We start from the raw sequence: 70,133 nt of genomic DNA, 5'->3' as shown, positions 1-70,133 counted from the left end.
TAGTTGTAAGGTGAGGTTAGACAAGTTTGTCTTCACTTGTAAGTTGTGGGAAACCTGATAGAAATATATAAACTTATCAGAAGCATCGGTAGGATGGATAGCTGCAGTCTTTTTTTCCCCCAGGATGAAAATGTCAAATTTTAGGGGCAATAAGTTTAAGGGGGGAAGCTTTGGTTAAAGGAGATTTGCAAACAAAGTTTTTTTACACAAAGTGTGGTAGGCAGTGGACCATGTTGTCAGGACAGATGGTAAAAGCAGACAGGATAGCAACATTTACGAGGCATTTAGATAGACATGTGAACAAGCAAGGAAGAGAGGGATAATGACCATATGCAGGCAATTGTGATTACTTTAGAAAGGCATCATGGTTGGCACACACACGGTCAGCTGAAGGGCCTGTTTATGTGCTGTATGCACTGCCCTATGTTCTTGATCTAAAACAAAATAAAGAACCGTGGAAAGAGAAACAGAAATTGCTGGGAGAAACTCAACATGTCTGGTAGGATCAATAGAAGAGAGAAACAAACTTAACATTTCAACTCTGATGACCCTCTTTCAGATATCAGCGAGGAAAGGTGATATACATGCTGAAGATATGGAGTGGAGGGGTGAGCAAATAGGTGAAAATGGAATCCAGAAGGGGAGAAAGACAACCAAACAGACATTGCCGGAAAAAAACTCGGCAGGTCAGCAGCATTTGTGGAGAGAAATTGGAGTTAATGATTGGGCTCCAATGAACTTTCTTCTGTAGAGAATCTGCTCCACCTGGAAGGTCCCTCTGTAGCTTTGGATAGTGAGGAGAGAGGAGCTAAAATGGCAATTTTGCACATTCTGCGATTGGGGTGTGGGAAGATGTTGGGAGTGGACCAGGGTGTTCTGGAGAGAATGGCCTCTCTGAAATGCTGCCCAAGGCTTAATGTGATATCGTTCCAAATCAAAATGGTGTTTGGCTTAGAATGGAACCTGCAGTGCCACTCTCCTACTTTATCCCAGTCGCCTCTGCAAATCTTTTCTCCTACTTTAATTCTTATATGTTCAGCAGTTCATGTCTGGGTAATCAACATAGACTCTGGCATTTTTAAAAAATGTAGTTAATGTCCTTCAGCATCCAATATGATTTCACCTTTATGGGAGTCATCATGGAGGAAAATATTAAAATCATTCCAGAACATAAAAAACAGGATTAGGAATAAGCCAGTCAGGTCCTCAACCATGTCAGCTCATTCAATAAGATAGTGGCTGATCTGCTCTGCCTTAATTCCTCTTACATGCCAACTCCTCATAGCTCTCAATCCCGATATTTCAAGAATCCAATTCCTCTTTAATTACTTCCAGTTTTATGGTCTCCACAATTCTGAGGTAGAGAAGAGATTCCTTCACATCACCCTGGAGCAGAGGATGTTGAGGGATGACCTTATAGACGTTTGTATAATTACGAGGGGGATGATAAGATGAACAGGCCTTTTCCCTAGGGTTGGGGAGTTCAAACTCGAGGGCATATTTTTACGGTGAGGTGAAAGATTTAAAAGGGATCCGAATGGCAACGTCTTCACACAGAGGGTGGAATCTACGTGGAATGAACTGTCAGAAGTGGAAAATGTTACAGCATTTTAAAGACTTTTGGACAAGTACATGAATAGGAAAGGTTGAGAGGGATATGGGCCAAACATGGCTGGCTGGGACTAGTATTTGTTTGGGAAACTTGGTCTGCGTGAACGAGTTGGACTGTAGGGTCTGTTTTCATGAGTGTCCCATCATACTGTAACTATGTCCCCTAGTTTGAGATTCCATAACTAATGGAAACCATCTTTTCAACACTTTCCCTGTCAAGTCCCCTCAGAGTTTTATATGTTTCAACAAGATCTCTCCTTATTCTTCTAAACTCTGATGAATAAAGACCTAATCTGTTTTGCCTTTCTTGATAAGTCATAGAGTCATAGAGATGTACAGCATGGAAACAGACCCTTTGGTCCAACCTGTCCATGCCGACCAGATATCCCAACCCAATCTAGTCCCACCTGCCAGCACCCGGACATCTCCCTCCAAACCCTTCCAATTCATATACCTATCCAAATGTCTCTTAAATGTTACAATTGTACCAGCCTCCACCACATCCTCTGGCAGCTCATTCCATACACGTACCACCCTCTGCGTGAAAAAGTTGCCCCTTAGGTCTCTTTTATATCTTTCCCCTCTCACCCTAAACCTATGCCCTCTAGTTCTTGACTCCCCGATCATAGGGAAATGACTTTGCGTATTTATCCTATCCATGCCCGTCAAAATTTTGTAAACCTCTATAAGGTTACCCCTCAGCCTCCAACGCTCCAGGGAAAACAGCCCCAGCCTGTTCAGTCTCTCCCTGTAGCTCAGATCCTCCAACCCTGGCAACATCCTTGTAAATCTTTTCTGAACCCTTTCAAGTTTCACAACATCTTTCCGATAGGAAGGAGACCAGAATTGCACACAATATTCCAACAGTGGCCTAACCAATGTCCTGTACAGCCGCAACATGACCTCCCAACTCCTGGACTCCATACTCTCAGCCTGTTTTGAACTGTATGCGGGCCTCTGTGCCTGTACATCCTTTCTTAAGTATGAAAACAATAAACAGGTTCTCCAGGTGTATCCTCAGCAATGCCCAATACAGTTTTAACAAGATTTACCTATTTTTAAACTCCAAATTTAATATAGTAATGACCCAAATTCCATTTGGCTTCTTCATTACTTGCTGCATCTGCATGCTAACAGCTTGTGTTTCATGCACAAGAACATTTTGATCCCATATGCTCTGCACTTCTTTGGATTCTTTCTCCATTTAAATAGTAGTCTGCTTTTCGATTGTTCCTACTAAAATGCACGACTTCACACTTTCCCAGACGCAATCTTAAGGAACGGCTCACTGAGTATCGCAGCGGGCCCATAGGGCCCAACCAGACCTCCCGGTCACTGCCCATTTTAATACCCCTTACCACTCCTTTCCAACATGACCATCCTTGGCCTCCTCTATTGCCACAACAAACCACACCGCAGAGTGGAAGACCAACACATCATCTTCTGCCTGAGCAGCCTACAGCCCAGAAGACTTAACATTGAGTTCTCCAATTTCAAATAATGTCCCTTCCTTTCCCCCAACTCTCTTCCCAACTCCTCCCCATCCCTTCCACTCTTCCAAGCAAACCAACTGGATTAGTTCCTCCCATTGACCAAATTGATCGTACCCTTTACCTGTCTTTACCTATCCCCACTTCACCACCCTGCCCCTGCCACACCCTTTATCTACAGCTCCCATCACACCCAGCCCCAGTCCTGAAAAAGGGTTACACCCAAAATGGCAACTTTTCCACCTCCTGATGCTGTCTGGCTTGCTGTGTTCTTCCAGCCTACTGCCTATCTATTTTGGATTCCAGCATCTGCAGTTTTTTTGACTCTAACTGCCATTCAATCATGGCCGATAGGTTTCTCAAACCCATTCTCCCCCCTTTCTGCCCATAACCCTTGATAATCAAGAACCTATCTATCTCAGTCTTAAATATACTCAAAGACCTGGCCTCCACAGCCTTCTGTGACAATGAGTTCCATAGATTCACTAATCTCTCACTAAAGAAGTTTCTCCTTATCTGTATTCTAAAACGTCTTCCCTTTACTCTAAGACTGTGCTGTCCCGTCCTAGTCTCTCCAGTCAATGGAAGCATCTTCTCAAAACCTACTCTGTCCAGGCCATTCAGTATTCTGTACGTATCAATTAAATCCTCCCATCCTTCTGAACTCAGAGTCTGCAAATGTTCCTTATATGTTAAGCTTTTCATTGCTGGGACCATTCTTGTGAATCTCCTCTGAATACACTCCAGGGTCAGTGCATCCTTCCTGAGATATAGGGCCCAAAACTACACACAGTACTCCAAATGTGGTCTGACCAGAGCCTTACACCGCTTCAGAAGTACATCCCTGCTTTTATATTCAAGTCCTCTCAAATAAATGCCATCATTGCGTTTGCCTCCTTAACTACTGACTCAACCTGCAACACCCATGGCATACAACACTCCTCAGTCAGCTGCACTTGCTGCATCCTGAGTTCTACACTTAGTGCCATGCATTACCACATGCACACTCTCGACCTCTCTCTCCATCAGTGCTGCTATGTCAGAGCTGCCCTCTTCCCAGTTCCACTTCATCCTCCGGTGTTCTGAAGAAGGGTCATTGAACTTGAAATGTAAACTCTGTTTTCTCTCCACAGATGCTGCTGACCTCATAGAGTCATAGAAATGTACAGCACGGAAACAGATCCTTCGGTCCAACAGATATCTCAACCCAATCTAGTTCCACCTGCCACAACAAGGCCCATGTCCCTCCAAACCCTTTCTATTCATATACCCATTCAGATGCCTTTTAAATGTTGCAATTGTACCAGCCTCCACCACTTCATCTGGAGCTCATTCCATACATGTATCACCCCCTGCGTGAAAAAGCTGCCTCTTAGGTCTCTCCTCTCTTTCCTCTCTCACTCTTAATCTATGCCCTCTAGTTCTGGACTCCACAATCCCAGGGAAAAGACTTTGCCTGTTTTTTTAAGATTAGATTAAATTACATGGGGAAACAGGCCCTTTGGCCCAACAAGTCCACACCGACCCTCCGAAGTGCAACTCACCCAGACCCATTCCCCTACATTTACCCCTTCACCTAACACCACGGGCAATTTAGCATGGCCAATTCACCTAACCTGCACATTTTTTTTGGCATGTGGGAGGAAACCGGAGCACCCAGAGGAAACCCACGCAGACACGGGGAGAATGCCCGCGTCTATTTACCCTATCCATGCCCCTCATGATTTTATAAACCTCTATAAGGTCACCCCTCAGCCACCGAAACTCCAGGGAAAACAGCCCTAGCCTGTTCAGCCTCTCCGTATAGCTAAATCCTCCAATCCTGGCAACATCCTTGTAAATCTTTTCTGAACCCTTTCAAGTTTCACAATATCTTTCCAACAGCAAGGAGACCAGAGTTGCACATAATATGCCAACAGTGGCCTAATCAATCTTCTGTACAGCCGCAACATGACCTTCCATTTCCTATACTCAATATTCCAACCAATAAAGGAAAGCATACCTTGTGGCATGGGTTGTGGCATGTTCTCGTTCCGTTGTCTTTCCCTTAGGCATCTGTTGACGAAATTGTGCGGGTATCCATTTTTGGCGAATACATTGTATAGGTGTTCTTCTTCCTCTTTTTTTCTTCTTTTTGCAGTTCTGGTGTACACCTATACAATGTATTCGCCAAAAACAGATACCCCCGCAATTTCATCAACAGATGCCTAAGGGAAAGACAACGGAATGAGGTACCACAACCCAAAGGACTAGCCACACTACCACACATCAAGAGCATTTCCGAACTGACAGCCAGACTACTGCGACCACTAGGACTCATAACAGCACACCAACCAACAGCCACTCTCAGACAACAACTCACCAGAACGAAGGACCCAATACCCAGCATGAGCAAAACCAATGTAGTGTACAAAATCCCATGCAAGGACTGCACAAAACACTACATAGGACAAACAGAAAGACAGCTAACGATCCACATCCATGAACACCAACTAGCCACAAAACGACAGGACCAGCTATCCTTAGTAGCCACACATCCAGATGACAAGCAACATGAGTTCGACTGGGACAACACTATTATTATAGGACAAGCCAAACAGAGAATAGCCAGGGAATTCCTAGAGGCATGGCACTCATCCACAGATTCAATCAATAAGCACATCGACCTGGACCCAGTATACTAACCACTGCAGCGGACAGCTGGAACTGACAACCGAAAGCGGCAGATTCAAACCACTACAAATGCCCGAGGAAAGATCACAGAAGCGCTTCACAGGAGGCTGCCAAGCACTGAGGATGTCACCTAGACAGGGGACAAAACATCTGCAACACAAATTCCCAGCTCGGAGAACAGAACCACAACAATGATTTAGTGGTTTCGATTAGAAATTTGCTAGCTGAAAGATGATAAAGGGTAGTGGTTGATGGGAAATGTTCAACCTGGACCTCAGTTACCATTGGTGTGCTGCAAGGATCTGTTTTTGGGGCCACTTCTGTTTGTCATTTTTATAAATGATCTGGATGTGGGCGTAGAAGGATGGTTAATAAATTTGCAGATGACACTAAAGTAGGCAGAGTTGTGGATAGTGCTGACAGATGTTATGGGTTACAGAGAGACACAGATAAGATGCAGAGCTGGGCTGAGAGGTGGCAAATGGAATTTAATACAGGAGCGTGAGGTTGTTCACTTCGGAAGAAGTAACAGGAATGCAGATTACTGGCTAATGGTAAAATTCTTGGTAGTGTAGATGAACAGAGAGATCTTAGAGTCCAGTTGCATAAATCCCTGAAAGTTGCCATCCAGGTTGAGAGTGTTGTTAAGAGGACATAGGTGTGCTGGCGTTTATTGTTAGGGGGATTGAGTTTCAGAGCCACAAAGTCATGCTTCAGCTGTACAAGACACTGGTAAGGCCGCACCTGGATTATTGCATACCGTTCTGGTCACAGCATTACAGGAAGGATGTGGAAGCTTTGGAAAGGTTCAGAGGAGATTTACCAGGATGTTGCCTGGTATGGAGGGAAGATCTTACGAGGAAAGGCTGAGGGAACTGGAGAGAAGAAGATTGATTAGTGTCTTAATCGAGATGTATAAGATAATCTGAGGGTGAGATCGGGTGGATAGTGAGAGCCTTTCTCCTCAGATGTTGAAGGCTAACATGAGGGGATGTAGCTTTAAATTGAGGGGTGATAGATTTTGGACAGATATCAGGTGTAGTTTCTTTACTCAGAGTAGTAGGAGTGTGGAACGGCCTGCCTGCAACAGAAGACTCACTGACATTAAGGGTATTTAAATGGGCATTGGACATACATATGGATACTAATGGAACAATGTAGGTTAGATGGGCATCAGATTAATTTCACAGGTCGGTGCAACATTGAGGATTAAAGGGCCTGTACTGCACTATAACGTTCTATGTTCTATGACTCCTGGTTGTTGTAGTCCCCGAACTGGGGACTCCTGGTTGTGGTAGACCTGGAGATGGATGCTCCAGGTTGTGATAGGCTCGGAGATGGATGCTCCAGGTTGTAGTAGGCCCGGAGATGGATACTCCTGGTTCTGGTAGGCCCAGAGATGGATACTCTTGGTTGTGGTAAGCCCTGAGCTGGATACTCCTGGTTCTGGTAGGCCCAGAGATGGATACTCCAGGTTGTGGTAGGCCCAGAGATGGATACTCCAGGTTGTAGTAGGCCCAGAGATGGATACTCTTGGTTGTGGTAGGCCCAGAGATGGATACCTCTGGTTGTGGTAGGCCCAGAGATGGATACTCCAGGTTGTAGTAGGCCCAGAGATGGATACTCCTGGTTGTGGTAGACGCGGAGATGGATACTCCTGGTTGTGGTAAGCCCCGAGCTGGATACTCCAGGTTGTGGTAGACCCAGAGATGGATACTCCTGGTTGTGGTAAGCCCTGAGCTGGATACCCCAGAGACTCCAGGTTGTGGTAGGCCCAGAGATGGATACTCCTGGCTGTGGTAGACCCGGAGATGGATATTCCTGATTGTGGCAGGCCCATTGGAATTCTGGCATTGGTGGGTGGTGGTAAACTATTGGAGGACAGGTGGCAGCTCATGTGTTGATGAGCCAGCTCAGGGCACAGGACTCATGGCAGAGGTCGGAGGTACGAAGATAGACTTTCTTACAGCTATATCTCTTTATTCTTTCTGTTCTCCAGCAATTCAAAATGCCATTGGACTGTGGCAACAGTTGAATCTTTTCACAATATATTACTGTGTTATTCACTATAAAGTACAAGTGACAACAAATCATTCAATTCAAGTACTGAAAGTGTAACTAATGTAGATCCAGAGTAGTTTTGATCAGTGTAGACTCATGTGGTGAAAGGGTTAAAATTGTGTCCCAATACATGTGTGAATCTAAACGAAAATGGAAGGTGTCGCTTAGTCCCGTGTGAATCTTATTACACACCTTCCCGTGTGAATCTTCTTATCTGTATGTGACCAGAATGGAATGTGTTTTTCAGCCTTGCTCTGCTGTTCACATGAATGTTTAGATCTCGAAAAGAGTATATCAGCTGGAAAAGTCTCCAGTTCGGTAGAGTCTGCTCCGGGGTTGCGTTTAACCGCCGAGCGTGGGTTGTTGGCAACCGCTCTACGAGAACTGACGGCTCCCAGTTCCGGTAACACGTAGAGTGAGTATAAACCAGACCCGTTGTAAGTACGAGACCTGGTTGTGGCGACGCTGCGGGGAATAAAACACTTATATTCTAGCAGACTCGCCTCTTGGCTGTTTGTTCTGTGTCAGACTACTTTCCTGCGAGCCTGGTCCTTGACCTTGAGAATTTTTTAAAACAACTCAGTAGGCTGAAGTGTCTCTTCTGTACTGTATGATTCTATGAAAGAACAGTTGTGTATTTATACAGTGCCTTATATATCATCAGGATTAAAGGCCACAATTGAAGGTTTGTTTTTGTTATAATGTAGCTTTATAGAACTTTAGTTAGGCTATAGTTGGAATATTGTGTACAGTTCTGGTCACCACACTACCAATGGATGTGGATGCTTTGGAGAGGGTACAGAAAAGTTTTGCCAGGAACTTGCCTGATATGGGGGATTTTAGCTATAAAGAAAGGTTAGATAGACTGTTGTTTTCACTGGAATGCAGGAGCTTGAGGGCAACTGGATAGAAATTTATAAGATTGTGATTGGCATGGATAGAGTGAAAGTATGAAGCTTTTCCCATACTTCATATAGGAGTGGAGGGGTCAATTACTAGGCAACACAGGTTCAAGGTGCAATGGGGGAAGTTTAACAGAAATTTGCGAGGTAAGTCTTTCACACAAAGGGTGGTGAGTGCCTGGAACGCATTGCCAGGGGAGGTGGTGGAAGCAGATGCAATAGCACCATTCAATAAGCGCCTGGACAAATACATGAATAGGAAGGGAATTGAGGGATACAGATCCTGTAAGTGAAGATTGTTTTAGGGTGGAAGGGCAAAATGTGCCTGTGCAGGCTTGGAGGAATGAAGGGCCTGTCGCTGTGCTGTATTGTTGTTTGTTCGAACATACTCAATATTGTAATAGAGGAGAATACATCAGCCAAAACACTAAAACAAATCCCACAGACACAAGAGATTAGCATGTTCTGAAAAGGAGGGCAATACCTGAGGCCAGGACACCATTCATAATGCCCATTAGCTTGGAAACCATGAGGTGATGTTTGGAGACTTACAGTTTTTCATAAAACTAAAGCCAAGGAAAGGGAAGGTTGTCAAGTTTACCCCAGGAACGGCTTGAGAAAGTGTTTGGGAAATACAAAAAAGGGAATTCAGGGAGACTGAATTCTGGGTAACTGGCAGAACATCTTCAATAATCATTCAGTCGTAGCTAAAGAATGACTCACAAACAACTTGGTTTTCACTTGCTGAGAAATAAAAACTTTATTGATGTATTTGAAAGAATATTGCAAAATGTTACACTTACAGGATTTTTAGTTCACCTCATTGTGAACCCTAAAGTCCAGAATTTTCAAATTATTTTAAATTCATGTATGAATATAGAGTTCCTGTATTCTCCTTAAAGCCAAGGTCACTGTGTGTTTTTCATTGCTTAAGAACATCTGCACATACAGTTACTAGGGGAATCCACTGAACTGCGTATATCTGCAGGCTTCCGACTGAAGATCGTAGCATCACGTATAGTAACATCTGTCAATAGGAAAGTACAGGATTAGAGGGAGAACAGATCGAAAAATATTTGCAAAGCGGTGACTTTCACTCTCTATTTAACCATCGTTTTAATGTTTCAGTGCATATCTGAATCTTCAGATAACCAAGGGGACATCTCATGTGAAGCGAAAAGGAATACAGAGAGATCCAAAGTAGCAGAATAAATATTGAAAGGCTGAACATACAGGACTTTAAATGCAAACACACAAAATTAAATGTATTTAAAAGTATAATGCACTGCTGTAATATCATACTGTGAGTTTATGTAATCTCACTTTTGATTTTTTAACAATAGATGTGATTACATGATTTCAGTAGGGTTTGCGGGGATATGTTGATCTAAGCACTTAGCCAAATGCAAAACATTTGTTGAAACAAAACATTTTAACTTGGTGCATGATGAATTGAATTCCCAAACAACTGTATGTTCCCATCATAATAGCTAGAGGCCATTGATAGAAAATAGGAACAGGAGTAGGCCATTTGGCCCTTTATAAGCATGCTCCATCATTCAATATGATCACAGCTGATCATCTAACCTAACAGCCTGTCCCACTTCCTTCCCATACTTTTTGATCCCTTTCACCTTAAGAATTGTGTCTAACTCCTTCTTGAAAGCATTCAATGTTTTGGCTTCAGCTACTTTCTGAGGACAAGATTTCCATTGGGGATTTGGTAGAGGCTTCTTCAACCAAACAGCGGAAGACTATGGAACCCACTATGGCCGGCAGTGGTTGAAGTGAATACAATAGATGTATTTAATGGTGAAGTAGGTAAGGATTGGAGGAAGAAGGGAATACAGGGTTACGATGAGGAAAGAATGGGAGAAAAGTGGAATGGGAGCATGGAACAGTTGGCTGACTGACGTATTTCTGTGCTGTATAATCCTATGTAAATTCTGTTATTTTGTGGCTCTTGTTGTTTAAAGCAATACATTAATACAACACACTTACTGGCTTGAACACAGTGGAAATTGATAATCTGAGATCGTGTTTCAAGTGGTGTACACCCTTCCAGGCATCGTTGGACTGGTTCGACGGAGTAACATCTGGATTCCACCCCTTCAAATTCCGTGACTCTTCCTAATTGCACAAATTCTGATCTAACTGTGCACTCTGAAATTTGAGAAGGTACAGTTTATTGCCAAAGAAAAATACAGGTAAGACAATAATTTAGGGAGAGAACAAAATTTAAAATGAGTTGAGATTCTTTTACCATCTCTGCAGGATTGTCCTGGATATGTCCATGACTCGAAAAGGCGCTCGGCAGTTGAAGCTTCTACATGATTTGGCATTATCATTTTTTTCTCACCATCATTACTTCCACAAATACCACATGTCTGCTTTAACATCTGTGCAAGTACAATCTAGACCCAATGGCAAAAAAGACATTAGTACACCAACTCCAGTTCAATAATGCCAAATGTAATGGTTTAATTTGTTAAAAAGCAAAAGATACCTGCACTCTAATTCCATCAAAGTATAATTGTTTAATATTGATTGAAGGTGCCTCCAAAATAATTCCAGTATCATTCTGCTGAATAGATACAAGGCCTGGAAGAAGACAAAGATCCGTTTTTCAAAACAGACATTTTTAATCAACCAGTTCAGACATTACTACACACCTCTGGAGCAGGTGGGACTTTGAACACAGGTCTCTTGGTTCAAAGGCAGGGCGTTACCACTACACTACAATAGTCCCAGCCAAACATTTTTATTTATTTTTAAGTTATTTTATTTTTTTAATTGAAAATGTTCTGTCTTAGCCTGGACATTAACCTGTACCTATACAGTTGTACATAGATGTAAAATGTGAATTCCTTCAGATGTATAAATTATAAGCTGAGAGTTTATTGAATAATTTATTGAAGGGGGTCATCAATTACAACAGCTTCCATACAAAATCCCTAATGGGTAAGGCAAGGGCTGCTCATGCAGACAGTCTACCATTGTGGAGACTGCCTTCTCCAGACATTTTCATTTAACTTCTTCAGATTTATTATAAAACATCTCTGGAGCAGGTTGGACTTGAACCTGGCTAAGAGGTAAGGACACTATCACTGTACCAGAAGTGTCCACACCAGGCATTTTGAATCCTCTGACAATGTACATCAAAAAACTGCTGTCAATAAGGTATAGTGAACAACTTTTGAGCGACAAGATGATTGTAAGAGGAAGGTATGTGGACTAAATTAGATGCTGAGGGAATTTTGGAAGTAACACAAAGATTAAATTGTGATGGAATTTCGGATTATATGTTGCTTTCCTAGTGCCAGAACTAAGGACATTTTAAAAGCGTATTGTTAAAGGGGAGAGTGAGAAACTGAATATGGGTACAATTACAACATTTAAAAGACCATTTAGATAAGTACATAAGAATTATTTGGAGAGATACGGGCAAAGTGCAGGCAGGTGGGACTAGTTTAGTTTGGGATTATGGTCAACATGGACTGGTTGGACTGAGAGTCTGTTTCCTGTTGTATGACTCTATATCAACACTATGCACTATGCTTGTTTTAAAACGTCAACAGCCAAAGATGGAAGGAATAATTTCTCAGGGTTCTAGAAACTCGAGGGCAGCATTTACTAATAGAATGTTTGTTCCCCATCGTATGAAATAGTGCAAGGGACCATGATGACTAATACAGTCAAATATCCAGAACAGCTGGTCAAAGAACTCTTGCATAGTGTCCAAGTGGGAATATACAAGTGTGAATATTCCAGCAAACTCGTGACTTTAATAAATAGGAAAAGGAGTGGGTTGTTCAGCCCCTTGAGCCTGTTCCATCAGTCATGGCTGATCCAATATTCCTCATGTCCACCTTCCTGCCCTTTCCCTGTAACCTCTGATTTCCTGACTGATTGAGAATCCGTCTATTTTAGCGTTAAATATACACAAGGGCTCTGCCACACGTGGCAAGGATTTCCAAATACTCATAATTCACTGAGTGTAGAAATTCCTCCTCATCTCTGTCTTAAGTTGACACCCCTTATTCTGAGACTGTGCCCTCTGGTCCTAGATCTTCCATGTGGGGAAACACCCTCTCAGCACTTATCCTGTCAGGCCCTTAAGAATTCTATGTGTTTCAACGAGATCACCTCACGTTCTTTTAAATTACAATTAGAGTCCCTACCTGTTCAATCATTGCTCCTAAGACAATCCCTCCAGGAATCATCCCAGTGAACCTTATCTGAACTGCCTCCAGTGAGATAATATCTTGTGCCTTGTAGATGATGGACAGACTCAGAGATGAGTTAACTCATGCTGAGTTCACAGCCTCTGAGCTACTGTTGCAGCCACTGTATTTATATGACTAGTCCAGTACAATTTTCGTCCTGATTTTTAGAAATGCAAAGATACTTCTAAAATGGGAATGTATTACCAGCAGTCTGTTAGGCATGGAAATTTTACTCACCAGCCAGTTCTTGAATTTTCTGATTAGGTTCTTGTACATTGTCATTGATAACCAACTTTATTCCATTTTCCACAGGGATTGCTTCAATGGTCCTGTTCAAAATCAAACAGACAAATCCGAATGAAACAGCTGTAAATGCTTATGGTATTAGAACAATTTTATATATGGAGTGAGAGAAAGGCATTCAAATAACCATGTTCACTTTTTTTTCTGTATAGGTATCCTACATTTCCCCTACTGGGCATTCCACCCTATTTGTTTTATCCCTTATGGAATATCCTGCATTCACTTCTTTCATGCTAAGTGAAGGAATGGGATGTCAATTATTCACCATCATGAAATCTCTCTCTTTCTCCTCTGCCAGAAAACTGAAAGTCATAGGGAGGAAATAAGGAAAGAAACGAACACATGCATCTTGTATTCTCACCATTCTTAAAGGTCCAAAAATGTTTTATATGTAATGACTTTCTTTGAAATTCTGTCATTATTGCAATGGAATGTCATAGTTGTTCTGCTACCAAGGTATATCCAATCCATGAGTAACTTGATATCTTAATTAATGCTTCAGCTCTTTCATCTTTAATGACTCTTCAGTATCCTCATGAATTGAGCACTATCCCTGATATTTTTGTGTGTTACTAATTCAATGCCTGCACCGATCTGGTAGTTTGTATTCATTTAAAATTGTGGTATCATTGTTTAGTACCATAGAAATAATATTCATATTAAATTGGGAGGAAGACAACAGCATTATGGTAATGTTACAGGGCTCATAATCTAGAAACCAAATGTTAATATCCTGGGGTTGCAGGTTCAAGCCCCGTTATGACAGTTGGTGGAACATGTGTTCAGTTAATACATCAAGAATAGAATACTAGCTTCAGTTATGGTGGTTGTGACAGTTATCACCAGTTGTTGTAAACATTCTGGTTCATTAATCCTCCAGAAAGTAAATCTGCAATTCTGAAAGGGGTCATTGGACCCAAAAGCTGAAAGCTTCCTCTCCACAGATGCTGCCAGACATGCTGAGTTTTTTTCAACAATTTATGGTATATTTATGATTCCCAGCATCTTCTGTTCTTTTGATTTTTTTACTCTGCTGTTCTTGCCGGATCTCACCAACAGGCCCACAACATCATGGTTGACTTTTAGCTGCCCTCTGAAATGGCCTAGTGAACCATTCAGTTCAAGACAAATAGATTTGGGTATTAAATACTGGCCAATGACACCCATATCCTGTGAAGTAATGTATTTTTAAAAATTATCACTTGCTTTGGAATATTCCCCCATCATACCCTTTGATGAAACAGTCTCTTCACCTATAAATATCTATTAAACATTAAAGATCACCAAAGATGAAATCTGATATAACTTACGTGTTTTTCCTAGCCAGCACCAATTTTATTTCCTTCTGTTGCTTATCAATTTTAGCTCGTCTCACCAATAATATGAAGCTTGGAGTTTCTGAACAGTCCTGGGTCAGGATGTGGTAACATCTGTTAGATAATGGATTCTTCAATTCTAACCCATCAAATGATGTAACAGTATTGTTTTCTGCGATACATGCATCTGCAGAACAATTGAAAAATATTTGCAAAGAATGATTTCACAACCAACATAAAAGCCTTGCTAAATTCTCAAAGAGTTGTAGTTAGTATCACTGCTAGAAATAGATTTCATTCATTGAATTCTAAACAGGCTTATTTTTACTTGGAAGTTTTGGAGATCACACAAATAAATGCTGACACTCATCTCATTCTTTTAGCCCTTATAATAGTAAGTAAAGTTGCCATAGTCTCATCAGGCTGCTCTCTCATTAGAGAGCGTTGACTGGCGGTGGTTGAACCTGAGTGTCACCACGCCTCAGGTGAGTGGAGAGGTTGAGAAGGACAGTCCTTCATGGTAACCTCTAGCTGTCATGATAATGGATTGATTAATCTTTGTGAAATTAACAGGTTAAAGTTAAAATGGGAGGCACAGCAACAACATTAACGTAAGATATTCATTGAACTATTAATACTATTATGTTAACAGTATTTCATCTTTTGGATTTGTAATGCAGATTAATGCCAATACTGTGGATTCAATTCATGTACTGGCTAAGGTTATCATGAAGAACACTTCTCAACCTCTCCCCTCACCTGAGGCATGTTGAGCCTCAGCTTAAACCACCACCAGTCATCTCTCTCTCTCTCTCTCTCTCCCCCCCTTTCTCTCTAATGAGAGACTAGCCCTACGGTCTGGTAAACTATGATGACTTTACCATTGCCTTTATTTCATCTTTAGAAATTCACCCGAGATTATTTGACTGGTTCCAAAACTTTAAGAACTTCTGTGCCTTCTATAGGCTGGAGGGAAATGTTTCCAACCTCACTGGTTTTTCCAGTCCCCACAGAACATCTGTAATTGGTTTTAATACTTAAATAACCCGCATGGGCTTCCAATTAAATTCATGACAAGTTTTCACAACAGACCACCACAGCTAATTCTGAAGTTAAGAATTGAAATGATAATTACGTTCATCTATTTTCAGAAGCAGGTCCTGAATTTCAGTCACACCGCTGAAGCCTCTTTGTTGAACGCGTACACTTATTGCGTGCATGGGCAACGATGTAGGAATCTGCAAACCCTGATAGTAGGCTGTCATCTAAAAGAGAAATGAAAAGGTTTATAGTCCTACTGGCACAGAAGAGCTAAGTATGAAATGGAGAGATCACTGAGGCACCATGAAGCAATATTCAATAAATACCCGGGGCAGTCTGATGATTGTATCAATCGATTGTGGAGAAGTTAGGGCCACCAATGTTGTAATCTGACGAGAAGGATTGCGTTGGTAGGTTTGAGAGAATCCTAATGCATAGGCCAGTCCTGGGAGATAGTCACCAACCCTGATCCAAAAAGAAATGGTGGATATTAATATTGTGCAATGGGTCCACAATGTAGATCAAAATAGATGAAGTGTAATTTAAATTATATGAAGTTATTGCCTGTGGTAGCAAAAGTATGAAGCAAATTATTAACTGAATGGAAAAGTGGGAGGTGCAGCAAGACCCAGGTGTCCTTGTACATCAGTTGCTATAGGTAAGCATTGCAAGTGTAGCAGGCGGCAAAGAAGACAAATGGCACATTGACCTTCATATTGAGAGGATTCAAGTACAGGAGCACAGATGTCTTGCTGTACTGTACAGGGTATTGGTAAGACCACACCTGGAATATTGTGTGCAGTGTTTTGGTCTGATTACCAGAGAAGGGATATTCCGGCGATGGAGGGCAACAAAGGTTTACCAGACTGATTCCTAGGATGGCAGGACTGACATATGGAGAATTACTGGATTGGTTAGAACAATACTCATTAGAGTTTAGAAGAATGAGGATTTCTGTCATAGAAACTTGTCAAATTCTAATAGATTAGAAAGAATAGTGCGTTGCAGTACAGAAAAGATCTTTCATTCCTAGTCCACACTGAGTCAAAAATGAAAGTGCACTATTCCAAATGCAGGAAGGACATTCCCAATGAAGTCTGAGTCCAGAACCAGATGGAACACTACAGTGCAGCACAGGCCCTTTGGCCCTCGATGTTGCGCCGACCTGTGAAACATGTGGGGTAGGCCATTTAGGACTGAGATGAAAAATGTCTTTCACCCAAGAGTGTGTGCCTATGGCATTCTGTGCCACAGAAAATGGTCGAGGCTAAACATTAAAGACAAAGAAGAAAGATATAAATAGTTCTTAAGAGTTAAAGGAATCAAAAGACATGAGGAAAAAGTTGGAACAGGGATTATATTGAATGGTAGAGCAGGCTCAAATGGCTTACTCCTGCTACTATATTCTAAATTTCTAATTATATTATAATACTTACATCCTTGCACTATACTTCAGATTGTCAGGAATCCTTCCCCATTGCATTTTGACCTTAACTGCTGGATGACTTGCAAGACGACCATTGGATACTCTAACAGAAACTCTGTATCTCTCACAGTTTTCACCCCACCTTGCTGATGTCTACAAAATGGAAACAAGTCGCAATGAGTCAAGGAGACATTTATCTGTGGGCGCTTCAGAAATGTCTAGCAGAAGACAGGTGAGTGAAAGGACACCCAGCCATTACCAGCACTTTATGGGAGCTGGGCATCGCTGCATCGGCGCAGATTCTCCAGTTACTGGATTCGTTCAGTTCCACCAGACGCAAGTGCACCCGAGGCAGGCGTGACGACATTTTCCCGTATCCCGTGAGCTGGTAACCTTGTTGTCGGCTATCAGACCTTCTGGCTCGAAGCAGGATTACTAGGGAAGGAGCACCCAGCTTGCTAATCAAATAGCGCTGAAATTACAAATAAAAATACAGGTTACATTTAAAAACAAAACAAAAAAAAAAATCCTCTGCCATCTCCAAGCACTGAAAACCACTCAGTAACAATGAGACAAACCTGTGCAGATTCTTCGAGGACAGATGCACTGTGACTTCTACTACTTGACCTCCTTCTTGAGCTATGTCTTCGCTTGGACACACGGCTTTCGCTCCTGCTAGGTGCTGAAATGAAGGAGCGTTGTGATGTCCGACTTCTGACTGTGTACTGAATAAAACCAGTTCACAAATTGATAATCTGAAGATACAGATCAGAAACCAGAGTCCAAACTGTCTCTCTGACTACTGGCTGAAAAGTATAGGTATTTGCTTTTTTTACCTGTAAAACTCATCTTTGTCACAGTATGAATAGCATTAACATCAAATGTGCGTCATCATTTTCTTACAAAAAAATAAATCAGCTCCAGACAATGTGTCTCAGACATGTTGCATAAATGTTCAAATATTACAGAATAAAAAACACACTTGATAACTGTTAGAGAAGAATATTATCTTACCTCACTAGTTTTAACTGGCATGAATGCAAGGTCCAGGATATGTCTGCTCCGTGACTGTGAAAATATATTTAAGTACAGTTACTGCCACTTTACTGAATTCATCGGGTGCTATTGCATTGCCAGCACTCCCTGTTTGTCTCATAGATATCAATGATAGCCTGAAGCCTTCTTTAGAATCAGGGACCACACTTTTCTAACATCACCTATGTGGATAGACAGAGAGTCCTAAAAGGGGCAGAAATATCAGTCCAGGGTGTCCCCCTCCACCATCTCCCCTCATATTTCCATACACTTATCCTAGAATCACAGAATCCCTCAAGTGTGGAAGCAGTCCATTGAGCCCATATCACCCCTCCAAAGAACATGCCATCCAGACCCTTCCCATATCTAAACCTGAATTTCCTATGGATAATCCACTTAGTCTGCACATCACTGGATACTATATGGGTAATTTAACATGGCCAATGCACATCTTTGGAAAGCAGGGCACCCGGATGAAACCCATGCAGGCACGGTGAGAATGTGAAAACTCCACACAGACAGTCACCTAAAGCTAGATAGAGCCAGGGTCCCTGGTACTGGTGAGGCAGCAGTGCTAACCACTGAGCCACCATGTCACCCTTATCTTCAATATACTAAGCAAAACATGACATAAAGGAATAGGGAAGAAATGTGATACAGTTCGTTATCAGCTGTGATCACATTGAACGGTGGAGTTGGCTCAAAGAGTCAAATGGCCTACTCCTGCTCCTGTTATCTATATTTTTTTCTATAAACAGACTGACTTTATCTGTGAACTAGTTTAAAACCAGCCCAGGTAGAATGGCTCTGTCTCTGTTGGTTGAAAGAGCTCTTACAGGAAATGAATGTACATTTCACACCCTCATGGCCAGAGGGTAATATTGGAAGCTTGGAAAGGATGTTTTTGATGCTGGTGTTCTGCTCAATGAGACAGGGCAGAGAGACCTTTGCTCAATGGAAAGCATTCATTCCCAGATCAAGCGTAGAAAACAGCAGGTTATTGGCATGAACTGTAGCCAGGGTTACCGAAATGAGAGAGCTGGGGTAGTTGCTGGTCTGCCTCCCGGTCCAACTGTTACTGGTGGATTTGCTCCTGGATGACCTCCTGATAGTTCCACCGGTCATGCTGGCGCTCTTCCTATTGTTCCTTTTGTTCCTGTTGCTGCTGCTGCTGCTGCTGCTGCTGCTGCTGCTGCTACTGCGAATGCTGGTTACTTTAATGGTCTTCTTTCCGGGAATTCTGATTTTCACTGAATGTCTGCCTTCATGGCTTGATGATGATGATGTTGATGATGATGATGAGCTTCGAGACTGTGACATTCTTGACATTGTGGAAGAGCTTCTGGAACTTGACCTCGAAGCAGTGCTGTTAATTCTTTGCTGTGAATAAAGCAACATTTTACAGTAACTTGTTTTGCCAAAATAGTGACTCAATGTGAAGGATCAGCATAGGAAAACAAAGTTACTGGACTTACTGGAAACCATGGTGGAATTTAATTCTTTACCTCTAGTCAGAACTGAGTGAGATTCAAAACCTGTTAACATTTTCAACACAGCAGATCAGTTTGATCCTCTGCTATGGAGCTATTGAACCATTTTATTTGAGTCATTATCAGAACAGGGACTTTAATCATTTATTTTTCCAAGCTACTTGTTCACAGCTTAGTGGACCAACAGGGATATCTCATGGAGTTAGAGATGATATTTCAATTATGGCCATCACATTTTGAGAATGATTAAAAATAATCATATAATTTCTTTGCTTCAAACTTCCTTACTATTAAGGTATCTTAACTGTTACAAAATCTGTGATATGTTGAAGATGTTAGATGATGCATTATCTCATATATTAATCAGAATATACCTGATCAGTCTGTTTCATCAGTGTTAGCTTTTGACTATTGCTGTCGTCTTTACTTGGGACTGACTGTTTGTCGGAAAGTCGAATTATTTTTGAAGATGCTTTGGATCCTGCTTGTATCTCCAACACAATCTTTTCAATATCTGATGCTGAATTAGCTGGAATCAAAAAGATGTTGATTATATGAGAAGAACTTGACTAATGGTTGATGGGGAGAAAAATATGCATTTTGACAAAAACAATCTTCAAGGAGACCCAAAGATACAGTATTGGAATAATTGCTGTCAATTCATCAAAGAATGTCACTAATTATTAAGACAATCTAATTTGGGTCAGGCAACCAATAAATGGTGACTCAAAGAGAAGAATGAGTCAAGTTGCACTTGCTGATCCTCTAGTGTTTTCTATCCAATCTTTATTTTAACCCATCCTCTGCTGCTCACAGGTAAAGTCGTGACTTTTGACAGTACAAGCCATGAAACTGATAGCAGTAGGAAGTTACATGGTTTGCTTTTGGAAGATCTCTTTTTGGCTCAGTGGTTAGTACTGCTACCTCACAGCACCAAGAACCCAGGTTCAATTCCAGCCTCAGGGAAATATCTGTGTGGAGTTTGCACATTCTGCCTGTGTCTGCGTGGGTTTCTTCTGGGTACACCGGTTTCCTCCCACAATCCAAAGATGTGCAGGTTAGGTGGATTGGCCATGATAAATTGCCCATTGTATCCAGGGACATGCAAGCTGGAAGAGTTAGCCATGGGTAATTGTGGAGTTACAGGGTTTGGGTGGCGTGCTCTTTGAAGGGTTGGTATGGACTAGATGGGCCAAATGGCCTATTTCCACACTGATTCTTTAATTGGCAATCACTTTAAGAAAAGGAGCAGTGATCAGGGATAGAATAGAGGAAGTGTACACTGCAATTTAGACCTTCTGCCTGCTCTACAGTTTTCTTCCTTGAATCATCCCCATCTTCTTAATACCAGTTCCTTGCCTTTCCTTTCCATCCTTTAATACATCTGCTTCCTGAGTTCCTTATTTACCTTCTGTCAAAAAGCGTCAATTGAAAAGAAACAAAACAAACATGTGAGGAGACCACAACTACGCTTGCAAGTCCTAAGCTTTGCACATTACTTCACCACAACCCAGATGCTGTAATTTCTAGGGAAGAAGTACCGTACAGGAATTTTAAAAAATGATACTTATAATCATAGACAAATCCCTGTTGAATCAATATGTAACAGTGTGCATGGCTTCTCGCTTTCCAGGCTTATAGAGCTACAATATATGTCACTGAATAGGACAATTAACTGGACCCATCTGATGACAGCAAGAAGTTGATGACAAGGCAGTTTCTTCCAGTTGTCTGCATGGACTGCAATGCACATGTTCTCATGAAGCTAAGCTTCAATCATATTCAGTTACAATGCATCAGCACTTTAAGGAGAATGTTTTCTTGTGCTCTTACCTGGTGCAATTGATACATTCAAACTATGCTCTCCAATTAACCGGTACAGTGGGCTATGTTTGATGGAAAGGGCATTTTCCATTCTTGCAGCCACACAAGCTTTGAGGCCAAATTTAGTTGCTTCTGCACACGTGCGATAGGATGCGCGATTTGCAACACGTGACCTCTGCTCCTCTTCAGAGCATGGAACTTGGTCAGACAGTGTTTCTGGAGACAGATGTGACTGTAAGACACAAGGAAATGGAAGATAGTCATGAAATGATAGCATAAAGATGTGTTTTATTTTTGCTGCTACATGCTGAGAGAGGTTAATGTGTAATGGGTTGATATGGTAAGTGTGCTCTGCCTGAAAAAAGTGACTTTTGTTGATGTTTCAACCTGAGGCATTCTCTTGGCCATGGTGAGTTTCCTTAATATGTCACCCCTTAGGGGCAGGACAAGGTAGGCAGATACCAAATTAATCTCTGCCAGAGCAGGAATTGAACCTATGTAGTCAATGTTATTCTAAATCACACTCAAACCAACTGAGCTAAACCAGGCCCCATTGATGGGCAATAATGGAGATCTGAGTGTGAGGCATGTTGATGTGATTGCAAGAAATAAATATCACGTACCACAACTGCTTTGCTTGTTGATTGAGATATGGACAATGAGGATGTAAACTTTTGTCTTGAAATATTATTTACTCGTGTCACGGGTAAAACTGGGGTAATTTTCTCAGCCTGCAAATTCTCACTGTTTCTTGAAATAGCATAAACCTGAGAACTAAGCATTAAATATTGTGTTAGGCAATAATATTGTATCTGATGTCAAATTGTTATCAATTAATCAAACAAGATAGCATTGCGTACGTCATAGATAGAACCCTGTTCTCCTTTTCAGCTGGCAGACTGTCAATCCTGAAATTTCCATCTTTTAAGTTCATCTTCGCAGTTATAGCCACGGGAATAATTGAACGGACATTTGCTCGGAGCTCAATGCCTGATTGGATGTGAGGCGTATTTATTCCCATGAATACTCTGGTTTGTACAGACACACTGGAAAAGTAACAGAAGGCATTAACAGTAAGCAGACCTGGTAAGGCTGTGAAGCATCATAAATCACTGCCAGGAAGAATAGCTCATGTAAGGATATGTTTAATGGGTAACATTTCTGGTTCTGAAAGCAAAACAGTTTCACGTGAATACCTTGGGTTGAGGTCTGCAGTCAGTTGAACTTTGGAAGAGAGCAGTTGTTGAATGGTTTCGATTGTGCTTTCAGATTTGACATTAACTGTTTTGAGAAAAGGAACAAAGACGAAAGTAGGTCATGATTCTGTTTTTTTCCTCGGTGCCAGTTATGTTTTATGTAACCTCTACCAATGCTGCACTAGTCTGTGATACTATTCCATGCTAATTACGGGGAATTACGAGCAGAAAAGGTGACAGAGAGAGAGAGAGAGAATGTTGTGAGCTCCCATTGGCAGAGGATGGGGCAGCAGATGTCAGCACTATCAGGACCATCCCCTGCTCAAACTAAAGGAAAGCTTTGCTCTCTCTCCTCCGAGTTCAAGCATTCAGGAAAATCTTACCTTTGGACATTGCTACAGCAGCTGAAATGATGCCCAGTTCCATTGGCAGACCGATAGCTGTAGGTACCACATGTCGCATCTCAGCAGCTAACAAAGCCTTGGCTGGCCTGAAGCTGACCCCCTCTTTAAGTTTTTTTGCATATTTATAGGCTCGATCAGAAATACTCTGTCAAATGCAAAGCAGCAATTCAGTTATATCAAAGTTGGCAATTTCATAACATCCATCTTTGGCCAGTTTATTAAAAATATTCTTCATAAGTAATAAAGTTAGACGTTTCCTACCTGTTTAAGTTCATCAATGTTGTCCTTTCTGAGCTGTACAAAAGCTAATTCTTGACCAAACAGTTTCAAATATGCTGAAGCCAGAGGTTTCTCTTCTGGTAATTGTTTCCAGGTTATGAACTGGAGAACAAGTATACAGTATTAATACAGAACACTCACTAGTCCATACGATCTTAGGTAAAGCATTTCTCAACAAACTAAAGGGGCTAAACTGATCTCACCTTGCTTAAGATACGATGAATATTTCTGCTGTCAATTTTCCTGAGATCTTTTGTAGAAGTTTTCATCATGATCTCCTGGAGACCTTCTGCTCGTAAACCAACCTTTGAAGATTAAAATATAGAACATAGAACAATACAGCACAGAACAGCCCTTCGGCCCACAATGTTGTGCCGAACATTTGTCCTAGCTTAAGCACCCATCCATGTACTTATCCAATTGCCGCTTAAAGGTCACCAATGATTCTGACTCTACCACTCCCACAGGCAGCGCATTCCATGCCCCCACCACTCTCTGGGTAAAGAACCTACCCCTGACATCCCCCCTATATCTTCCACCCTTCACCTTAAATTGATGTCCCCTTGTAACACTCTGTTGTACCCGGGGAAAAAGTTTCTGACTGTCTACTCTATCTATTCCTCTGATCATCTTATAAACCTCTATCAAGTCACCCCTCAACCTTCGCCGTTCCAATGAGAAAAGGCCGAGCACTGTCAACTTATCCTCGTACGACCTATTTTCCATTCCAGGCAACATCCTGGTAAATACCCTCTGCACCCTCTCCAAAGCTTCCACATCTTTCCTAAAGTGAGGCGACCAGAACTGCACACAGTACTCCAAATGTGGCCCAACCAAGGTCCTGTACAGCTGCAACATCACTTCACGACTCTTGAATTCAATCCCTCTGCTAATGAACACTAATACACCATAGGCCTTCTTACAAGCTCTATCCACCTGAGTGGCAACTTTCAAAGATCTATGAACATAGACCCCAAGATCCCTCTGCTCCTCCACCTTACTAAGAACCCTACTGTTAACCCTGTATTCCGCATTCTTATTTATCCTTCCAAAATGGACAACCTCAGACTTGAACTCCATCTGCCACTCCTCAGCCCAGCTCTGCATCATATCTAAGTCCCTTTGCAGCCGACAACAGCCCTCCTCACTATCCACAACTCCACCAATCTTCATATCATCTGCAAATTTACTGACCCACCCTTCGACTCCCTCTTCCAAGTCATTAATAAAAATTACAAACAGCAGAGGACCCAGAACTGATCCCTGTGGAACTCCACTTGTAACTGGGCTCCAGGCTGAATATTTACCATCTACCACCACTCTCTGACTTCGACCGGTTAGCCAGATTTCTATCCAACTGCCCAAATTTCCCTCTATCCATGCCTCCTGACTTTCCGCATAAGCCTACCATGGGGAACCTTATCAAATACCTTATTAAAATCCATGTACACTACATCCACTGCTCTACCCTCATCCACATGCTTGGTCACCTCCTCGAAGAATTCAATAAGACTTGTAAGGCAAGACCTACCCCTCTCAAATCCGTGTTGACTGTCCCTAATCAAGCAGTGCCTTTCCAGATACTCATAAATCCTATCCCTTAGTACTCTTTCCATTATTTTGCCTACCACCGAAGTAAGACTAACTGGCCTGTAATTCCCGGGGTTATCCCTATTCCCTTTTTTGAACAGGGGCACAACATTTGCCACTCTCCAGTCCCCTGGTACCACCCCTGTTGACAGTGAATATGAAAAGATCATTGCCAACGGCTCTGCAATTTCCTCTCTTGCTTCTCACATAATCCTAGGATATATCCAGTCAGGCCCGGGGAACTTGTCTATCCTCAAGTTTTTCAAAATGCCCAACACATCTTCCTTCCTAACAAGTATCTCTTCCAGCTTACCAGTCTCCTCTTCAACAATACGGTGCCTCTCATTTGTAAATACTGAAGAAAAGTACTCATTCAAGACCTCTCCTATCTCTTCCGACTCAATAGTCTCCCACTACTGTCCTTAATCGGACCTACCCTCGTTCCCGTCATTCTCATGTTTCTCACATATGCATAAAATGCCTTGGGGTTATCCTTGTTCCTACTCGCCAAAGATTTTTCATGCCTTCTCTTAGCTCTTCTAATCCCTTTCTTCAGCTCCCTTCTGGATATCCTATATCCCTCCAACGCTCTGTCTGAACCTTGTTTCCTCAACTTTATGTAAGCCTCCTTCTTCCTCTTTATAAGACATTCAACCTCCCTCATCAACCAAGGTTCCCTCACACGACCATTTCTTTCCTGCCTGACAGGTACATACATATCAAGGACACGTCGTATCTGTTCCTTGAAAAAGTTCCACATTTCCACGACATCCTTCTCTGACAGCCTATGCTCCCAACTTATGCTCCTCAGATCCTGTCTTACAGCATCGTATTTACCCTTCCCCCAATTGTAAAACCTACCCTGTTGCATGCACCTATCTCTCTCCATAACCAAGGTGAAAGCCACAGAATTGTGGTCACCATCACCAAAATGTTCACCCGTTAACAAGCCCATCAGTTGTCCTGGTTCGTTACCAAGTACCAAATGCAATATGGCCTCCCCTCTGGTCGGACAATCTACATACTGAGTTAGAAAAGCTTCCTGGACACACTGCACAAACACCGCCCCATCCAATCTACTTGATCTAAAGAGCTTCCAATCAATATTTGGGAAGTTGAAATCGCCCATGACTACTACTCTGTGGCTTCTGCACCTTTCCAAAATCTGTTTCCCAATCTGTTTCTCCACATCTCTGCTGCTATTGGGGGGCCTATAGTAAACACCCAACAAGGTGACTGCTCCTTTCCTATTTCTGACTTCAGCCCATACTACCTCCAAAGGCAGAACCCCCTCGAACTGCCTTTCTGCAGCCGTTATACCATTTCTAATTAGCAACGCCACCCCCCCCCCCCCCCACCTCGTTTTTTAACCACCCTCCCTAATCTTACTGAAACATCTGTAACCTGGAACCTCCAACAACCATTCCTGTCCCTTTTCTATCCACGTTTCCGTGATGGCCACAACATCGTAGTCCCAGATACCGATCCACGCCTTAAGTTCACCCACCTTATTTCTGATACTCCTTGTGTTGAAGTATACACACTTGAACCCATCTCTGTGTCCGCAAGTATTCCCTGTCAGTGCTACCTTCTCCACAGCCTCCCTACTTTCTTGGATATCCTGACAAACAGCTAACATACTTGCTGGGCTACAAGTCTGGATCCCATCCCCTGCCAAATTAGTTTAACCCCCCCCCCCCTGAAGAGTGCTAGCAAAACTACCTCCCAGGATATTGGTGCCCTTCTGGTTCAGGTGCAACCCGTCTTGCTTGTACAGGTCCCACCTTCCCCAGAATGCAGTCCAATTGTCCAAATACCTGAAGCCCTCCCTCCTACGCCATCTTTGCAGCCACGTGTTCAACTGCACTCTCTCCCTATTTCTTGCCTCACTGTCATGTGGCATCGGCAACAACCCAGAGATAACGACTCTGTCCGTCCTAGCTTTTAGCTTCCAGCCTAACTCCCTGAGCTCCTGAATGACCTCCCCACCCCTCTTCCTACCTATGTCATTGGTGCCAATGTGCACCACGACCTCTGGCTGCACACCCTCCCCCCTTAAGGATTCTGAAGCCACGGTCCGAGACGTCTCCGACCCTGGCACCCGGGAGGCAACAAACCATCCGAAAGTCTCGCCCATGTCCACAGAACTGCCTGTCCGTCCCTCTAACTAGAGAGTCTCCTATAACTAGCGCTCTCCTCCTCTCCCCCTTTCCCTTCTGAGCCTCAGAGCCGGACCTCATGCCAGAGACCCAGTCGCTGCAGCTTACCCCTGCTAGGCCGTCCCCCCCAACAGTATCCAAAGCGGTATACTTATTGTTTAGGGGAACAACCACAGGGGATCCCTGCACTGCCTGCTTCCTCCCCTTCCCACCTCTAACTGTTACCCAGCTACCTCTGTTCTCTGGCGTAACTATGTCCCTGTAGCTTCTATCTATCACCCTCTCAGCCTCTTGAATAATCCTCAGTTCATCCAACTACAGCTCCAGTTCCCTAACCCGTTCTGTGAAGAGCTGGAGCTGACTGCATTTCCTGCAGATGAAGTTGGCAGGAGCATCGGTGGTCACCCCTACCTCAAACATCCTGCAGGAGGAACATCCCACTGCCTGCGCTGCCATTTCTCTACACTTCGTCTCCAAAACAAGAACACTGAGTAGCTTACCTGTGGACTTTAAAGTGAGGTGAGAGGAGGAGGATGGGAGGGAGGCCCTACTTTGTAGCAATGCAACAAGAATTAAATAGTAAGAAACAAAACTATCTATAAAATAAGCTAGAATAATAGATACATAAATATTTTCTAATCAACTGATCAGAAATGCTATGACTTTAATCCTGGGCCTCCAGTCACATTCTACCAATGCTTCAGAAGATCCTCATTAATAGATACACAGCTGGGCAAGTGGAATTGGCACCTTACCTCGATTAAATCTGATGAGGCTCCAAGAGCATGACCTCTGACTTTGGCCAAGAGTGCTTTAGGAATGACACTACCAGAAGTCTTAATCAAAAGAACCTTAGCAGATGCTCCTGCCATCATTCGGTCTACATCACAAAAATAGAAAAAAATAGACAATTTTACAATGTTTCCTTGTAAAAAATGTAACGGTGCTTGGCTATTGGACATATTTAAACAATGCTGATTGCCTGGTAGCTTAAAATAAACACTTGAATACAGTTGACAAGACCACAAGGAATACTAGGCCATTCAGTCCCTCTAGACTGCTCCACCATTCAGTCTGATCATGCTGATCTGTGGCTCATTCATGGTCTTTAGCTAACCTGGATAGTTCATGGATCATTCTACAAGCTTTACAAAATAGAGATTGTTTCTATTTTAAGGTAGCACAATGTTGAAGACAATAAATTCAGAGGGCTATTTAAGATATCCTAATGAACATTGCTCCAGGCAATAGACCCAATATACTTACACATGAATGTGTCTCCCCTGTAGACCTTGCTGAATCGGGAACCAAGTTGTTCGAGTTTGGGACTTAAGACTTTCAAGACTAGATTGCAGGAAGCAGCCCTGTGGATGACAAGAGTAGCAACGTTTAACAAACATCAGGACTTAATGCTGAATAAGCTGCAACACTACCCTGGTTTAGGAGGTCAGTTTACTTACAGTGAATTGATGGATGGAAGGGAACTTCTGGACAGAGCTCTCATGTGTGAGTAGGTAAAACTTGCCACCTGCAAACTGGTCTCACTTAGCAGTGAGTTCGCCACAATGGATGCTAAAGTCAAAGGCGGTTTGGTGCTAAAGAGTACTGCACAAGCCATGATTCTTTCTTCAGGATCATTCTTCCGATTGAGGAATATCTGGACAGCGATACGTTGCACCTTGGAGATAATAAAACAAAACAGTAGCACTGCATGGAGCTGACATTGAAACTGGGCTAGATAATCAAGCTACTGAATTCAGTGGAATTGAAAATGGGCTGGTTTGAGTAATGAGTGACTGTTGGGGCAAACCTTAATTTTCGTGCCCCTTGTTGTGGTCATTTTTATCCAAAATCACCTATTTTTATTGAGAGCTGTCAGTGTAATAGGAATGTTACCAGACTGGCAATCCAGAAGCACAGGATAATGATCTGGGTGACAAGATTAAAATTCCACCCATAGAGTTTAAGTTCAGTTGAATAAAAATCTGGATTTAAAAGCTAGTCTCAGTAATGGTGACCATAAAACCACTGTCACATATCAGGTTCACAAATGTACTTTTGGCGAAGGAAGGAAATCTATTGGCTAACCTGTACAGTGAGTTGACTCCTAACTGCCCTCTACAATGGCCGAGCAAGGCACCCAGTTCAAGGGCAGTTAGGGATGGCATCACCAGCGATGGCCACATCATGAAAGAGCAAAGAATGATTTAACGTGTTGAATGTCATCAAGTTCAGAAATAAATTGAGACAGAAGTCAATTTCATCAAAAGTAATAGAATACAAATCAGGTTCACGTACAGAGCGTGGGTCTTTCCTTGCAATGTTGCGCAAAGCCAGGATAGCGTCAACTCTGACTTTCAGTGGGAGATTGGTAGCCGCTGTGCCAAGCCCAGGTAATAGTTTCACAATGTTCTTGATGCTTTCTGGCTGCCCTGCATTGCCGATTGCCTTGAGGCCAAGAACAATGTCCTCATCAAGTGGCCGACTGCTGGCATCAATGAGCAAATCATGGATAGGCTGTAAAAACAGGTCCCAGTTAGGAAACATTCAGAAGGCTCACAATCACAGCAAAATGTGTAAGGCAAATCAATGAGTTAAACCTAGCTTACTTTTAATAAATCAATGGGGCATGTTGATTTCTCTGCACATTGCCTGAAAACCATGGAACCATAGGCAAGGAGTACAAGTTTGCGAGAAAGGCGATGCTGTGTAATTTGTGGAAGCTTAATGATTTCCTGCACAGAGAAAGAAAATGAGAATGAGCATTATATGTACAATGTACTTGTTAACCTTGCAAAAATGGTAATTAGTTTGGAATTATGGTTCTGGACAAATGATCCAGAGAGCCTGAGTTGGATCCCACTTCATGTAGAGTGTGAAACCAGTTTAAAAATCTGTAACTTCAAAGTGACCATCAAGCAAAAAGGCAAGGCAATACATGGTGAATGGCAGGACCCTGATAAACAGAAAGGATAAGAGGGACCTTGGTGTGCATGTCCACAGGTCCCTTAGGTTGTAAAGTAGGGGATAAAGTGATTAAAAAAGCATTTAGGATACTTTCCTTCATTAGTGGAGGCTATGAATTTAAGAACAGGTGATGCTGGAACTGTATAAAACTATGGCTAGGCCACAGTTAGAGTATTGCGTGCATTTCCAGGATCCACATTATAGGAAATGATAGCACTGGAGAGACTACAGAGGGAGAGTTACCCAGATGTTACTTTGGCTGAAGAGTATCACTTATGAAGAGAGATTGGACAGACTGGGGTTATTGTCCTTGGAGCAAAGGAAGTTGAGAGGAAATGATTGAGACAGAGAAAGATATGACAGGCATAGGCAGAGTAGACAGGAAGAAATGTTTCCACTTGATGGAGGCATTAATGACCAGAGGGTGTAGATCTTAGGTAAGGGACAAGGGGTTTAGAGGGATGTGAGGAAAAGCTTTTTCACCCAGAGGGTGGTAGGAATCTGAAATTCACCGCCTGTAGGCATGCTCGAGGCAGAAACCCTCTTAACATTGCAGAAGTATTTGGATGCGCACTTGTGGTGTGAAAGTTTACAAGACTGTGGGCCAAGTGCTGGTGAATGGGATTAGAATAGTTAGGTCATTGTTTTTGATCAGCACAGATATGATAGGCCGAAGGATCTTTATCTGTGCTGTAAATCTCAATGACTATAAGTTGTCAGAATTTATTTGCTAAAATGTCAATGGATTCGTTGATAATTTTGGGAGAATGAAATCTACTATTCTTAGCAGAATTCCAGTCCCTGCAATCATGGCTTATATGAAGTTGTCCACTTGGCTAATGATTGCTAAAGATGGCCATACTGCAAGAACAATTTTATTTTTAATAATGTACTCACCATCGCTAAGTTTAGAACATCTCGGTCAGTTCTGATTTGGTGCATAGCGAGAACGAGAAGCTGAATTAGTTCAGCTCTGACATTGTCTGATGCTTGAATTCTGCTCTTTAGGAATTTCAGAGATTCAATTCTTCCAACAGCAGGAAGTGCCTCGAGGAACCAGTGCCTATAGTTCGTGAATAAATGAGAATTTCGTCTAGTTTTCATTCATTCTCTCATTTAAAATCATCAGTCACAATCCTGCTATTCCAAGTTCTATTCACTGCAGAAACCACACCAGTTCAAGAAGAGAGCTCACTGCTACTTTTGCAGGAGGACTATAATGAGTTGGAAAGTGTTGTACTTTGCTAGCTATGTCCATATTCTGATAAGGAATCAAAATTTATCCTTTCAATATACCATTTCAATAACCTGATGGATTGCACAGCAACATTTGAAATGCTTCATTGTTAATTCCTGAGGCAGCTTTTTGTAAACCTTCCAGCCTCTACTACCTAGAGCAGCAGATGCATGGGAAAACCATCATCTGCAAGATCCCCTCCAAACCACATGCAGTCCTATCTTGGAAATGTATTACTATTTCTTCACTATTAATGCTATATATCTTATGACTCCCTTCCTAATGGCATCTTGGGTGTTACTAGACTCCAAGGACTGCTATACTTTAAGAAGGTGGCTCTCCACCACCTTTACTAAGGCAATTAGGAGCAGGTGAGAAATGTTGGCCTAGTCAGCAACGCTCACATTCTGTGAAAGGAAGGAAACAAATTGATAGGCCATGCTGTACCACTTGCTATTAATTGTTACAATGAGTTAAAGTACAGTTTGAAGATGCAGCCACTTTGGAGTTTGAATTATCATTGTACCAACAAAACATCTCCCATCCCAACACCAGCTCACTCATCCTCTACATTTGAGAATCCCTGGTTAGCAACGAGTGATGAGATTGTTGTATGGAACTGGCTTGTTAGTTGATCAAATCTATCCTTAAGACAAAAACAATCTGACCATCATGGATTATTATACTAGAAAGTTGAAGGTTCCAAATGTGACAGCCATTGATAAACTTATACCTTATTTTTCATTTTAATAAGCTTCGGACACTGAGGCATGATCTCATAGAGGTTTATAAAATCATGAGGGACGTGGATAGGATAAATAGACAAAGTCTTTCCCCCAGGGTGGGGGAGTCCAAAACTAAAGGGCATAAATTTAGGGTGAGAGAGGAAAGGGACAATTTTTTCACGCAGAGGGTGGTGTGTATATGGAATGACCTGCCAGAGCAAGTGATGGAGTCTGGTACAATTACAGCATTTAAAAGGCATCGAGATGGGTATATGAATAGGAAGGGTTTAGAGGGATGTGGGCCAAGTTCTGGCGAATGGGACTAGATTAGGTTTAGGATATCTGGTTGGTAAAACTGAAGGGCCTGTTCCGTGCTGTACATCTCTATGACTCTAGAATATTCCTTCGGTTGGCAAAGTTAGTTGAGACTTCAGGAGAATAGTGATTTCTGCTCTTTTGCAGGTCACCCTAGGCTGAAGTGAAGGTTCTAAAACCCACAGCAATGAGCCAGGACCCATGGATTTCTGGGGCAAGTTGAGCAACAGCAGTGAAGTTTCCAACAGAAAGATGGCTAATGTTTATGTGCTCATGAATAAGGCATTCTTTTTTTTTCAAATTTTACAGCTTCTTTATCATTGAAGTTGGAAATGGGAGGTTGTTATGAACAGCTGAAGAAGGAACACAGCAGCAAGCAGCAAAGAAAAATATACAGGGAGGAGCAGCCATCCAGAGAAACATCATTCCACACCACAAGTCATTGACAGATTCAGTGGATTTTAACTGAGATTGTCCAAAGTGATAAATTCAAGTTACACTTCTGATTACTACTAAAAACACTTAGAGATGTAGATTTTCAATTGCGAACCAGAGCAGAAGAGTCCTATTGCTCATGATATTGTTGAATGATAGTCACTGTTGATCTTCCAACTCAAAATATTTTGTAGGTAATTATAATAATGTAAAAAGTTCAATTTAAGTTGTAATGTTAATGTTTTTACCTTTGTTCAGGCTGATGTTCAATTGATTGCCAAATTTCTCCGAAGATGCGGTATGGAATTGAGCGGAGTAACTGGACAAGTTGAATGAGTCGATTTGGTGCATCGGTTTGAACTTCCTGCACGTTGTGCTGAGCCATGTGAGTCAAGATACTTATCACCTATTTTTTAAAAGTAGGACACTTATTAAAATCAAGCTTATTAATTATGCCAAAGTTTGCAGAAAGAGGCAAAGAATTGGTTGGATAAGTGCAGCTCCAACAACACTCCAGAAACTCAATGCCATCTTGGGCAAAGCAGCCCACTTAATTGACAACTGCCATCAGTGCCTGAAATGTTCTTACTGTCCATCATTGATGCACAGAGGCAGCAGAGGTGTATTTAAAGATGCAATGCAGTAACTCACTAAGGCTAATTTGACAGCATCTTTCAAACCTACAACCTCCACAACCCAGAATAAGGGCAGCAGTTGGAATGAAATGTTCCCCATCTTGAAGATCCCCTCTGAGCCACACCAACTCTGACTCCACTCCAAGTCTAATTTTGGACAATATCACCATTCCTCCAGTGGCCATCTTTAGCAGGGTCAAAATCTTGGTATCCCATAAGACCATAACACCATAAGACATAGGAGTGGAAGTAAGGCCATTCGGCCCATCGAGTCCACTCCCCTATTCAATCATGGCTGATGGGCATTTCAACTCCACTTACCCACATTCTCCCCATAGCCCTTAATTCCTTGTGACATCAAGAATTTATCAATCTCTGCCTTGAAGACATTTAGCGTTCCAGCCTCCACTGCACTCTGCGGCAATGAATTCCACAGGCCCACCATTCTCTGGCTGAAGAAATGTCTCCGCATTTCTGAATTTACCCCCTCTAATTCTAAGGCTGTGTCCACGGGTCCTAGTCTCCTCGCCTAACAGAAACAATTTCCTAGTGTCCACCCTTTCCAAGCCATGTATTATCTTGTAAGTTTCTAATAGATCTCCCCTTAATCTTCTAAACTCCAATGAATACAATCCCAGGATCCTCAGCCGTTCCTCGTATGTTAGACCTACCATTCCAGGGATCATCCATGTGAATCTCTGCTGGACACGCTCCAGTGCCAGTATGTCCTTCCTGAGGTGTGGGGACCAAAACTGGACACAGTACTCCAAATGGGGCTTAACCAGAGCTTTATAAAGTCTCAGTAGCACAACGGTGCTTTTATATTCCAACCCTCTTGAGATAAATCCCCCTCCCTCATGGCTGTGCTCACAGCCCAAGCACTGAATCATTGTGGTAATAGTGGCATAGTGGTAATGTCACTGACAATCCAGAAACATAGGCCAATGTTCTGGGGGTATGGGTTCAAATCCCATCATGGTGAAATATGAATTTGATAAAAGTCTGTAATAGAGAGATGGCTACCTAATGATGATTGTTGTTAATGGTTCACAATATCCTTTAGAGAGGGAAATGTATGTCCTTACTTAGTCTGGCCTACATTAACTCCAGATTTCTCTGGTCAATTAGGGATGGGCAGTAAATGCTGGTCCAGTCAGCGACACCCACATCCAATGAATGAAAAGAAACACTCATAATGGTGGCTCACAACAACTTTTTTAAAGGCAATAAATGCTCACCTTACCAGAGACCCACATCCCATGAATGAATTTAAATATAGAAATAATATTTGCTAATATGTTCACCTGTTTGTTCAAATTCGTCTCCTTAAGCAGCTGGAATGGTTGCTGGAGAACATTGTTCACACTGCGATATTGTAAGCTTCCACGTTTTGGCATTTCTGGTAATTGCTCCATGGATTGAGATATGATCTTCTCCAAGATAAGGCTTTGCCTGCATTGGGAAATGGTCATCAGAAGCTAGTTCCAATGAAGGTGACAATGAAAGAAAGCCAATCTGCTACTTATAAAGTGGAAAAAGGATTGGGTTTAGGGTCAGTGGGGACACCTTTTTGTTTCACACATTAGTAAATGGCACCTTCGTGCTCCGGACTAAATTTAATCTTGATTTAGATTTACAGGTGTTACAGATAACTGCAAGTTGTAAGTTTCAGGCACTCGTAATGAATGGAAGGTAATATGATATGGTGAGAAATCTTAGAAATTAGGTGGATTGGTTGTATAAGGTCCACAGCCTTACCTGGCCTCTACGTGAACAGTCCCATCAAGTTCATGGAATGGTGTAAATTGATGAAACTCTCGTAACCTGGCTTCGTGAATGATTGCACCTGTAGGTGTAGGTTTCAGGACAATGGTGGTAGCAGCAGATGCACGAATATTCTTGCCTCTCTGAAAATAGGAAAACAACATCTCCATTGTTATGCTTCTGAGTATTTCCATTGGTAGGTTCAGAAAACACAGTCAGGCATGACCTAATCCACCTTAGAGATGAGAGAATGGTGCCTTTCAGTTGTGAGCTGGATTCAAACTGACAATGATCTTATTTTTAGTTCTTGACAATAAGAGCATTTTATTGAAGGTTTTCATCTTGAACTCATCAGTAAAAGATAGTGATGCCACCGTGCTACCAGACCACAATGCTGCTCTCTCAGTAGAGAGAAGCAACTGGTGGGAGTTTAACCTGAAGATCACCGTGCTTCAGACAAGGAGAGAGGTCGAGAAGAAGATTTCTTCATGGGGCGGGAATTTAAAGTGAACTGTTGGTGTTAGTTGGCATTGCAAACCAGCTATCCAACCAACTGAGCTAGCCAACGCCCAGTCTCGAAAGGATTCCAATTCAAGGGGCAGGTGGCTGGGAAGGTGGTCTCTGATGGTTGAGACGTTACTCTGGAGAACGTGCAAGATAATAGCAATCAACAGTCAAGTGTAGGGCTTTGCGTAAACTTTAAACCGGGTAGGTTGACACTGTATGTGCATCCTATATATGTGTATATATGTGTATGTATGTGTATCCTATAATGTGTATGTATGTGTATCCTATGTATGTGTATGTACTCTCCGTCTGCAAAAATCTTACTTCAACTGTGAGTTAGCGTGGAATAATTTGAGAAAGAAATGATGATGAAAAATGTACCTGTTGACAGGAAGGGCAGAGCTGGGTGTAAACTGTTCCAGTTTGTTTTAAAATCCTCTCTTGACAGTTGGTGAGGTCTTTTGCTTTTAAAATAATCAAACGTTCATTTCTTCTATCCTCTTGAACTATGTATCTTGCATGGCAGATTCCTTCAATTCCAGCCTAGAAATGTTAAAATAAAATGGAATTATTGAAAGATAACAATGAAGAGATGGCATAAGCTGATTCAACTCTTTGGGATTGCTCCACCAGTCAGCCTGATCATGGCTGACCCTCTAACTCAATACCATATTGTGGTTTCCCCTCCAGCCCTCTTTGTGCCTTTAAACATCATTTTGACTATATTTTCTGTGTGAAGAAATGTTTCCACATCTCAGTCCTAAATAGTCTACCCTGTATTCCAAGACTGTCACCCTTGATATATAGTGTTAACACCAAGGGGCAATATCCTCTTGTGTGGCCAGCTCTGTTAGAACTTTATAAATTTTAATCAGGTCCTCTCTCATGTTTTTCTAAACTCCAGTGAATACAAGTTCAATCAAATCAATATTTCCTCGTACATCAGTCCTACGGTCCCTTAGTGAATCTTTACTCCGTTCCCTCTGCACATCCTTCCTTATATAGGAAGGCCATAACTGCATGCTTTGCAAAATTGCATGAGACACAGTAAGAGCCAAAGAATTGTAAGGTTTTGTGATAAAAAGAAAGTACCTCTTGCAAATCATAGAAGTTTTGGGATTTTTTCATGGTGATCTGCAAAATGTTCAGGATTCCTCTGTGAATGTTCAAGATATCTTCAGGTAGTTTTTCAGGAGCGGAGATAGATCCCACTCGGCCATTACTGTACTCAAACTTCACAGGCGTGATCAGGTGTGTGGCCAGTTTATTTGTCAGCTGCCGGAGAGATGAAAACGGGTCTTTGGGCCAAATTCCATTCAGCTCTTGAAGCTGAGGGTTTTCAAGCTGAGATGAAGAAATGGACCAGAAATTAACACTGTGCCACCAACTTGGCTTTATCCATGGAAAAGATACGATTTTCACCCATATTTACATTGCTATTATATGCGTGTAACTGTCATCATCTCAACTAACTAATCGAAACTGCCCAATCCTTCAATTCTGACTTCTTACGCATTCTGACTGATCTCCTGCACCAAACCATCTGGGAAGTTGAGGAGCATATCCAAAGCAGCACCAAACTCCGTTTATGAAGCGTTCAGAGACACACTCCTTTGGGCTTCTTGAACACTTTGCATTCTTTTGTATATGTGCACTTTAACAGCGATTGGAGCCTTGCAGACATTTTTGATATGGCAAATTGCACAAGATTAATCCTGATTGATACTCTAACCAGCCAGTATAAATGGGTTCATAGTTGACTTGCACAATTTTCAGTACATGTGCACCGAATAATTACTGTCAGTTAAAGGCCATTTGGCCAAACATATCCGTGCCTTTAGGTTTTGTTTCGTGAGCATTTTTTCATTTTCTATCATCTAACCAGATCAGTATTTGTCCCTTTCCTTGTTCCCTCACATAATTACCTTGGCTCTGTACTTCTACAAAATTTCCTGTGGGACCTGAGCATTGCTGGCTGGGCCAGCATTTAGTGCTCATCCCTTGAGAAGGTGGTGGTGAGCTGTCTTCTTGAACTGTAGTAGTTCCTGTGCTGTAGGTAGACTCACAATGATGTTAGGGAGGGAATTGCAGGATTTTGACCAGGGACAGTAATGGAAAGGCAATATATTTCCAAGCCAGGTTGGTTAAGTGGCTTGGAGGACAACCTACAGGTGGTAGTGTTCCATGTATCAGTTGCCTTTGTCCTTCTAGATGGAAGTAGTTGTGAGTTTAGAAGGTGCTGTCTGAGGATCATTGTTGAATTTCTGCAGTGAATCTTGTTGATAGTACACACTGTTATTACTGAGTGTTGGTGATGGAGGAAATGGATATTTGTGGATGTGTTGCTGAACGAGCAGGCTGTTTTATCCTGGATGGCTTAAAGCCTCTTGTGTGTTGTTAAAAATCACACAACCACCTGATGAAAGAGCAGCGCTCTGAAAGCCAGTGTTTACAAGAAAACCTGTTGGACTATAACCTGGTGTTATGTGATTTTTAACTTGGTACACCCCAGTCCAACACCGGCACCTCCGAATCATGAGTGTTGTTAGGCTAACTACTCATTACTTTCTTACTTTAGGATCTGCTTTTGCCTTGGAAGTCATGAAAAATTTATGGAGCATCTCACTTTTGTCTCTTGGTCTTAGTGAAAGGTGTAAACAAGTTCATTTTGCACATTCATGTGGCTGGACCTGGAAAACTGTGGCATGGAAAATTATGGCTTTGGTAGATCTTATTATTTTCTCACTAAAACACTTCATTCCTGTCATCAAAACAATAATAAATTTAAAGCCGCAAGCACATTGTTAATTGCTTTGGATGCTTTAATGCTATTTTAAAAGTTTAGGTCTGATCGAACATAGGAACTTCTATTTTATTTCTTAAGTAAAACCCATTTCCATGGCTGAAGGATCCAATTCAAACTCTTGAATGAAATTATTCTATTTCCACTTGATCGCTCTGATCTCATACCACAGCAAAATCCACAAATCTCCTTACCTGAAGAAGGAATTGATTTGCCCCAAGTCCGCTGACTTTCACTTTGCTGCTAATTCTAATACCAGCTCTGTTCAAGCCTTTCTCCGGTAGTCCAGTCAGAATCACACCATCGTATTTGTAAACGTGCACCTTGTTTACAGAGAAGCTGGGACCTGCATAAATTGAAACAGTTAAGTAGCATCAAATTGTAAAGTATCAAACTGAAATGGTCGCAAAAAATATTCACAGTGTATGAATACAAAATACATACTATATCTGTTGACATGTTCACTTCCTGAAAATTAAAGAAGAAATATAAATGAGAATAGACTTTACCAAATGGTCAAGATTTTGCTTTTGAAAAAATAGTAGGGGTCAGGAGAGGGGAATGTTTCAAGTTCTGCCTTACCCGCAAAGGCGAGAGCCAACAAGAAGATGATTGCCTTCATGTTGAATCTGGAGTTGGTTGGGTTCTGTCTCCTCATATATAGTCAGTAACCCTGCATCAGGTGACCACTTGGAGTCATCAAGTTGCTGAGTAAACCACTTTTTATCAGGACCAAAGTTCACGACTTTGGAATAACATTATTCCCTTTAACTAATTTCAAAGAGGCAATAGGTCCCCCAAATCCTAACACTACTTGGACGACTGCATTTCATTCTCATTGTAAAAGCAATGCCCATCGGCAAGTTTTATTCATTTATCCAGACATATATTTGTAAAATGTATAAAGTTAAATTGATGATGTGGCTTGACATGGCTGTAATCCTATTGTACAGGTTATGATGACCCAGCGAGAACAAGATAAATGTGCACTTATTGGTACAATGACTATGTGGCACACATTTTGTTCCATCTGTCAATTTTTTGTTGACTTTGTTGAAATTTGCTTTGGGTCACATTGAATCTTTTAAGAAAAAAAATGAAGCAGTCCCACCTCAGTCAGATATCCAGAGGGATACTTGCAAGTTGGAGAAAAATGGAGACAATGATTTTGTGCAGAATTTCATGTTCGGAAAAGCATGATTCTAAATTCCAATTATATTCACTATCCATCTGGTCAAGTTTTATGATGAACGTTTAGATAGTGACACTCTTACTCAGCAATGAGTTGATTTAATCTCTTCGTCATAAATTAATCTTCCAAAGAATATGTCATTGGACTGTTCTCTTACATGAATCTTTCATGAAGCCATTATACAAATGAGGCATTTTAATTATTCAAGCACATTGTTAAGTGCTTCCATTGTACTTTAGGAGCACTTCAGAGGATTCAAGCAACTTCATAGAATCATATGATACAGAAGAGGCCCTACAGCTCAACAGGTCTGTACAGACAAAGCTACACCAAATCTACACTAGTCCCACCTTCATCCACTATGCTGGTAACCTTGAATGTTATAATATGTTGATGCAGGGTTACTTCAAGTGCTCTTCCAAATACATTTTAAAGGTTGCGAGGTTTCCCACCCCAACTACCCTCCCAGGCAGTGCATCCCAGACCACCACCAGCCTCTGGGTGAAAGAAGCTTTTCTCAAATAGCCTCCAAGCCTCCTGCTTTTCACTAGAATGTTACTCCCCCTTCATATTGATCCTTCGATGAAGAGGAACAGCTGCTTACTAGTTATCCTGTTCATGCCCATCGTAATATTATAAACTTGTCTGATTTTGCTCCATGCAAGTTGTTTTAGAAACTGGGCTTTGGGATCATAAGAGGAATCACGAGCTGACATTTTGGGGTCGTGCACTCTGAGGTAGAAATGCCTCTGTATAGTTCTGACTGACACTAAACAGCTGCATAAACACCAGTAGAATCAATTCAGGACAGGGGGCAATAGTTTGAAAATTAGAGCTAGACCCATCTTTGTTATCTATCATTGTTATCATCTATCATTGTTATTCTAAATGATGAAAGCACCACTTTGAAGAAAAACTTTCTCTTCAATGTCCTGGCTAACATTTCTCCTTCAGTTATAGACTCATAGAGATGTACAGCATGAAAACAGACTCTTCGGTCCAACTCTTCCATGCCGACCAGATATCCTAACCTAATCTAGTCCCACTTGCCAGCACTTGGCCCATATCCCTCTAAACCCTTCCTATTCAAATACCCATCCAGATGCCTTTTAAATGTCGTAATTGTACCAGCCTCCACCATTTCCTCTGGCAGCTCATTCCATACACACACCACCCTCTGCATGAAAAAGTTACTTTTTAGGTCTCTTTTTTATCTTTCCTCTCTCACCCTAAACCTATGCCCTCTAGTTCTGGACTCCTCCACCCCAGGGAAAAGACCTTGTCTATTTATCCTATCCATGCTTCTCATAATTTTGTAAACCTCTATGAGGTCACCCCTCAGCCTCTGATGCTTCAGGGAAAACAGGCCCAACCTATTCAGCCTCTCCCTGCAGCTCAAATCCTCCATCCTTGGCAACATCCTTGTAAATCTTTTCTGAACCCTTTCAAGTTTCTCAACATCCGTCCGAGAGGAAGGAGACCAGAGTAGAGTCATGCAGCACAGAAACAGACCACTTAGTCCAAGCAGTCTATGCCAAGCATAATCCTAAATCAGACTAGTCCCACCTGCCTGCTCCTGGCTCATATCCCTCCTAACCTTTCCTATTCATGTATGTATCCAAATATCTTTTAAACATTGTAATTGTACCCACATACGTCATTTCCTTAGGAAGTTCATTCCACACAGGAACCATCCTCTGTGTTAAAAATTTTCGCCTCATGTCTTTTTCAAATCTTTCTCCTCGCAACTTAAAAATGTGTCCCATAGTCTTGAGATTACCCATCCTCGGAAAAAGACAGCTACCATTAACTCTATCTATACCTCTGATTAGTTTCTAAACTTCTATTAGGTCGTTTCTCAACCTCCTACACTCCAGCGAAAAATCCTAGCCTAGCCAGCCTTTCTTTATAACTCAAACCTTCCATACCTGGCAACATCCTGGTAAATCTCTTCTGAAATCTCTCCAGGATAATAATATCCTTTCTATAACTGGGAGAGCAGAAGTGAACACAGTTCTCCAGAAGAGGCCTCAGTAATGTCCTGTACAACCTCAGCATGACTTCCCAACTCCTACGAGAAAGTGAGGACTACAGATGCTGGAGTTCAGAGTCTGAGCAATGAATGCAAGCGTGCCAATGACCTTTTTAACCACCTTGTCAATATGTGAGGCAAACTTCAAAGAATTATGAACCTGCACCCCTAGGACCCTTTATTATACAACACTACCCATGGCCCCTACCATTTATTGTATAAGTCCTACACCTGTTTGTTTTGCCAAACTGCAATACCTTGTGTTTATCCAGATTAGACTCCATTTGCCATTTTTCAGCCCATTGATCCATTTGATCAAGATCCATTTGTAATCTTAGAAAACCTTCTTCACTGTCCGCAATGCCACAAGCTTGGTGTCATCTGCAAACGTACTAACTATGCCATCTATATTCTCATCCAAATCATTGATGTAAATCACAGAAAAAACAGGATTCAGAACGGATCACTGCAGAACATTGCTGATCACAGGCCACCAGTCCAAAAAGCAACCCTCCACCACTGTTCCCTGTCTCCAGTCATTAAGCTAATTATGTAGACAATTGGCAAGCTCACCCTGAATCCAATGTGACGTAACTTTACTAATGAGTCTACCATGTGGAACTTTCTTTGGTTATAAAGTGCCTTACGAATCAATGAAGGGTGTATGGGAGCTGCCCAGAACTCTGCAGTGTATCTTTCATCAGTTTTGAGCATTTACAGTTGATTTTAGCAGAAGAAAGGATAAGCAGCATGCTATTTAAGCAGAGAGAGATTGCAGAATTTAGTGTACAAAGGATGGCCTAGTACATGATTCACATGAAATGAGCAGGTACTATTAGCAAATGAGCTGGAAAGCCAGTGGAGTATTGTTTATTGCAAAAGGAAGAAAACATAAAATCAGAGTTTTTCTGAAATCACCTCTACAGTTGTGTGGTCACCTTCTTTGGAAAACAATGTGTAATTACAATCAAAGTGATTCAGAGACAATGCACACAACTCAATCCTAGAATGGGATATCGGAGTCATGTTTTAAGGGCACTCAAAGAACCACAGAGATGGAAAGGTTTGGAAGGGTATCCTTGAGCTTGGAATTGAATGCATGGCTAGTAGTGAGGAGTGATCTAAATCAGGGATGTACAGAATTGGAAGAGCACAGAGATTTTAGATGGGTATAGTGCTGGGGCAGTTACTGAACTAGAATCCCTACAGTGGGAAAGCAACCATTCAGCCTGTTGAATCCACACAAGTCCTCCAAAGGACATCCTATCCAGACCCACCCCTCCACCCCTGTATTTCTCACAGCTAATCCACGTAGCTTGCACATCTTTAGACACTATGGACGCTTTAGCATCCAAACCTGCACATCTTTGAACTGTAGGAGGAAACCGGAGCACTCAGAGAAAACCCACACAGACACGGGGAGAATGTGCAAATTCCACACAGGCAGTCACCCGAGGCTGGAATCAAACCCAGGTCCCTGAGCTGTGAGGCAGCAGTGCTAACCACTGAGCCACCAGGCAGCCCTATAACCGGGATGGGATAAAGTCATAACGAAGCATGTGAAAGCATACACACATAGGAATTAGGAGGAAGGGTAGGCCATTCAGCCTACTCCTCAAACCTGCTCTGTCATTCAGCATGATCACAGCTGAAATGGTTACTCCACATCCTTGCTGATTTCCAATAACCTTTCACCCTCTTGGTCAATCATTCCTCTGCATTAAAAATATGCAATGTTGCTTCCACCACCTTTTGAAGAATTAAATAAGGACATGAGTTTTAAGCTGAAATGTTGATGTTCCATCAGGAAATGCCGCTGAACTGTAATGGGTGAATGGGACTTTGTGCGAGTAATGATACAGGCAGCAGTGCGTTGGATGAGGTCAACATAATGGAGCAGTCAATGTGAGAGACTGTCCAGATGAGTGTTAAAATACTTACAGGTAAGTCTGGAGAATAGCCTGAGAAACAAGCCTTTATGTCAGAGAAAATATTGGAAGTGTGATTGTCACTCTTACAAGTTTTAATTCTACATGCGTTTAAAGTACAAATGATCGTCACAGAGAATGATGATTGATGACATCAGATACAGAGACAATGAGCAAATTTAAGGATATGGGAAAGGGCATTTAGGACTGAGATGAGAAGAAATTTCTTCACCCAGAGAGTGGAATTAGAACATAGAACATAGAATGTTACAGCGTAGTACAGGCCCCTCAGTCCTCGATGTTGCGCCATCCTGTGAAATTAATCTGATGCCCATCTATCTACACCATCCTATTTTTATCCATATGACTATCCAATGACCATTTAAATGCCCTTAATTTTGGCACGTCTACTACTGTTGTAGGCAGGCCGTTCCACGCTCCTACTACTCTCTGAGTGAAGAAACTACCTTGAAATATGTCCTAAATCTATCACCCCTCAATTTAAAGCTATGTCCACTTGTGTTAGCCTTCAACATCTGAGGAAAAAGGCTCTCATTGTCAACCTGACCTAACCCTCTGATTATCTTATATGTCTCAATTAAGTCACCTCTCAACCTTCTTCTCTCCAACGAAAACAGCCCCAGTTCCCTCAGCTGTCCCTCGTAAGACCTTCCTTCCATACGAGGCAACATCCTAGTGAATCTCCTCTGAACCCTTTCCAAAACTTCCACATCCTTCCTATAATGCGGTAACCAGAACTACACGCAATACTCCAGGAGTGGCCTTACCAGTGTCTTGTACAGCTGAAGCATGACCTCGTGGCTCCGAAACTCAATCGGCCTACCAATAAGTGCCAACACACCAAATGGCTTCTTAACAACCCTATCAACCTGGGTGGCAGAATTCTCTGCCATGACAAAGTAGTTGAGACCAAAATATTGAATGTTTCCAAGAAGGAGTTAGATATAGTTCTTGGTAATAAAGGGATCAATGGGGAGAAAGTGAGAGCAGAGGGTTGAGTTCAATGATCAAATCAGCCATGATCAAATTAAATGGTGGAGCAGGCTTGAAGGGCCAAAAGGCTTACTCCTGCTCCTTTTTTTAATATTTCTATGTTCTTAACATTGCAAAAACAAGTTTATATGACATAAGGGCACCAGGAAGGTCTAGAATAAAGATTCCAATTGGCACGAAGGCAAGTGCGAATGAACTTGAAAAACTGTTGATTCCAAAAACATTGACTATTGATTCAGGGAGCGAAACCAGAGATACAAAGAAGTGATAAGGATTCACACTTTAACAATAATTAAAATGGAAGGTTAGCTGGAGTCAAGTGACTCCACTGGTGCATGAGCTGGTCATCATGTCCACACACTCAAAGAGGTCTTAATAGGTCACGGCTGGATTGCTGTGTGCAAAAACTACATGGGCCAATGGGGGAAGGGAATCAAAAACGCCTCTTAGGTCTGTGTGTCTGGGAGAAAATTAAATGCTGCCAGTAAAATGAAAAATGAAAGGAAGGTTTTCACTACAAAACAAGAAGAGTGTAGTCTGTAGCAACTCTGAGATTGAATGAAAAATACCAGAGTATTTCCATAGAAAAGATGTTCATTAAATTCCTAAGGTGTGGAAACAGGCTGCTTGGTCCAACAAGTCCACACCAACTCTCTGAATAACATTTCAGACTCACCCCCCACCTCCTGTATTTCTCATGGTTAATCAATCTAACCTACACATCTCTGGACACAATGGGGCAATTTACCACGGCCAATCTATCTAACTGCACATCTTTGGAATGTGGGAGGAAATGGGGAGAATGTGCAAACTCCACACAGACAGTCAGCTGAGGCTGGAATCAAACCTGGGTCCACTGGTACTGTGAGGCGACAGTGCTAACCACTGAGCCACCATGCTACCTTTTAAACTGGAAAGGGTGCAAAAAAGATTTGCAAGGATATTACTGAGACTGGAGGGTTTGAGTTATAAGGAGAGGCTGGATAGGCTAGGACTTTCTTCCGTGGAGCATTAGGGGCTGAGGGGACACCTTATTGATGTTTATAAAATCATGAGGTGTAGAAGTTGATGTTTTGGTGTAACCCTTCTTCAGTCCTGAGGAAGGGTTACATCCGAAACATCAACTTTTCCACCTCCTGATGCTGCCTGGCTTGCTGTTTTCTTCCAGTCTCCTGCCTGTCTACTTTGGATTCCAGCAACTGAAGTTTTTTTTGTCTCTATAAAATCACGAGGGGCATAGATAAGGTGAATAGACAAGCTCTTTCCTCCCAGAGTAGGGGGGTCCAAAACTAGAGGTGTAGGTTTATCCATCCCTAATCCCAAATCAGGGATTATCATATCATATGGATAGATAAAAAAATCCAATTCACTCTTGAAAGCTTCAATTGAATTGGTCTCCTCCACGCTCTCAGGCAATGCATTCCAGACCCGAACCATTTAATGTAAAAATGTTCCTCCTTGTGTCAACAGCTCTTAGGGGATAGTGCAGCTGGTAAAAAAAACAACAGGAGATTCATGTTTTCAGCACTCTGGAGTTGGATTTACTGTTTGAGATGTTGTCTGTAGAATGTTCTTTGTTAACATTTCCATTAAAAATGGGGGATTATAATCTCCTCAGTTCGGGGGGCTGACTCTGAGCTGGCTGGCCACAGTTACTGTGCATGAGTGACTTGGTGACAGGATACCGGCCTCTATGCAGTTATTTTGTTACCTATGACTGGCAAATGTGTTGCCTCTCAGCAAGTATCCCACATTAAGGCCAAGTGCTTTGGAAGCTTCAGGCGCTGTGTGAATTGAAACCATTCATTTCTCTAATTAAATAGAAAATCTTTTGTTTTTAATTCACTTGTTTAACACAGTCATCGTTGGTTGGGCCAGTATTTATTGCCCGTACCTAGCTGCCCTTGAGAAGGTAGTGGTGAGCTGTGTTCTTGAACCACTGCAGTCCATGGTGCTGTAGGTTAAGTAATGTAAAATGAGTGAGTTGGTATGTTGTACAGCAGAGATCTCACTCTGCACAATGGAAACACATGAAGTAGCTGTACTCGATGTAAACCGGAAACTGTGATCACCTGATACCATTTTAAATAAGTTTTTATTTCTTTCTTTCCTTCCTTCCTTTGATGGTGATATCTCTGGCAAGGATACTATTTATCTCCATTCCCTGACTGCCTTTGAAATGGTGCTGGCCACCTATGTTTCTGAGACACTGCTGTCCATGGTCTTATGTTATGTCTGGTATGAGGAAGGAAGTTCAAGGATTTTATCCATCAGGAATGAAAGAATGACAGTATGTTTCCATATCGAGGTGGATTGGATGGTTAGGTGGCAGATGACATCAATGAAGAAAAGTATGAGGTGGTACACTTTGGTGAAAAGAACATTGAAAGACAATACAAAATAGAAGGGAACAATTTTAAAGTGGGTGTAACAGCAAAAGGACCTGGATGTATACATGCACAGATCATTGAAAATATGGAAAGCATAAGCAAAGCAGCTTTAGTAATAGGGACATTAAATACAAGAGCAAGAAGGGGATATTGAACTTGTATCAGGAGCTTGCCAGACCTCACCTGGACTATTGTGTACAGTTCTGTGCAACACATTATCAGAAAGATGTGAACTCATTGGAGAAAAGCTTTTTACAAGAATGGTTTCAGGAATGAGAAACTTCAGTAATGAGGATGGATTGAGTAATGAGGATAGTATGTGCCAGCAGTTTATGTGGCAAACACAAGGCATGTGCTCCAAGTAAATGATCATGTGCAAAAGTTAAGGGACTGCAGTCAATCAGTGCTGAAAATGTGTTGCTGGAAAAGCGCAGCAGGTCAGGCAGCATCCAAGGAACAGGAGAATTGACGTTTTGGGCATAATCCCTTCTTCAGGAATGAGGAAAGTGTGTCCAGCAGGCTAAGATAAAAGGTAGGGAGGAGGGACTTGGGGGAGGGGCGTTGGGAATGCAATAGGTGGAGGGGGGTCAAGGTGAGGGTGATAGGCTGGAGTGGGGTGGAGGCGGAGAGGTCAAGAAGAAGATTGCAGGTTAGGAAGACGGTGCTGAGTTCGAGGGATTTGACTGAGACAAGGTGGGGGGAGGGGAAATGAGGAAACTGGAGAAATCTGAGTTCATCCCTTGTGATTAGAGGGTTCCCAGACAGAAGATGAGGCGCTCTTCCTCCAACCGTCGTGTTGCACCACAAGGGATGAACTCAGATTTCTCCAGTTTCCTCATTCCTGAAGAAGGGTTTATGCCGGAAACGTCGATTCTCCTGTTCCTTGGATGCTGCCTGACCTGCTGTGCTTTTCCAGCAACACATTTTCAGCTCTGATCTCCAACATCTGCAGCCCTCACTTTCTCCTGCAGTCAATCAGTGTCTACTGCTACAGACATTCAAAGGGCTCTTTCCATTGCAGTCCATGGGGTTGGCTGTGGTCAGGCAATTTGTTGCATGAGAGTCCAGACATCCATGTCTTTGACTTCTGGGTTTTGGGCCACAGTCAGTCCAGTGGAGCCAAGTGCAACGCAGTCCAGTGGGGCCAAGTGCAATGCAGTCCAGGATTACAGATACATCAGACTGGGTCTGCAGAGACTTCAGTTCAGGACATGAGCCAATATTTCCTGCCATGAGCCAAAGTGAGAGATTGAGTATGATCGAAGTGGATGGAAGAATAATTATTTGTGATGGAGGATCAGGAGAGATGCTGAGGTGTCCCCAGTGAGTGTATCAGAAGGATAAAGGGCAGGAAGGGTTGGTGAATGTCCCATCAACTCTGCTCCGTCATTTAGTGAGATCCTGGCTGATCTGATAATCTTTAACTCTACTTTCTTGCCTTTTCCCTTGATTCCCTTACTGATCTCAGCCTTGCATTGACATTAATGAGCCAACCTCAATAGCCCTCTGCAGTAAAGAATTCTACACCTTCACTAGATTCTTTAAAATTAATGTTTCTGCCATAACCATGGTATTTACATGCTGGATATGCTCTCATTTCTTACTTTCCCTTGATGGTATGATTTGCACTAATATAAATCCCAGAGCCGCCAGGCAACAGAGCAATACTGAAGATGGGAGTCACTGAGTAAACTTTGTTGAACAAATGTTGGAGGGTAACTTGACCACCATAATGTCATTAACCTTGAGTATTTCTTTGCACTAGTTCTGAAGTATTGTTGCCAACAGTTATCTCTTGAGTTTACAATGGGCGTGTATCCCAATATCATTTGTCCAACTCCTGATCATGACACTAATGTCATCTCACAGTGGGATTTGGAAAATGGTGGTCACTGGCTTTGTGGTAAATAGATTTTCCTCAAGTCTATGAAATAAAGGTCCATTTGGAAACATAATGGTGAGTTTACAACACACAGCAACATTAACATTCACACTAACTGGCAACTGAAGAGTTGAATTCATACTCTGAGTTACAAAGTTCCAGGACGTAATTGGAAATTAGTGTTGCTGTGCCAATATAGGAAATGAAAGATAGGAATTAACAGCTCTTTTACTGAGTAAAGCCAGAGCCCAGTGAGCTATCACAAGGACCAGTGCAATTTTTTTTTAGGATTTAGATCAGGAAACTAAATGTAATATCCCCAGATTTGTGGGCAATGCAAAGATGGAGTAGGACAATAGGCTGAGGGGAGGATGCAGAGGTATTTCAATGTGATTTGGACAAGTTGAGTGAGTGGGTAAATGCATGGCAGATGAAGTATAAAGTGGATCAATGCAAGGTTATCTACTTTGATGGCAAAAACAGGTAGGCAGATTATTGGTGATAAATTGAAAAAGAGACAGGTTCAGTAAGACTCTAGGTGTCCTTCTACACCAGTCGCTGAAAGTAAGCATGCAGGTGCAGCAGGTGGTAAAGAAGGCAAATGGTATGTTGAATTTCATAGCAAGAGGATTTGAGCATAGGAGCAGGGATGTCTTGCTGCAATTGCACAGGGCCTTGGTGAGATCACACCTGGAATATTGTCTGCAGTTTTGGAATCCTTATCTGAGGACATATGTTCTGGCTATGGAGGGGAAGCAACACAGATTCCACTGACAGACTGATACCTAGGATGGCAGCACAGATGTATGATGGGAGACTGGAGCAGTTAGGATGGGATTCACTGGAGTTTAGAAAAAGAAATGGTGGGGAGGAGAGTGTGGTGAAAACTCATATAGACTTCTGATTTAATTTTGATTTTATTGTCATCGGTATTTTACAGTAAGCATACAATAAAATACAGTTGCCACAAAACAGGGCCATTTTGAATAATTTAAGAACAAGAAAGGAAAGGCATACTTTGATCAGAGTCCTTCAGTCCTGAGCCAGCCCATCACTGTCAATGAAGCTTGTGCCACCATCCCTCCACCACTGCCTCACTGCTGTCTACACTTGACCCAATGAATATTGAAGTCACTGATCCTCAGGCGCCATCTTTTGCTTTTGGGCCACCTAATCGATGTCACTTGGGCCTACCTCATCAACATCACCTCGGCCGATGTAGCAGCTGCCCATTCCAGGTACTGTGCTTGCTCCAGGAAAGTAAATAGGGGCTCACTCAGCAACCCGCTGGCTGCCCCCCCCCCCCCCCCAAGGTCTGGAACTGATGAATTTGAACAGGGTTAGAAAAGGTAAACACAGGGAGGAAGTTCTCGATGGCTGGGGAGTCCAGAAAGGGGTCACAGTCGAAGGATACAGGGTAAACCATTTAGGACTGAGATGGGGAGATAGTTCTTCACTCGGAGAGTGGTGAGCCTGTGGACTTCTCTGCCACAGACTGTCATTGAGGCCAAAGCATTGAATGTTGTTAAGAAGATCAAAGGATGTAGGAGAGAAAGCAGGAAAAGGGGACTGAGCTGAATGATCAGCCTTGATCCTATTGAATGGTGGAGTAGGCACAAGTGGTTGAATGGCCAGCTCCTGCACCTATTTTCTGCTTCTGTGTTTTCTAAAGTAATCTCAAAGCCTGTGGATGCAGCCTGTGCAGTAGCATGTGTCTCGCTGGGCACCAAGTGGCGCATTGCTGAAGTCATAAGTAGATGTCTACAGTGCAGAGAAAAGGCCCTTCCGTCCATCACATATGTGCCAGTAAAAAAACAACCACCTAACTACTCTAATCCCAATTCCCATGATATGGCTCATAGCCGTGCCATTGCAAGTGTGTGTTTTTTAAAAACCATTAATAGGATGTGGGCATCACTGGCAAGATGAGCATTTATTACCCAGCCTTAATTGTCCAGAGGGCAGATAAGAGTCAACCACGTTGCTGTGGGTCTGGATTCACGTGTAGGCCAGACCGGGGTAAGGATGACAGTTTCCTTCATGAAAGGACATTAGTGAACTAGATGGTTTTTTCCTGACAGTGGATTTATGATCATTGTTGGACTCTAGAATAGTTGAATTGCTCTGGTGGAATTTGAATCCAGATCTTGAGGACATTACCTGCGTCTCTGGATTAATAGCCCAGCGACTATACTACTAGGCCATGACCTCCCCATCTCAATACTTAGAGTCATAGAATCATGGAGATGTACAGCATGGAAACAGACCCCTCGGTCCAACCCGTCCATGCCAACCAGATATCCCAACACAATCTAGTCCCACCTGCCAGCACCCAGCCCTTATCCCTCCAAACCCTTTCTATTCATATACCATCCAAATGCCTCTTAAATGTTGCAATTGTACCAGCCTGCACCATTTCCTCTGGCAGCTCATTCCATACACGTACCACCCTCTGCGTGAAAGAATTGCCCCTTAGGTCTCTTTTATATCTGTCTCCTCAGGTCTCTTTTATATCTGTCCCCTCTCACCCTAAACCTATGCCCTCTAGTTCTGGACTCCCCGACCCCAGGGAAAAGACTTTGTCTATTTATCCTATCAATGCCCCTCATGATTTTATAAACCTCTATAAGGCCACCCCTCAGCCTCCGATGCTCCGGGTAAAACAGCCCTAGCCTATTCAACCATTCCCTATATCTCAATTCCTCCAACCCTGGCAAAATCCTTGTAAATTTTTTCTGAACCCTTTCAAGTTTCACAACATATTTCCGATAGGAAGGAGACCAGAATTGCACGCAATATTCCAACAGTGGCCTAACCAACGTCTGCACAGCCGCAACATGACCACCCAACTCCTGTACTCAATACCCTGACCAATAAACAAAAGCATACCAAATGCTTTCTTCACTATCCTATCTCCCTGCGGCTCCTTTTTCAAGGAACTATGAACCTGCACTCCAAGGTCTCTTTGTTCAGTAATGCTCCCTAGGACCTTACCATTAAGTGTATTAGTCCTGCTAAGGTTTACTTTCCCAAAATACAGCACCTCGCATTTATTTGAATTAAACTCCATCTGCCACTTCTCAGCCCATTGGCCCATCTGATCAAGATCCTGTTGTAATCTGAGGTAATCTTCTTCGCTGTCCACTATACCTCCAATTTTGGTGTCATCTGCAAAATTTACTAACTGTACCTTTTGCATCCAAATCATTTATGTAAATGACAAAAGGTAGAGGACCCAGCACCGATCCTTGTGGCACTCCACTGGTCCCAGACCTCCAGTCAGAAAAACAACCCTCCACCACCACCATCTGTCTTCTCCCTTTGAGCCACTTCTGTATCCAAATGGCTACTTCTCCCTGTATTCCATGAGATCTAACCTTGCTAACCAGTCTCCCATGGGGAACCTTGTCAAATGCCTTACTGAAGTCCATATAGATCACATCTACCACTCTGCCCTCATCAATCCTCTTTGTTACTTCTTCAAAAAACTCAATCAAGTTTGTGAGGCATGATTTCCCACGCACAAAGCCATGTTGACTATCCCTAATCAGTCCTTGCCTTTCCAAATACATGTACATCCTGTCCCTCAGGATTCCCTCCAACAACTTGCCCACCACCGAGGTCAGGCTCACTGGTCTATAATTCCCTGGCTTGTCTTTACCGCCCTTCTTAAACAGTGGCACCACATTTACCAACCTCCAGTCTTCCAGCACCTCACCTGTGACTATTGATGATACAAATATCTCAGGAAGAGGCCCAGCAATCACTGCTCTAGCTTCCCACAGAGTTCTAGGTTACACCTGATCAGGTCCTGGGGATTTATCCACCTTTTATGCGTTTCAAGACATCCAGCACTTCCTTCTCTGTAATCTGGACATTTTGCAAGATGCCACCATCTATTTCCCTACAGTCTATATCTTCCATATCTTTTTCCACAGTAAATACTGATGCAAAATACTCATTTAGTATCTCCCCCATTTTCTGCGGCTCCACACAAAGGCCGCCTTGCTGATCCTTGAGGGGCCCCTATTCTCTCCCAAGTTACCTTTCTGTCCTTAATGTATTTGTAAAAAACTCTTTGGATTCTCCTTAATTCTATTTGCCAAAGCTATTTCATGTCCCCTTTTTACCCTCCTGATTTCCCTCTTAAGTATACTCCTACTGCCTTTATACTCTTCCAAGGATTCACTCGATCTATCCTGTCTGTACCTGACATATGCTTCCTTCTTTTTCTTAATCAAACCCTCAATTTCTTTCGTCATCCAGCATTCCCTACACCTACCAGGCTTTCCTTTGACCCTAAAAGGAATATACTTTCTCTGGATTCTTGTTATGTCATTTCTGAAGGCTTCCTATTGTCCAGCCGTCCCTTTACCTGCGAACATCTGGAGGACTGGAGGGTGGCTCATGTTGTCCCCCTGTACAAGAAGAGTAGTAGGGATATTTCGGGTAACTACTGACCAGTGAGCCTGACATCAGTGGTGGGAAAGTTGCTGGAGAGGGTACTGAGAGATAGGATCTATTTATATTTGGAAAGGAATGAGCTTATCAGTGATGGGCAACATGATTTTGTGCGGGGGAGATTGTGCCTTACCAACTTAATAGAGTTCTTTGAGGAATTGACCAAGTTGATGATGAAGGAAGGGCTCTTGATGTCATATACATGGGCTTTAGTAAGGTGTTTGATAAGGTTCTCCATGGTAAACTAACAGGGAAAGTGAAGTCACAGGTGTGCAGCATATTCTAGCTAGGTGGATAAAGAACTAGTTGAGCAACAGGAGTCAGAGAGTAGTAGTTGAAGGGAGTTTCTCAAAATGGAGAAAGGTGACCAGTGCTGTTCCACATGGGTCAGTGCTCGAGCCACTGTTGTTTGTGATATACATAAATGATCTGGAAAAGGGCACTGTTGGTATGATCAGCAAATTTGCAGATGACACGAAGGTTGGTGGAGTAGCAGAAAGCATAAGGGACTGTCAAAGAATACACGAGAATATAGAGACTTTTGAGACTTCCTGCCTTATATGTTTAATTTTCTTTGAGTTTGTGATGTAATTTCCTGTGGCGATGTAATTTCCTGTTCTTTTTCTCAGAGGATGGTAGATGGGGTCTAACTCGATGTGTTTGTTGATAGAGTTCTGGTTGGAATGCTATGCTTCCAGGAATCCTCATGCGTGTTTCTGTTTGGCTTGTCCTAAGATGGATGTGTTGTCCCAGTCGAAGTAGTGTCCTTCCTTATTTGTGTGTAAGGATACTAGTGAGAGAGGGTCATGCCATATTATGGCTAGTTATGTTCATGTATCCTGGTGGCTAGTTTTCTGCCTGTTTGTCCAATGTAGTGTTTGTAACAGTTCTTGCATGGTATTTTGTAAATGACATTAGTTTTCCTTGTTGGCTGTATAGGGTCTTTCAAGTTCATTAGCTGCTGTTTTAGTGTGTTGTTGGGTTTGTGGGCTACCATCATGCCAAGGGGTCTGAGTAGTCTGGCAGTCATTTCCGAGATGTCGTTGATGTAGGGGAGAGGGGCTAGGGTTTCTGGGCAAGTTTTGTCTGCTTGTTTGGGTTTGTTGCTGAGACATTGGCGGACTGTGTTCATTGGGTACCCATTCCTTTTGAATACACTGTATAGGTGATTTTCCTCTACTCTGCGTAGTTCCTCTGTGCTGCAGAAAACAGGTACTACCTAAATGTCTTAAATACAAACCTCCCCTTAACACCCCGTTAGAGCAAAATGGCCATGGAATGCTTAGAGAAATTATTAATGATACCCACAACACACTCCATAAATACAACTGGGAAATTTTGCACCAAAAATCTTTACTCACTCATTCAACAGGCCATGAATGGACAGACACAGTACAACAAGCCATAGATATTAGACAGCAACAAACACAGAAAATGAAAAAATCTAGACCTGCTGAAAAAAAACTAGGCAAACTTACACAAAGTAACAACACTGACAACACAGAAGCATGGATACAAAAATTATCTGACCGACCCTTAACAGACACTGAAAAAGCCGTCTTAGTAAGAGGATTAAATTACAACTGCCAGGATGCGGACAAGAAAAAAGTCTGAGGAGCACTAGAAACAACACTAAAAGTCAACCAACTCACAGAAGAAACCCAACAAACTATCAAACAGTAGTCGCACTAACATTAAGCAGAAAAAAGGAAAGAAACACACTCAATACACAAGGAAGGAAAGCACTGGAAAGACTAAAAATAGATCAAAACATTGTTATCCTATCTGCAAAGGACGCTTGACAGTCATTCTAAATTGAAGAGACTACTTTGGAAAAGTCAACGCACTACTTACAGATACCAACATTTACCAACAAGTGGCAATAGACTTGACCCCACAACTAGTGAACCGTATTACAGCCCTACTCAAAAACGTCAGAAACCTGGAGTAATAATTAAGACTGATTTCCAAAAAATGAAACCAGATGGATCCAACACATCACAGCGCCAGAAACCCGGGTTCAATTCCCGCCTCAGACGACTTACTGTGTGGAGTTTGCACATTCTCCCTGTGTCTGCGTGGGTTTCCTCCGGGTGCTCCGGTTTCCTCCCACACTCCAAAGATGTGCAGGTCAGGTGAATTGGCCATGCTAAATTGCCCGTAGTGTTAGGTAAGGGGTAAATGTAATGGTATGGGTGGGCTGCGCTTCGGCGGGTCGGTGTGGACTTGATGGGCCGAAGGGTCTGTTTCCACACTGTAATGTAATCTAATCACGCTTCTATGGATTAGCCAAAATTCACAAACCAGGATCCCCCCTCAGACCCATAGTCTTGCTACCTGGAACAACAACTTACAGACTGGCCAAGGAGATACACCAAAGACTAAAACACTTAGTAGAAGACTCACGCCACTCCATCCACTCCACCCAAGAATTCCTGAAGATCATCAAAGACACACAGATAGAAGAGGATGAAATAATGGTCTCCTTTGATGTAACAGCCCTGTTTACATCAATCAACATTAACCTGGCCAAGGAAACACTGACTACACTATTAGAAGACCCAAAGACACATATACCAAACACCACCAGCTTCATCAGCAAGGACAGTATCGTCAAGCTAGTGGACCTATGCCTTACCACACACTTCATCTTCAACAACAAAATCTACAGACAAACCAACAGAACACCCACGGGATCTCCGATATCAGGGTCCTTAGCAGAGGCAGTAATGCAGAGACTCAAACAAACAGATCTGCCAATGATCCAACCGAAACTTTGGGTCCACTTAATGGATGACACCTTTGTCATCACTAAACGAAACAAGTTAGAGGAAGCCTTCAAGACCATCAATAATACCCTTACTAGCATAAAATTCACTAAAAAGGAGGAAAACAACAACAAACTGCCATTCCTAGATGTCACAGTAGAGCAAACAGCCAATGGGGAACTTCAAACGAGCGTCTACAGGAAAATAACACATAAGGACCAAATACTGAACTCAGAAGCAATCATCCCAACACCCACAAACGAAGCTGCATCAGGACATTATTTCAATGAGTCAACACACACTGCAGCACAGAGGAACTACGCAGAGTAGAGGAAAATCATCTATACCATGTATTCAAAAGGAATGGGTACCCAATGAACACAGTCTGCCGATTTCTCAGCAACAAACCCAAACAAGCAGACAAAACACGTCCAAAAACCCTAGCCACTCTCTCCTACATCAAAGACATCTTGGAAATGACTGCCAGACTACTCAGACCCCTTGGCATGATGGTAGCCCACAAACCCACCAACACATTAAACAGCAGCTAATGAACTTGAAAGACCCTATACAACCAAAAAGGAAAACTGATGTCATTTACAAAATACTGTGCAAGAACTATAACAAACACTACATTGGACAAACAGGCAGAAAACTAGCCACCAGGATGCATGAACATCAACTAGCCATAATATGGCATGATCCACTCTTACTAGTATCATTACATACCGATAAGGAAGGACACTACTTCGACTAGGACAATACATATATCATATGACAAGCTAAACAGAGACATGCACAAGAATTCCTAGAAGCATGACATTCCAACTGGAACTTTAACAATATACATGTCGAGTTAGACCCCATCTCCCACTCCCTGAGAAAAAGAACAGGAAATGACATCACCACAGGAAATGACATTACCAACCCAAAGAAACCCATGCATACAAGGCAGGAATCATCAACAGTGCTTCACCTGGAGGCCCACTGATGATGTTACCTAGTAGGGTGATGAAAAATCTGGAAATGAACCTACCAGCTCAGTGAGAAAACCTACATCCAAAACAGGAGAATATAGATAGACTGGAGAGTTGGATGGAGACATGGTAAATGGAGTTCAATCCAGGCAAATGTGAGGTGATGTATTTTGGGAAGTCTAATTCTAGAGTGAATTATACAGTAAACAGAAGAGCCTTGGGAGAAATTGATGGGCAGAGAAATCTGGGAGTTCAGCTCCATTGTACCCTGAAGGTTGCTGCACAGGTGGATAGAGTGATCAAAAAGGCATATGGTATGCTTGCCTTCATCGGATGGTGTATTGAGTATAAGAGCTGGCAGGTGATGTTAAAATTGTACACAACATTGGTTCGGCTGCACTTAGAATACTGTGTACAGTTCTAGTCACCACATTACCAAAAGGATGTGGACGCTTTGGAGAGGGCACAGAGAAGGCTTATGAGGATGGCAGGTATGGTCTGGAAGGCCTGGTATGGCAGGTGCTAGCTATGAAGAGTGATTGAGCAGGTTAGGTTTGTCTTCATTAGAAAAGAGGAGATGGGGGGGGGCCTGATTGAGGTCTACAAAATTATGAAGGATATAGAGAGTGTAGAAAGAGATAGGCTTTTTCCCAGGATGAAGGTTTCAATAACGAGATGTCACACTTTCAAGGCGAGAGGTGTAAGGTTTAAGGGGATATACATGGCAAATACTTTACACAGAGGGTGGTAGGTGCCTGGAAGACGTTGCCAACAGAGGTAGTAGAGGCAGGCATGGTAGATTCATTAAGATGCATCTGGACAGATGCATGATTCGGTGGGGAGCAGAGGGATACAGATGCTTAAGAATTGGGCGACAGGTTTAGACAGTACATTTGTATCGGCTCAGGCTTGGAGGGCCGAAGGGCTTGTTCTGGTGCTGTAAATGTTCTTTGTTCTTTGTTCTCTTCTTTGAAAGGCCGCCAGCATTCGCAAAGATCCATCCCACCCTGGCAATGTTTTTCTACAACCTCTACCATCGGGGAGAAGGTACAGAAGCCTGAACACACCCACCATCTGGCTTCAAAACAGTTTTTTACCCTACTGTTGTTAGAATATTGAATGTACTTACAAATTCTCAACATTCGCCTGTACCTGTGTTTTTGCTTTTGCCGCAGTTTACCTATTATTTACTTACTATGCTACTTAACTTTGTGATCTGTCTGTGTTGCTCACAAGACAAAGCTTTTCACTGTGCCTCGGTACACGTGACAATAAATTCAATTAAATTTAATTCACTATTTATCAACCTACCAGTTTTCATATCATCTGCAAATCCAGTACCTTACTGTTTTGAGTTTGCCTGTTCACATGGTGAGACTGGTACTTTTCTGATGCTGAGTATCTTCCATTTACTCCCGGAACTCGGGACATTAGAGGCTGGGCCAGCATTTATTGCCCTGTCCCTAGTTGCCTCTAGAGAAGGTGGTGGTGCGATGCCTTCTTGAACTTCTGCCGTCCTTGTGCTGTTGGGAGGAAATTGCTGAAATTTGACTCGGTGACACTGAAGACATGGTGATGTATTTCCAAATCAGGATGGTGAGTGATTTGGAAGGGAACTTGTAGGTGGTGGTGTTCCCATGTATCTACTATCCTGTCTCACTAGATGGATATGGATATGGGTTTACAAAGTGCATCTTGTAGATTGTGCACACACTGCTGCTACTGAATGTCGGCGGTGGAGGGAGTGGATGCTTGTGGATGTGGTGCCAATCAAGTGGGCTGCTTTGTCCTGGATGGTGTCAAGCTTCTTGCGTGTGGTTGGAGCTGTCCCCATCTAGGCAAGTGGGGAATATTCCATCACCGGCCTGACTTTGCCTTGTAGATGGTGGACAGGCTTTGGTGAGGCAGAAGGTGAGTTACTTGCCACAGGATTCCTAGCCTCTGACATACTGTATTAGCCGCTGCATTTATGTGGTGAGTCCAGTTGAGTTTCTGGTCAATGGTAACCCCAGGGATATTATGTGACACAGATGTTACTTGCCACTTGTCAGCTCAAACCTTAATATTTTCCAGATCTTGTTACATTTGAACATGGATTGCCTTAGTAATTGAGGAATTGAGAATGGTACTGAACATTGTGTAATCATCAGTGATCATCCCCACTTCTCACCCTATGATGGAGGGAAGGCCATTGATGAAGCAGCTAAAGATGGTTGGGCCTAGGACATACCCTGAGGAACTCCTGCAAAGATGTCCTGAAGACAATTGACTTCCATCAACCACAACCATCTTCCTCTGTGCCTGATCTTCAGCCAGTGGAGATTTTGCCCCTGATACCCATTCATTCCAGTTTTCCAGAATGCAGCCTTTATGTTAAGGGCTGTCACTCTTGCCTCCCCTCAGGAATTCAGCTCTTTTGTCCATGTTTGAACCAAGGCTGTAATGAGGTCAGGAGCTGAGTGGCCCTGGTGGAACCCAAACTGGGTGTCACTGAGCAGGTTATTGCTGAGCAGGTACTGCTTGATAGCACTGTTGATGACACCTTCCATCACTTTACTGATGATTGAGAGTAGACTGATGGGGATAATTGACTGGGTTGAATTTGTCCAGCTTTTTGTGTACAGGACATACCTGGGTAATTTTCCACATTATCCATAAGACCATAGACTGTAAGACATAGGAGTAGAAATTAGGCCATGCAGCCCATCAAGTCTGCTGCACCATTCAATCATGGCTACGAAGTCTCTCAACCCCATTATCCTGCTTTCTTCCCCTTGATCCCCTTGGTGCATAAAAACCTATCTATCTCAGACTTGAATATACTCAGTGACCTGGCCTCCACAGCCTTCTGTAGCAGTGAGTTCCATAGATTCCCCACTCTCTGGCTGAAGAAGTTTCTCCTTATCTCCGTTCTAAAAGGTCTTCCCTTTACTCTAAGGCTGTGCCCTTGGGTCCTAGTCTCGCCTATCAATGGAAACATCTTCTCAACATCCATTCTGTCCAAATCATTCAGTACTCTGCATGTTTCAATTAGTTCCCACCTCATCTAAGTTCCATTGAATATAAACTAAGAGTCCTCAAAACATTCCTCATATGTTAAGTTTTTCTTTCTTGGGACCATCTTCGTGAACCTCCTCTGATGATGCTCCAGGGCCAGTACATCCTTCTTGAAATATGAGCCCAAAACTGCACACAATACCCCAAATGTCAGGTAGATGGTAGTGTTGTGACTGTACTGGAAGTTCTTGGTTAGGGGTGTGGCAAGTTCTGGAGCATAAGTCTGCAGTAGTGTTGCCAGAATGTTGGAAGGGTGCTATAGCCTTTGCAGTATCCAGTGCCTCTAACAGTATTTTGAGCCAGTTGGGTTTTTCTGACAATTGACAATGGTTACATGATTATCCTGAAGAAGGGCTTATGCCCGAAATGTCGATTCTCCTGTTCCTTGGATGCTGCCTGACCTGCTGCGCTTTTCCAGCAACACATTTTCAGCTCTGATCTCTAGCATCTGCAGCCCTCACTTTCTCCTTACATGATTATTGGTAGATTTTTAATTTTGGGTTTCTTTCTAATTATGTGCAAATTCCACTACCTGCCATGGTGGGATTCAAACCCAGGTGTCCAGCACATTTGCTGAGTTTTTGGTTTAAGAGGAGAAAGTGAGGATTGCAGATGCTGGAGAGTCAGAGTCGAAAAGTCTGTTGCTGGAAAAGCACGGCAGGTCAGGCAGCATCCGAGGAGCAGGCGAGTCGATGTTTCAGGCATAAGCCATTCATCAGGAATGTGGGGGTGGGTGGAGGGTTGGGGAATGAAGCTGAGAGATGAATAGGAGGCTGGGGGGGTGGGGCTGGGGGGAAGGTAGCTGGGAAGGTGATTGGTAGATGCAGGTGGGGGGTGATGGTGATAGGTTGGAGCAGAGGGTGGATGGATAGGTGGGAAGGAAGATGGACAGAGATTGTTCACATTGGTTTGATTTATTGTCCCATGTATTCCTGTCCATCTTCCTTTCCATCTACCTGTTCCACCCTCCCCTCCAACCCATCACAATCACCCCCCCCCCCCACCATCTGCATCTACCTATCGCCTTCCCAGCTACCTCACCCTACCCAACCCTCCTATTTATCTCTCAACCCCTTCCCACCCCACAATCCTGATGAAGGGCTTATGCCTGAAATATCGACTCTCCTGCTTCTCAGATATTGCCTGACTTGTTGCGCTTTTCCAGTGGTTTAATAGTCTACTAGGCCATTGGCTCCTCTACTTTGTGGACAAATGGTTGTGAAGGAAGATGGTCATGGAACATACAAGGATATTTTTGTGTGGATGTGGTTGGGTAATGTTCAGGGCAGCTACCAAAATCCTATTCTGACTTTCATGATCATAGAATTCCTACTGTGCAGAAGAGGCCATTCGGCCCAACGAGAATGTGAAGAGCATACCACCCAGACCCACTCCAAACTCCATACCCCTGCTTGGGTTTTTACCATGGCTAACCAACCTAACCTGCATAGGACGGGACAGTTTTTTTAGCATGGCCAATCCACCTAGCCTGCACATTTTTGAACTGTGGGAGGAAACCCACACAAACATGGGGAGAATGTGCAAATTCCACACATTCGCCTGAGGCTGGAATCAAACCCTGGTCCTTGGTGCTGTGAGGTAGCCAAGCTAACCACTGAGCCACTGTGATGATTAGAATTGTAGCTGAGTTTCTTGGGGTGGGAGAAGAGAGTTGAGGGGGGAGGGGGGAGGAATAAATATTCAGATGGAGTCTTTTGTTGCATCCATTTAGAACATAGAACATAGAAGAATACAGCGCAGTACAGGCCGTTCGGCCCTCAATGTTGCGCCGATCCAAGCCCACTTAACCTACACTAGCCCACTATCCTCCATATGCCTATCCAATGCCCACTTAAATGCCCATAATGAGGGAGAGTCCACCACTGCTACTGGCAGGGCATTCCATGAACTCACGACTCGCTGAGTAAAGAACCTACCCCTAACATCTGTCCTATACCTACCCCCCCCTTAATTTAAAGCTATGCCCCCTTGTAATAGTTGACTCCATACATGGAAAAAGATTCTCACTGTCAACCCTATCTAAACCCCTAATCATCTTATACACCTCTATCAAGTCACCCCTAAACCTTCTTTTCTCCAATGAAAACAACCCCAAGTGTTTCAGCCTTTCTTCATACGATCTTTCTACCATACCAGGCAACATCCTGGTAAACCTCCTCTGCACCCGTTCCAGTGCCTCCACATCCTTCCTATAGTATGGCGACCAAAACTGCACACAATACTCCAGATGCGGCCGCACCAGAGTCTTATACAACTGCATCATGACCTCAGGACTCCGGAACTCTTCCAATAAAAGCCAGTACGCCATATGCCTTCTTCACCGCACTATTTACCTGGGTGGCAACTTTCAAAGATTTGTGTACATGGACACCAAGATCCCTCTGCTCATCCACACTACCAAGTATCCGACCATTAGCCCAGTACCCCATCTTGTTGTTACTCTTACCAAAGTGAATCACCTCACACTTAGCTACATTGAACTCCATTTGCCACCTTTCTGCCCAGTTCTGCAGCTTATCTATATCCCGCTGTAACCTGCCACATCCTTCCTCACTGTCTACAACTCCTCTGACTTTCGTATCATCCGCAAACTTGCTCACCCAACCTTCTAACCCCTCCTCCAGGTCATTTATAAAAATGACAAACAGCAATGGTCCCAAAACAGATCCTTGCGGAACACCGCTAGTGACAGCACTCCAAGATGAACCTTTGCCATCAACTACTACCCTCTGTCTTCTTCCAGCCAGCCAACTCCTAATCCAAACCTCCAACACACCCTCAATGCCATACCTCCGTATTTTTTGCAGTAGTCTACCATGGGGAACCTTATCAAACGCCTTACTAAAATCCATATACACCACATCTACTGCTTTCCCCTCGTCCACCTCCTTAGTCACCTTCTCAAAGAATTCAATAAGGTTTGTGAGGCACAACCTGCCCTTCACAAAACCATGCTGACTATCCTTGATCACATTATTCCTATCCAGATGTTCATAAATCCTATCCCTTACAATTCTCTCTAAGATTTTGCCCACAACAGAAGTGAGACTCACCGGCCTATAGTTACTAGGGTTATCCCTACTCTCCTTCTTGAACAAGGGAACCACATTTGCTAGCCTCCAATCTTCTGGCACTACTCCTGTAGACAACGAGGACATAAAAATCAAGGCCAATGGCTCTGCAATCTCCTCCCTTGCTTCCCAGAGAATCCTAGGATAAATGCCATCAGACCCAGGGGACTTATCTATTTTCACCCTTTCCAGAATTTCCAACACCTCTTCTCTACATACCTCAAAGCCATCCATTCTACTTAATTGTGACTCAGTACTCACATTGACAACAATGTCCTGTTCCTGATTGAATACTGACGAAAAGTATTCATTCAGTGTCTCCCCAATCTCTTCAGCCTCCACACGCAACTTCCCACTACTATCCTTGACTGGACCTATTCCTACCCTAGTCATTCTTTTATTCCTGACATACCTATAGAAAGCCTTAGGGTTTTCCCTAATCCTACCGACTAAGGACCTTTCATGTCCCCTCCTTGCTGCTCTTAGCTCTCTCTTCAGGTCCTTCCTGGCTACCTTATAACTCTCAATCGCCCCAATTGAACCTTCACGCCTCATCTTTACATAGGCCGCCCTCTTCCATTTAACAAGGGATTCCAATTCCTTATTAAACCATGGCTCCCTCACACGACCCTTTCCTCCCTGCCTGACGGGCACATACTTATCAAGGACACTCAATAGTTGCTCCTTGAACAAGCTCCACATATCAATTACACCCTTGCCTTGAAGCTTACTTTTCCAGGCCACACATCCTAAGTCATGCCTCACAGCATCATAATTTCCCTGCCCCCATCTATAACTCTTGCCCTGTAGTGCACACTTATCCCTCTCCATCACTAGAGTAAAAGTCACCGAATTGTGGTCACTGTCCCCAAAGTGCTCACCTACCTCTAATTCTAACACCTGGCCTGGTTCATTACCCAGAACCAAATCCAGTATGGCCTCACCTCTTGTTGGCCTACCTACATATTGTGTCAGGAAACCCTCCTGCACACATTGGACAAACACTGACCCATCTTACGAACTTGAGCTATAGCTTTCCCAATCAATATCAGGAAAGTTAAAGTCCCCCATAACAACCACCCTATTACTTTCACTCTTCTCTTGAATCATCCTTGCAATCTTTTCTTCTACGTTTCTAGGACTATTAGGAGGCCTGTAAAAAACTCCTAACAGGGTGACCTCACCTTTCCTATTCCTAACCTCAGCCCAAACTACCTCAGATGGCGAGTCTTCATCCATCGTCCTTTCCACAGCTGTAATACTATCTTTGACAAGCAATGCCACACCTCCCCCTCTTTTACCCCCACCTCTGACCCTACTAAAACATTTAAACCCTGGAACCTGCAACAGCCAATCCTGTCCCTGTTCTAGCCATGTCTCCGTAATAGCCACAACATCGAAGTCCCAGGTACCAACCCACGCTGCAAGTTCACCTACCTTATTTCGTATACTTCTTGCATTGAAGTATACACACTTCAAACCACTTTCCTGTTTACAGGCACCCTCCTTTGAAATTGATGCCATGTTCCTAACCTCCCTACACTCCAGATCCTGCACCCTAAAGCTACAGTCTGGGTTCCCATGCCCCTGCAGAGTTAGTTTAAACCCCCCCCCCCCAAGAGCACTAGCAAACCTCCCACCAAGGATACTGGTGCCCCTCAGGTTCAGGTGTAGACCATCCTGTTTATAGAGGTCCCACCTTCCCCAGAAAGAACCCCAGTTATCCAAATACCGGAATCCCTCCCTCCTGCACCATCCCTGTAGCCACGCATTTAACTGTTCTCTCTCCCTATTCCTCGACTCTCTATCACGTGGCACGGGTAACAAATCAGAGACAACAACTCTGTTCGTTCTAACTCTGATGTAAAGATTGTTCATCTTGGTTCGATTTATTGTCTCATGTGTATAGTATAAGTGTTGTTTAGTGTTGCCACACTCTGGCGCCATCTTGAAATGCAGAATATAGTACAAGTTGTGAATGCAATAGAGTTCATCTTAATGCTTCCTTCTTGTTGCGGCTCTGGGTTCTCTGGAACATGCTCTGAGTATCAATTATGCCTCCACCCACACAATCTGAGTGGGAGGCATGCTCCTCCACCCACCCCAACCATGAAGCTGTTGTGCCTACGTCAGAGCTGGCCATGGGCCTGGGGCTAAACTCTGCACCATGATTCCCTAGCACAAAGCAGTTGGCCAGGCTGTCCATGGCCGAGTCACTGTCTCCCATCCGCTATCTCTGCCGCTCCTTCAGACCCCTTGGGCCTAGTTGTGAACCTGGAGCTTCAGCTCGGTCTGTGGGGAGTCATCATGGGACCTGCCCCACCCTCACTGGGAGACCCAGGGCGGGGTGAAGTATTGTCCGTCCTCGCCCTTGGCTCACTGTGATCCAGGACCTCACTTGGGCTTTCCTTGTGTATCTAACTCATTACTCCATCAAATGGAAGAAAAGAGAATAAAATCACTGATTCATTGCCACGAGTGTAAAATGTTGGAATGAAACAGAGATTTAAGAAATGCTGAGATTGTTTGAGGGTTGTTTATGGGCAGAGGAAGAATGATTTGTGTTTTGTTATTTGTGTATCATGAAGTGCATTTTTGAAGTGATGTTTCAACTTATTTTCATGGTGGGGCATGTGAAGAATATATTTAGTTTTAGAGTTTTTACAGCATGGAGACCATTATGTCCATTTTGATCAGTAAAATTCCATCAACTCTAGTTTGATTTAATTCCTGTCCACCCCTTCACTTTTCTGATCACATAGCATTGCCCATTGATGAGAAGGACACTGCTTGTCACTGACCATTTGGGTGTTTCCTTTCTTCCTGGTGGTGGAAATTGAATAAAAATTGTACACCTGTTGTCTTTCACCTTGTCTCACACCTACACACACACACAACGTGGGTGCTGGGGAAAATATAAGCACCAAAAAAAAGAAAAAAGAAAAAAAAAAGAAAAAAAAGTTCCATCAACTCACAATCCATTTTCTAGCACTTGGCCCATTGCCTTATGTGCTGTGGCATTTCAGATGCCCATCTGTATAGTTTTTATATGTCCTGATGGTTCCTGTCAGTGCCACCCTTTCATACCGGGAGTTTCAGATACTCACAACTCTCCGGATGAAATGTTCTTGACTCAAAGCTCCCCTAATCCACCTGCTCTTTAGCTTAACACTTGGGGAAAAGTTTCTCCCTACCTACCGTATCTCTACCCTAAGAACTTTATACACCTCAAATGAATACCCTCTCAGTCTTCTCTGCCCTCGAGAAAACAACCCACATCTATCCAGCCTCTCTTCATCGCTGAATCACTCCAGCCCAGTCAACATCCTGGTGAATCTCCTTTGCACCCTCTCCAGTGCAATCACATCCTTCCTATAAAGCGGTGACTAAAACTGCACACAGTACTCCATTTGTGAGCTGACTAATGTTATACATAACTTCACCATAACCTCTTTAGCTCTTGTATTCTCGGCCTTGAATAATAAAGGTCAGTATCTCGTAGAGGAGAAAGTGAAGACTGCAGATGCTGGAGATCAGAGCCAACGTCAAAAGGAGATCAGGTGCTGGAAGAGCACAGCTGGTCAGGAAGTAACCGAGGAGCAGGAAGGAGATGTGGCTGTAGTAGTGGGTTTGCTTCTGGATGTGGCTGAACAGCTTCAGAGCAGAGGAGACAACCTTGTTGGGGGGGTGGGGTGGTATGCAGTAAGAGACAGACTCACTGAGATAGAACTCTTCTGCTCCTGGGATGCTGCCTGACCGGCTGTGCTTTTCCAGCACCACATATTTTGACACAGTATTCCATATATCTCTTAACCACGTTATCTACCTAGCCTAGTACCTCTAAGGCCCTATGGATCTGATCACCTGTAGTTTTTACAGTCCTACCATTCAACGTGTTCCTCCTTGCCTTTTTAGTCCTCCCAAAATGTATTTCATCACACTTTTAATGATTAAATTAATTTTGCCACCATTCAGCCCATCTGACCAGCTTGCCTGTACTGTCCCACAGTGTAAGGATTTCCTCATCATTTACCATGCCACTAATTTTCATGTCATCCACAAAGTTATTTGTTTTGTGTTTTTTACTGTAGCCTGAAATGGGAAAAGGACTGGTTTAAATCCAAGGATTGTGGAAGGGATAAATACTGCACTTCTTTTTAAAGCAAGTTGGCTGACACTCTGTGTACGAGTTGTTTACACAGTGGTTGGTTCAAGCACTGGAGAAAGCCAAGTTATAGATAAGGTGGAGCCGGGGAGGTGCAGCCAGGCGATGTGTACAAAAGGGAATGAGTAGCTGATTGGTCTGTGAAATGGTGACAAAAGCCTCCGCCTGCCAATAACGATGTGATTGGCTCCCAGCTAGGTAAGGTGCAGCAGGTCAGGCAGCATCCAAGGAACAGGAGAATCGACGTTTCGGGCTTCCTGAAGAAGGGCTTATGCCCAAAACGTCGATTCTCCTGTTCCTTGGATGCTGCCTGACCTGCTGCGCTTTTCCAGCAACACATTTTCAGCTCTGATCTCCAGCATCTGCAGCCCTCACTTTATCCTTACATGATTATTGGTAGATTTTTAATTTTGGGTTTCTTTCTAATTATGTGCAAATTCCACTCCCTGCCATGGTGGGATTCAAACCCAGGTGTCCAGCACATTTGCTGAGTTTTTGGTTTAAGAGGAGAAAGTGAGGATTGCAGATGCTGGAGAGTCAGAGTCGAAAAGTCTGTTGCTGGAAAAGCACGGCAGGTCAGGCAGCATCCGAGGAGCAGGCGAGTCGATGTTTCAGGCATAAGCCATTCATCAGGAATGTGGGGGTGGGTGGAGGGTTGGGGAATGAAGCTGAGAGATGAATAGGAGGCTGGGGGGGTGGGGCTGGGGGGAAGGTAGCTGGGAAGGTGATTGGTAGATGCAGGTGGGGGGTGATGGTGATAGGTTGGAGCAGAGGGTGGATGGATAGGTGGGAAGGAAGATGGACAGAGATTGTTCACATTGGTTTGATTTATTGTCCCATGTATTCCTGTCCATCTTCCTTTCCATCTACCTGTTCCACCCTCCCCTCCAACCCATCACAATCACCCCCCCCCCCCACCATCTGCATCTACCTATCGCCTTCCCAGCTACCTCACCCTACCCAACCCTCCTATTTATCTCTCAACCCCTTCCCACCCCACAATCCTGATGAAGGGCTTATGCCTGAAATATCGACTCTCCTGCTTCTCAGATATTGCCTGACTTGTTGCGCTTTTCCAGTGGTTTAATAGTCTACTAGGCCATTGGCTCCTCTACTTTGTGGACAAATGGTTGTGAAGGAAGATGGTCATGGAACATACAAGGATATTTTTGTGTGGATGTGGTTGGGTAATGTTCAGGGCAGCTACCAAAATCCTATTCTGACTTTCATGATCATAGAATTCCTACTGTGCAGAAGAGGCCATTCGGCCCAACGAGAATGTGAAGAGCATACCACCCAGACCCACTCCAAACTCCATACCCCTGCTTGGGTTTTTACCATGGCTAACCAACCTAACCTGCATAGGACGGGACAGTTTTTTTAGCATGGCCAATCCACCTAGCCTGCACATTTTTGAACTGTGGGAGGAAACCCACACAAACATGGGGAGAATGTGCAAATTCCACACATTCGCCTGAGGCTGGAATCAAACCCTGGTCCTTGGTGCTGTGAGGTAGCCAAGCTAACCACTGAGCCACTGTGATGATTAGAATTGTAGCTGAGTTTCTTGGGGTGGGAGAAGAGAGTTGAGGGGGGAGGGGGGAGGAATAAATATTCAGATGGAGTCTTTTGTTGCATCCATTTAGAACATAGAACATAGAAGAATACAGCGCAGTACAGGCCGTTCGGCCCTCAATGTTGCGCCGATCCAAGCCCACTTAACCTACACTAGCCCACTATCCTCCATATGCCTATCCAATGCCCACTTAAATGCCCATAATGAGGGAGAGTCCACCACTGCTACTGGCAGGGCATTCCATGAACTCACGACTCGCTGAGTAAAGAACCTACCCCTAACATCTGTCCTATACCTACCCCCCCCTTAATTTAAAGCTATGCCCCCTTGTAATAGTTGACTCCATACATGGAAAAAGATTCTCACTGTCAACCCTATCTAAACCCCTAATCATCTTATACACCTCTATCAAGTCACCCCTAAACCTTCTTTTCTCCAATGAAAACAACCCCAAGTGTTTCAGCCTTTCTTCATACGATCTTTCTACCATACCAGGCAACATCCTGGTAAACCTCCTCTGCACCCGTTCCAGTGCCTCCACATCCTTCCTATAGTATGGCGACCAAAACTGCACACAATACTCCAGATGCGGCCGCACCAGAGTCTTATACAACTGCATCATGACCTCAGGACTCCGGAACTCTTCCAATAAAAGCCAGTACGCCATATGCCTTCTTCACCGCACTATTTACCTGGGTGGCAACTTTCAAAGATTTGTGTACATGGACACCAAGATCCCTCTGCTCATCCACACTACCAAGTATCCGACCATTAGCCCAGTACCCCATCTTGTTGTTACTCTTACCAAAGTGAATCACCTCACACTTAGCTACATTGAACTCCATTTGCCACCTTTCTGCCCAGTTCTGCAGCTTATCTATATCCCGCTGTAACCTGCCACATCCTTCCTCACTGTCTACAACTCCTCTGACTTTCGTATCATCCGCAAACTTGCTCACCCAACCTTCTAACCCCTCCTCCAGGTCATTTATAAAAATGACAAACAGCAATGGTCCCAAAACAGATCCTTGCGGAACACCGCTAGTGACAGCACTCCAAGATGAACCTTTGCCATCAACTACTACCCTCTGTCTTCTTCCAGCCAGCCAACTCCTAATCCAAACCTCCAACACACCCTCAATGCCATACCTCCGTATTTTTTGCAGTAGTCTACCATGGGGAACC

The 70,133-nt window shown here is 43.1% G+C and overlaps 1 protein-coding gene across 1 annotated transcript; it reads right to left on the bottom strand.

The window, feature by feature from the left end:
* Positions 1 to 9,626: 9,626 nt before the first annotated feature.
* LOC122554695 (vitellogenin-like) lies at positions 9,627 to 39,036 on the bottom strand. The gene is made up of 35 exons (XM_087990252.1): positions 38,997 to 39,036; positions 38,859 to 38,882; positions 38,609 to 38,760; positions 36,704 to 36,955; positions 35,993 to 36,154; positions 35,099 to 35,247; positions 34,645 to 34,792; positions 32,954 to 33,111; positions 30,891 to 31,056; positions 29,636 to 29,761; positions 29,325 to 29,543; positions 28,487 to 28,704; positions 28,293 to 28,390; positions 27,782 to 27,906; positions 23,481 to 23,582; positions 23,260 to 23,379; positions 22,978 to 23,143; positions 22,595 to 22,679; positions 22,259 to 22,444; positions 22,022 to 22,172; positions 21,408 to 21,630; positions 19,949 to 20,103; positions 19,164 to 19,464; positions 18,064 to 18,122; positions 17,628 to 17,774; positions 17,309 to 17,521; positions 17,060 to 17,202; positions 15,950 to 16,088; positions 15,718 to 15,847; positions 14,577 to 14,769; positions 13,201 to 13,292; positions 11,244 to 11,338; positions 11,001 to 11,151; positions 10,739 to 10,900; positions 9,627 to 9,764 (listed from the first exon to the last, which is right to left on the bottom strand). Exons 1-35 carry the CDS (start codon positions 39,034 to 39,036, stop codon positions 9,667 to 9,669), a joined length of 5,148 nt encoding a protein of 1,715 aa, XP_087846378.1. The 3' UTR covers positions 9,627 to 9,666.
* Positions 39,037 to 70,133: the final 31,097 nt, after the last annotated feature.

Source organism: Chiloscyllium plagiosum, unplaced genomic scaffold (genome assembly GCF_037043375.1).
Source record: "Chiloscyllium plagiosum isolate Xiang-an unplaced genomic scaffold, Cpla_swu_hap1 HiC_scaffold_9, whole genome shotgun sequence".
NCBI lineage: Eukaryota > Metazoa > Chordata > Chondrichthyes > Orectolobiformes > Hemiscylliidae > Chiloscyllium > Chiloscyllium plagiosum.
This window is presented reverse-complemented; position numbering and strand designations above follow the sequence as displayed.

What these genes read in the sequence shown, in the direction of transcription:
- LOC122554695 (XM_087990252.1), bottom strand. Translation starts at nt 39,036, where the DNA reads ATGAAGGCAATCATCTTCTTGTTGGCTCTCGCCTTTGCGG. An exon ending in ACTTCTATGATTTGCAAGAG is followed by an intron (nt 36,155 to 36,703) that starts GTACTTTCTTTT and finishes TAACATTTCTAG; the next exon opens with GCTGGAATTGAAGGAATCTG. An exon ending in TTGATGGAATTAGAGTGCAG is followed by an intron (nt 11,152 to 11,243) that starts GTATCTTTTGCT and finishes CATTGGGTCTAG; the next exon opens with ATTGTACTTGCACAGATGTT.